The sequence below is a fragment of the Sminthopsis crassicaudata genome, chromosome 4 (assembly GCF_048593235.1).
Source record: "Sminthopsis crassicaudata isolate SCR6 chromosome 4, ASM4859323v1, whole genome shotgun sequence".
Lineage (NCBI taxonomy): Eukaryota > Metazoa > Chordata > Mammalia > Dasyuromorphia > Dasyuridae > Sminthopsis > Sminthopsis crassicaudata.
In genome coordinates this window covers 295912141-295980854 of record NC_133620.1, presented here as the reverse complement: position 1 = coordinate 295980854, position 68714 = coordinate 295912141, and the positions used below count along the sequence as shown (strand labels likewise).

Genomic DNA, 68714 nt, shown 5'->3' with positions numbered 1-68714 from the left:
AACAAGGCTGCTTCCTGGTTGTGGCTCATTATTTCCTCAAATTCTTGACTGAAAGGGAGAAGCTCACTAGCTCACTAGTTATATATAAGTAATCCAGCAGGTAGTAACAATGAGAAGTGAATGGCTCCCAAAGGTGACTAGTGAAAGATCATCAGACATATGAAACTACTCTTAGGACTGAGCTGTGACACAATACAGCCTTGTCTACATAGAAAGGGGTGGGATTTTGTCGGGGCATAGGGGTTCTTGATTTACCTTGTCCCATCATTTCAGTTTTAACTGACTCTTCATGACCCTTTTTAGGCAAAAATAATAGAGTGACTTGCCATGTCCTTCTCCAGCTCATTTTACAGATGAGGAAACAGATTAATAGTGAAGTGACCCAGCTACCAAATCTTTGAGACCAAATTTGGATTCAGGAAGATGAGTCTTCCTGACTCCAGGTCTGGCACTTTATCCACTTTGCCACCGAGCTATTGGATTAAATGTCTTTTGCTTTGAACTATTCCCTTCTGGTCAGCCTAGTAAAAAGAAACACAATGCTAAAGGTCCATGTATTCTTGACCTTCAATTTTGAGGTGATGCTGTACCCATGGACTGCCTGTAACCTGGTATAGCTTCCCAGAGGGGTTACAAATAGGAAGATCCTCTGCTGAAAATCAGGTATTAGAAGGCTGAAGGAATTAATTTGCTGAATGTCACAAAGCTATTAAGTGGTAGGAGGTGGAATTCAATCTAAATCTTCTAACTCAGAATACAGCTATTTTTCTATTGCAGAATACCATGTTTTTCTCCATTGTCATGTCTCTGCTCACCTACCTGGTCCAGAGCGCCTCTCTCCTCCTGGGCCTGGCTGAAGGCAGTAGCGATGCTGCTTTGCACAGCATTGACCCATAGTTGAAGAAGTTGCTCTGAGTCTGCCTGGAGGAGGCAGGACCTGGGGAAATGAGGAACAAGGTAGGAAGGAAATAGAAGCACAGAGAGGCAAAGGAATGATTGTTGTTATTCATTCCTGCCCTCGTGTCCAACTCTTTGTGACCTCATTTGGGTTTCTTGGTAAAGACAGGAGAGTGGTTTGCCATTCCCCTCTCCAATTAACTTTACAGATGATGTAACTGAGGCAAACAGATTAGTGATTTGCCCAGAGGGCCTGACATTCTATCTACTGTGCCACTTAGCTTGCCCATGAGGATGATACCATCTCAAATTTAGAAAGTTAGCTGGTATTTACAAAGGATTCTCCATATAGTACTCCTATGAAATAAACATTGCAGTTATAATTTCCTTTTGACTTCAGAGAAAGCTGAAGGTCACATCACTAGTAAGTATCAAGAGTCCCAAACTAAAGACTCAGGTAATAGGAACAAAGTAGGGAAACGGATCATGTGCACAGCTAACTCTGATGAATGTAATTTAGAAATCTATGAGGGCTGAATGATGATGGAGGACAGGCCCTCATCCTAGCCTCTCCTCCCCACCCCACTTTATCCTCCTTTCCCTCACTTGCTGGGAGAGACAACTTCAAAGCAGAATCTTCTTTCAGAGTCAGGGCAGAGTTTCACTGTGCATAGTCGAAGATCATCCACAACCACAGTCATAGGATCCTGAGGGATGTAAAATCAGGAATCTGGTCTGCTAGCTATCTCTTATGCCCCTTCTGCCCACCCTGACACCAAGGATCAACAACTAGCCAATTCCTACCCCTCTATCTCTTCCCGTTTTAGGAACCCCTGTGTGTTTTAGGTGTCCAAATACTTCTACTCACCTTATATCTCTTCTGATAAACCAACTGGTTATTTTGAATGGTGAACCAGCGTCTAGGATGGGGAACTTAGAGTGAGATGAAATGGGTGGGATGGGGAAGGAAGGAACTAGGGGAAACTAGCTAAGTGGGGGAACATAAAATTGTTTTTCATAATTCAGTATACCTGAACAAAGGGCTAAAAGGGGTATGGGGAAATACGTGAGGGAAGAGAAGAAAGGGGGAAGGAATAACTATCTGCTTTTGCAAAGAGAGGAGTTACACAGCATGGGATAAAATCACCCAAAAAAAGTTAGAATCAAAAAATCATAAAAGGCAAAACTGGAGAAGTCTTTAGAAATCATTCATCTAAATCCCTTATTCTACAGAAAAGGAAACTGAGGACCACAGAAGGATAATGACTAGACAGAAGTCAAAAAGAGTCAGTGGGAAAACTTAATGTAGAATTCAGGGGAGTCTAATGCAGGCGTAAAGGAATTGGGGGAGGGGAAGGGATTGGTGGCAGTGATCTCACCTGCTCCATGTCTTGAAGGCATTACTAGCCCTTTTGAAGAGGTGTCCTTCCATCACCAGCCCCCCTGGTCCTTCCTTCAGGCCTGGTTCAGGTTCCTCTCCACTTAGCTCCTAGAGAGACCAAACATAACACAGGATATGATGGTCCTGGTGGTCGGAGAGCAGAAACTTTCCCATCCCTCATTCCATTCTTCATCACCTGCTCCTTCAGCAACACATGCCTCTGCTCCATGTCTCTTTTTTCCCGGGCAGACTCTAGGACAAGCTTGTGCAACTGGAAGTAAAGGATAGAAAGATATCATGGCTGTAGTCTTTATCCCTGGGGAATGGGGACAAAGTGTGAATGGGGAAGGGAGAAAGGTTGGAAGGAGCATCTCATCTATTGCATCCTGACAAAAGTCTCTTATATATACTGCCCTTATGACAATTACTTTTGAATATGTTCCTTCACCCACACCACAGCCTCTTACATTTGTTCTTTAAACTCCCCTCCCCCAAAATTAACACTTCCTCTACCTTCAATTTCTTAACCCTACACCTCACTTACTACCCCCCCAGGCATCCCTCACCTGGGCCCCCAGCTCTTTGTGGTAGACAGCTAATCCATTCAGTTCTTCATGACCCAACTGGAAGTATATTGCCTGAGCTTCTACCAATCGAAGTACCTTGAAGGGATAAGTAGAAGGAGGAAATAAATGCACAATCGAGAAAGCATAGCAGTTGAAGTTGTAGGAACAGGAAAGCAATGGCTTCCTAACTATAGCTCTCATGAAGGCACTAACCTTTTTTCTACCCTAGATGTTATCTATAAATGGTTTATAAAACATGGACAGTCAAAAGATCTTGAGTTGGTATTCCTAAACCAATCTTTGTACAAAAGCTAAGTATATTGAAAAAGTGGTTACTCTTTATGGAACATTTAACTCTGTAGATTTTTTTCCTCTTTTGTTCTTTTCCTGAGGCTGGGGTTAAGTGACTTGTCCAGGGTCACAGCTAGGAAGTGTTAAGTGTCTGAGACCAGATTTGAACTCGGGTCGGTCCTCCTGAATTCAAGGCTAGTGCTCTATCCACTGCGCCACCTAGCTGCCCCAACTTTGTAGATTTTAATTACTTGGGTGGCTTTTCCTTGACTCTGTCTTCAATTCTGTGTTGTAAGTGTCCAGGGGAATACTTCTTTTGCATGCTGTACTATGCTGTACTGAAAGTTGCCTGAGTGTCAAGCAGAGAGAATGCCAAAGGTCTGGGTGATGACAATTCTGAATCACAAGAGCAGCAAAAGAAATGTTTCTATCACTAGTTCCCTGATACAGGGATGTAGGCGGGGATAGGAGGAGAGGAGAACTTAGTATGTTCTTTGCTTTTCTTCTATCTCCACTTTCCAACATTCATTGATTGCTATTATCAGAATGCTAATATCAGAATGTTTGTTCTCACACTGCATGAATTCACCTCAATTTTTCTCTTATCCCTTCCCTTTTTAACCTATCCATCTTCCCAAAGCCCTTTGCCCCAACTTACAAACTCCATGATGTCAAACTTCCTCTTGTCCTGGATCACATTGATCTGGGAAATATAGAAATAAGGCCAATCTTCCTGAAAACTGAAGAGCACTTGTGGAAAAGGGGGGGTAGGGAGTAGTCAGAGTGAGGAGGTGGAGCAAAGATTTTCTAATCCCCAGAACTATTCTATAAGCACAGAATCAGAGATTGTCAGAGCCAGAGCTCTAAGAAACCTAACCTCCTCAACGGAGGCCATGAAATATGATAGCCCTTTATCCTCATATCTTCAACATCATTCCTGTCTCTTCCATTTTCTGGGAGGGACTGTGGCACTGCTAATTCCCAATCACACTGGTGGGAGTAAGGGGAGGAGAGTGTGTCACCTGCAGCACATAGTCCAATGCCCGCCCTTGGTAGCCTGCTCTGACCATCTTCAGAGTGGTCATTGCTTCTTCTGCCTCATGTGCCCGGCGCCGGGGGACTTCAGCGTTGTGACTGAGAGCTGCCTCCAGGGATTCTGCTCCTCTCCAAAACTCTCTTCGGGCCTCCCAGAAACCACGGAGACTCCTAAGGGAGATATGAGGAATTAAAGACTCTTACTGCAATTCTTCAAAAGACATTATGGTGTATGTAAGGTTAGAAGAAACTTATTTGATATATTTCTAACCATGAGGCTACTGGGATATGATTAAAAATGGAGGAAGTCTCAACTCCTTCAAATTTTTGGGCTATGTCATGATAATTGGTATCTAGGTTTCAAGTCTAAAAATGGGGAAAATATCAGGCTGTGTAATGCTCTCCTTCCTTTAATTTGGGGAAGTACTTGACTCTTCCCTTTAAAGGGATATCCCTGAGTAGTTAGGGAGCGGGGGGGGGGGGGGGGGGGGGGGGGAATAGTACTAGGAGAATAAGAAGACAGAATGGGTCCAGATGTTTAAACAACAACAACCAAAAAAACCAAAACCTTACTCCTTCACAAAACTCTGGATCTGTTGCTTCAGTGTTTGTTGGGTGGCATTCAAGAGATCCTGGCAGAAAGGAAGTGATTAGGGCCTTTAAAAAAAAGAGAGATTTTTTTTTCCACCTTATTTCTCTACCCCTCCATCCTTTTCCACTTACTTCATGGCAATTGATTTTGTGACTCAGGCTCTCGGTAAATTTGTCCAGGCACTCCTAAAAGAAAGTAAGGTAAAGTGAGACCCCAGTGAAGTACACATCTCTATAACTTGACACCAATATTCCACCCCTGACCCTTGTCTTTTATCTCTAAGTTTAATAAATTGTGTGCAAAGAAGGGAAAGGTAGAATTAGATTAGCATTTTTCAAATTGTGTCCTCCTTAAGGAAATGTTACTGCTAGCAAGATATTTTCCACTAAAATGTTAAATATGAAATGTCTGTATCAAACATATATACATAGCAATTTTTGGCTTCCCCCCAAATTTCCATTTGATTTCAAGGATCTTATCATTTATTGGTTTTATTCACTATACTTCCAATTCCAAAGTGATGTGTGACTAAGTTACTATTAAAAACTCTGGCCTAGATCTCTGAAGTACCTTTCAGCTTGTAAAAATTTACAATTCTAGGATGATACTGTCATTGTGATGATACATTTATTGTGTTCATCATTACCCAAAATCTCATACCTTAAATAGACTGTATCTTCTTTTACTTCTTTCCTTTTTTTCTTTTAAGTCCTCCTTCCTCCCCTATTACTTGGTTCTTTTTGCTGTCCTTCCATTTTAAGAAGCCTCTACTACCCAATTCTTTGATTTTTCTTTCCCTTCTTCACCCCTTTTGCTCCCACGAGATTTTTTCTCTATAAAGAAATCCTCTAATTTCAGACTTCCATTCCCCCATCCCTTCTAATGCCATTGTTGAGACTTACAATCATCATTGGCTCTGGGGGACCCAAGTTCGAAAGTTCCTGAATGCCACTGATGAAGGCTCGACAAGTCGCAAGATAATGGCGCCCACTCTCCAGTAGGCTAGAACCAAGCTTGAGGAGCTGGGGAGTGAGGAAAAGATGGGTCATAAGTGTCTAAATTTAGGGCCCCCAGGGCAGCTAGGTGGTGCAGTGGATAGAGCACCAGCCCTGAAGTCAGGAGGACCTGAGTTCAAATCTGGTCTCAGACACTTAACACTTCCTAGCTGTGGGATCCTGGGCACATCACTTAACCCCAATTGCCTCAGCACAAAAGCAAATAAATAAATAAACAAATTCGGAGCTCCCAAAATCTTATTCTTTGACCTGGAGACACCTTTAAGGCTATGTGTCACCTTCTTCCTTCTCCAGGTGTACCTTCTCTAGATCATCTTTCAATCACCTTAATAGGTCCCCCACCATGCTACAATAACTAGGCCAACTTCCTCACTTTTCTCTGCAGATGCATTGAGGTTTTGTTCATATCATTTTTTAATCTTCTCCCAATCCTGTCTTCAACTCATTTTCATGTACCAGAATTCTATATTCCTTTTCAAAGATCAGCTTTGGTTCCCCACAAAGCCTTCCTAGCTATATAGTACATAGTTCCCTTGTATGAATCTCTAAGAGAACACTAATACTTAGTTTTCCCTAAAAGAAAAAAATACCTCAAAACAAAGGCTTTTTAAAAATTTTTTTAATTGAGGAAAGCATTGGACTTGAGAGTTGGAAAAACAAGGGTTTGAATCTCAGGACAACTATTTATTACTTTTGTGACCGTTGCTTGGTGTCTTAACCGCTTTCTATCTCATTTTCCCCATCTGTAAAGTGAGGATAATAATTATTATGCCAAACTATTTCATAATGTTTAAAAGGGAAACATTTTATAGATCTTATAGAACCATAGAAATATATATTTTTTTTGGTATACCCTGAATGTCTTAGCTTGGTGTTGTATACACAGTAGGCATTCAGTAAACACTTGTTGCACTGACTTCCCTTTTTCCCTAGATTCTCCCTCCTCTATCCAGAACCCCTTCCTCTGACTCAGTTTCTTCTCTTCTGACTCTGTGATCACCTTCTCCAGACGATTCTCCAATTCTGATACATCTGATTCCACCAATTCAATGGAAGCCCTAGGAAGGAAGAGGTCATGAAGTTCCAGGCCTGAACTCATATTCTGCCTACTGCCATGGACATGCTAATGAGAGGTAGGAAAGGACAGATGAGAAAAGAATGTGATAATAAGACTAGACTTTAAATCAAAAGCCTTGAATCCTGCCTCTGCTGTTCTCTATCTCTGTAACATTTAGTAAATCATTTTCCCTTTCTGAGTCTCAGTTTCCTTCTTGGTAAAAATTGGAATTACAGGTTTGGTGTTTGTTCTCTGCAGAATTTATAATAAGCTGGAGAGAAACTTCGGGTGCTTTAGCATTGGGTAAGGCCTAGCAGGAAGGATAAAGAGAAGGGTGGATGTGGTAAGGACAGGAAATGCATAACCACCCCAGAAAGCAGGTGATGGGGGAAGGGAGCTCAGAGAAGGGAGTATGATAGTTATGGAGAATAAGACAAACAGACACATATAGGGTCATAGGATGAAATGTCCGGAATTAGGAAGAGCCCCCATTTTGGCCCCCCATCATCTTCCCTTTTCAGTTTACGTGAACTAGGATGTTCTGAAATGGGTACAGGAAATCACTTGATACTCTCCCCTATCCTTGTACTTTTCAGTACCCCCCTCATAGTAACAACCCTCCCCCCAACACACACACCCTTACCGGAATCGGGGGGAGTCTTTTAGACATTCCTCAAAGTCAAGTTTGACGGTCATCTTGGGTGCTCTGGAGAAGAGGGCTAACTCTCTCTGAGGTGGAACTGGAAATACAGAACAGGCTCTCCCCAGAGGGGAGGAAAGGGATGATGTAAGAGTTTAAGGAGAAAAAGTGTCTATCTCAGGGGCAGGAGGGACTATGGGGAAGAGGTTTCTCTAACCCCAGGGGGGAAAGGGGCTACAAATGAAGAGGCTTTCAGCCAACTGGGTCAGAATTGACTGGGAGGGGCAGAAGGTGGGGCCTGAGATTGGTGGAGGTCTGAGATAAGAGAAGTAGCTGGTCCCACCCCTTTCAGGGTGTCTGCCCAGTGATATAGCTTCCTTTCCTAGATCCCCGAGTTTCTGTGTCCTTCATTCCCATCCTTTGTTCTTTCCTACTCCTGCAATTTCTCCAAGTCTCTGTTTTGTTTCCAGATTTTCCAATTTTATGTTACCATTACACCCATAGTTAATGTACCATGTACCTCACTTCCTGGACCTTTTTGTATAATCCTGTTTTCCCTTCCACACTTTTCTCAAGATCCCTCCCTGCTCTACTACCATTTTCTTATTGCCTAGCATTCAACCTATTCGTTGAATCCCAGGCACTTAGATTCCTGACTCCTCTTTTTTTTTAAATTGCCATCTCTGGGGAGCCATGACCTGGATAGGTGGGGTGTCTGTAGTGCCCCCCATCCCCTTCTTCCCCCAGTTGAAGGATCTGAGTCTGCTACATCTTCCGTTGAACAGTTCTCCTCCTGACTCCAGTGTAGATGAAGTGTATCATCTGGAAGGTGAGGGAAATTATTTGGAGTTAGAGTTAGGGAGAGGGATGTTGGGGATAGGTGGGGAATAGAATACACCTGCACATTCTCAAAAGGAAATTCTGAAAAGGAGAGGGAAGCTCCCATCTTTATATCTATTGTTTTTCTTAATGCTGCTGCATTTTCAGAGAACCCTATTATACACATAAGGCATTTTTACATACATTATTTATTTTGGTCACAATATATAATTATTCCCCTTTTACAAGTGACTCAATTGAAACTTAAAGAGAGTTGAAGGAACTTCCCATTGGGCTTACAGCTAGGGAGAGACCATGCTGAGACTTAAGCCTGGGCTTTCTTGCTCTATCCACCAACTCACAGAAATGACACAAGACATCACCTTTCTGCTCAGTTTTATAAGGCACATCATATACACATTGGGGTAAGAAGGCCTCATGCAGTGAGAAAGGAAAATTGCCAGTGCCTCTGCCCCAGTTTAACTGTGACCTCTCACTTGCAAGTCACATGCAGCTTTCCATCTCCTTTCCACCTCCCACCTCCCAGTATATCCCAGACCCAACACCACCCTATGACTCATGCCTTCATTCTGGTCCTCTCAGCATCTTTGTCTGAAGTCCCTGGGCTCTTCCGGTTCAGTTCCTTGGTTACCAGCCAATGACACCAGCCAGATATCACAGGGGACCCGTTGTGCTTCTGGATTAAGGCTGTGCCTGGGAAGTTGTTGAGATCCCTAGGCTACATTAGTAGGAAGTGAAAGAGGAAGTGGAACCTAGAAAGAATATGGTAACTGGAAGGGTCAGAAAAGGATATTGGTTGATTGGAAGAAGAGAGGAAGGAGTAGAATTAGGATTAGAATTAGGCAAGATGTCTAGAGCAAAACAATTGGGGAATGGGATAGGGAATGGAATGCATTGTAAGATTTCCACATTCTAAGATTAAAACACAATTGACATTTGTGCCCCCATCTATCAGTAATATTGATGTTACCTTTAAATATTTTGGAAAAGTTATCTTTTTTTTTTTTTAACTAAAAAACTTAATCCATATCCTTGTAGAGGGACAGGGGAAAGGGCATGGAAACCAAGGGACATTTTTAAATGATTTTAAATATAGGCCTACATTTTTATGGCAGAAACCTTTATATTGCTTAGAATCAAAGCCTTCCAAATAACTCATCAGAGGCACTGTTGAATCTTGTTGGGGAAGGGGAAAGAAATAAGCTTTTATATAGCATCTACCTTGTGTCAGGCATTACACTAAATATTTTAAACACATCTCAACAAATCTGAGAGCTGTTATTCTCATTTTAAAGTTGAGAAAATATGGACAAACAGAGGTTCAGTGAATTGGCCAGGATCACGTAGTTAGTGTCTGAGGAAAAATATGAACTGAATATTCTGACTCTAGGCCTGCCTAGCACTCCACCTGTTAATACTACCTAAAAATGCATGTGCTATTAATGAGATTAGATTCAGGGTAGTCTCCTCTCAATTCCTGGTCAGGGAACCAAATGATGGTCAGGGAGTTAGATGATGAGGTTAGTGGCAGGTTCAGGGATTCAGGGAACCAAATGAAGAGGTTTGGTTCCCCTAAATCCCCTTTAGGATCAGCCAAAGGTAAGGAGTTGTGGGAACTCTCTTCTGGCAGTGCAGAGGTCCTTCATAAAGGAATTTACGAACCCGAAAAGCTAGACTGATAAAAGGAAGTTTGCTATAGGCTTTGGGAAGTCAGCCTTGGCTATGCATGAATAAAAAGACTGACTCCTTAGTGGCAGAGGTCCTGGCAGAGAAGTAAAGTTTCTAGTGGAGAGATCCTGACAGAGAGATATAAAGTCTCATTAGGGAAATAAGTGAGGATAAAGAGAGGATAACGCTGAAAGAGAGTTTTCCTTGGCATAGAATGGCATGTTAGGTCCTCTGCAAGGATTTGATTTTAAAATGGCTCTTTTTATAATAGAAGCCTTTGGCTACAAGCTGAGGCCTGCTCCCCATGAGGGCTGGTGAATGGAATTTGAGCTGGAATTGAATAGAAAATCTTAGAACTGAATAGATACTCTGCCTCCAACCTAACAATTATAAAATATTACATCTAGAAGAGATAGCTAGGCTACATTAAATCTAACCTCTATTTTACACATGACAAAATTGAGACCCAGATTACAAAATGGACTTGAAGGTCACACACAAAGCAAGTCAGTTCCAGAGCTGGTACTAAAAATTCTTGGTCCTCTTGACTTATTCCACTCTTCCTCCCACAACACAGGGCTGCTTCACCATCTTTCTGCTCTTTGTATCCTCTTCTGGATCTGTGGGTATGGCTACCTTCAAGTATGTATCTTTGCTGTAACATTTCTTCCAATGTTGATCAAACTGCTGCTCTAGTGGGGGCTGGGACAAGGTATCTGAGGATTCCTTCTTAGCTTAACTAAGGCTTCCTCTTTACCAACTCTAGGACTTCCTCACTACCAAACTCTTCTTTATCAGATACCCATTGCTCACTTCCCACCCTGGGAAGTTCCAAGTAATTTGTCTGATCTAGGAGCAACCATATAGTACAATAGAATGCCAGCCCTGAAGTGATCTTCTATGACCCAACTCTTCTGGAGTTCAAAGAAGGCTTCAAATACTTATTAGCTCAATGATCTTGAGCAAGTCACTTCACCCTATATGATTCAGTTTTTCACCTGTGAAATGAACTGAGAAAGAAACTAGCAAACCACTCCCATATTTTTGCCAAGAAAACCCCAAATTGGTTTGCAAAAAATCAGACAGAACAGCAAAATTTCATTTACTTCCCCCATTTTAGGATGGCTATACCAACCCTTCAGTTAAATTTTTCTCTTCTTTGTTAAACCTTTTTTTTTTTGTCCCTCTTCATTGGGAAGACCCCCATGAGGTCTTTACACCCTCCCACTTCATGGCTCTTTTACTCTGGAGGGGATGAGAAATATTAGGCCCCTTTCTCTGTCTAGAGTCTCTTCCCCCACAGAGCTTTTTAGGAGAACCTAATCTTTGAAGGTAAATGAAGAAAAGAGGTAAAATCATGATCCTCAATACATACAAGCTCAATTGATTCCTATGGAAGTAGGGAATTGGAATATGCAACTATATATGATGGATTTTATATAGCTCTATTCCAGTGCATGTAACTTCACGCCTCCCCCATCCCTATTTCTTCAAATTATGGATACTCTCATACTTTCTATCTCTACCTTCTCCTCTACTTTCAGAGACTCAGACTTGGACCCAGGACTAAGTATATCAGCCAATTCTGCTTGTCTTTTCCCTTGAGTCCCTCAGATGAATATTAAGGTTATTTAAATTCTTAGGTTGTTACTATATGATAGTTCTTGGTCAATCTCAGCCATTCCTTATCCTACTGTTTCCTTTATTTTTAAAAGCCCCCTCCTGTCTTTCCTTTCTACAACACTGGGGATCTAGTTGGGATCTAGGATCCTTCCTTAGAGTTTAAGTAGGACAACTGTTTTCTTGGGAGACCTAGAGATAACCAATTTATCTGAGGGCTCTTCTTCATCATCCTGTGCAGCTAGTCTCTGAGATTTGAGGTACTTCCCTTCATCATAGTGAGCCTTACAATGCCACTCAAAATCTTTCTGCACTGTGGAATGAGATGTAAGGCTTTAGGGCTAATAACAGAACTTCACAACCACTGCCCCAGCCCTGCCTTAAAAGTCTCATTTTTTTTAGATGTTAACTTTTCCTTGGAGCCTGTGTTCTTGTTATCTCCAAACTGAAGAACTTAGGAGCAAAAATTGTCCAATGATGCAACCCCAGAGAGGTGGGGAGAGGGTGCTGGGGACCCTGGAAGGGGGGAAGGCAGATAGCAGTGGTGGTGATAGAGGGCCTCCTAATGGGAAGAGAAAGTTACAACTCCCAACATCCCAACATCTCCCAAAGGCAGATGACTATCACCAACTGTTTAATGCCAGAGCCTGCTAAGAGTTATAGAGTTTTTTTCTATTATATGAATCCCTGAAAGGAGCCTCAATGGATCCAAAGGTTGGATGCTGGCCAGACTTTCCTGGGTCCTTTATCAAGGAGAGCTGAGGCCAGGGAGCACTCCTCTCTCAGCAAGCACTTCAGGTGATACTGCCTGTGAAATTCCTGCCTTCAGATGACAGTCTTCCAGCCTAAGCATGTGGGGTGTGGCTGGGAAGAAAGGTGAGTGCCTTTCGGGAGAAAGAAGCATGCACATATGCATCTATCCAGACTAACCCTTCCTCAAACTCCACTAGTCTGAAGCCCCAGGGGACCCTGAGGAGAAGGGTGGCTGTGAGGCCTCTCTCAGGCAAGATCATAGTCCTGCTTTCCAAGTACTTAGTACATAAGGGCCTGGGTTTGGCTTGTGACCTATGGTAGGGGTGTAGTGGGCTCATCCCTTTCAGAAGTCTATAGTCCTTGCCCAATGGATGGCTGTTGTGCCACAGTTCCCTTTTATTGTCCTGACTCAGTTTCCCTAATTGTCCTGACTCAGTTTCCCTGAATTGTTCTGCCTCAGTTCCTCACAGTTCTGTTCAATCCTGCAACACCACCCCTACCTCTAATCATGATGATCCAGATAAAGAGAGAGACTTTCTATCTTAGACATCATCAGAATGTTAGGTGCCTCTCCCCATTCTAATTTATCAGAATGTTCTGTGCCTCCCCCAACCCTGTCAGAATCAGATTGCTGGTCCCCTTCCCACTCTCAGCACTCTGACTCCACCCCTGTCTCAGTTTATCCCTGTAACTGAGCCACCTATATATATCATTGAGAACTCACGTTGTTTGCTGGATGCTTTGGACATCAGCCCTGGGGGCAGTGTGCCCCCAACACAATCTCTCCCTTTCAAATAAAATATCAAAAACTCTCTAATCTCTATCTTGCCTTAGTTTGTCCGGCATTACAGCAGCCAAGATATTCATCTTATCCCAATGTTGGGACTTCTTCCTGGATTGAGAAAGTCATGGAGAGGGATGTCATGAGACCCAATCCAGAACCTTTGTGGACTATTTCTCTTTCCCACTCTTGGCAGACATGGAAAACTCTAGGTTGAGAAAGTGCTTTCTGGTACAAATAATTTCAAGTCTAAAACTAACAGCTTGGGCAAATTAAGTTTTTGGTTTTGTTTTTGCTGAGGCAGTTGGGATTAATCGAACTTGCCCAGGGTCACACAGCTAGGAAGTGTTAAGTGTTTAAGACTAGATTTGAACTCAGGTCTCCCTGACTTCAGGGCTGGTGCTCTATGTGATGCCCCACCTAACTGCCCCCAAATTAAGTTCTTTTTGTCTGTTTTCTCAACTGAAATTGGACTAGAATTCAGGGCTTCTTAAAACTTTTTCCACTTTCGACCCCTTTCCACCAGAACAATTTTTACATGACCTCGGGTATAGTTATATAAAATAGGTATACAAATCAAATATTTGCTGATAGTAAATCATAATTTCATGACCTCCTATATTCAGTTACCAGACCTCATATGGGGTGGAGAACCAGAGTTTTAGAAGCTGGTGAGTAGATGACTAAAGTCCTTTCGCTTCCAACTCTTCATCCCTTGATTCTTCAACTTCCCTCACTCCTTTTCTTGCCTTTATCTTCAATAAATCTTTAGAGACTTCCCTCTCAGCTGACTCTAACATCCCTAGCTCTCTCCTCCTTTTAACTTTTCTTCTAATGAGATCTAGATTTTGGGGTTCCCAGTGAGGGAACCAAAAGATAAAGTCTAGATTTAGGGTTGTCAGGGAACCAAATGATGAGATTAGATTCAAGGAACCAAAATGATGAGATTAGGGTTCCTGGTGGTCAGAGAATTAGATGATAAAGTTAGTTGGCAGGATCAGGGTTCAGGGGACTAAATATGAAGAGGTTTGGCTCCCTTAAATCCCCTTGAGATTTGGTGTGTTGATAGGGAGTTTGGGGGAACTCCCTTCTAGAGGCACAGAGATCCTTTATAAAGGAATTTACGACACCCAAAAAGCTAGACTGATAAAAGGAAATTTATTATAGGAATTGGGAAGTCAGCCTTTGCTATGCATGAATACAATGAATTCCTTAGTGGCAAAGTCCTGACAGAGATATATAAAGTAAGGTCCCAACAGGGAGACAAAGTCTTGTTGGGGAAATAGGTGAGGATAAAGAGAGGGTAAGGCTGAAAGAGACTATAATCCCAGAGGGTAAAGGTTTCCTTGGCCTGGCCTGGCCTGTTAGCTCCTCTGCAAAAAGAGGGTTTATGATTGGCTCTTTTTATAAACCTTGCCTCAAGTTGGGGGTTGCTCCTCATGGGGCTGGGTGCAGCTTAAATTGAATTTGAATAGAATTGAGTCTCTTTAATAGCAAGTTTAATCAGTAGTGAGTGTTATCAATGAGGGTATAGTGCTTGTCTCTCAGGATCTTTTACAGAGACCAGGATACAGGGAGAATCTGTCCAAGGAGTTTTAGAATTTCGGGGCTCCCTTCACTTCCTCCCCAACTCTCCAATTCTCTCGCCTGCCTCCGTATTTCTCCCCACTGGGGGCCCTCTGGCATCCTGATGGGGCAATTGTTCTTCAAGATGCCCCGGGGCTGCATCAGTGGCCGAGGGAGGCGAGGACTGGGTGTCGGCTTAGCACAGCACAGTGCAAGCCAGCTGCAGCCCCATCCTGAATGCCAGAGACAGTACCCTAGCAGCTACTAACCTTCCAACCCCGCACCACTCCCTCTAGTAGTCTCCTCTAGCCTCCCGCTTCTCCATTTTACCACTCCCCGAACTGGGGAGCTTCCCTCATATACCCCACCACTCCCCTCTATCCCATATACCCCACCCCTGTGGCTCCGCTCCCATCAAGGCCAGATGGGGGAAATCCACACTCCACTCTCCCTTCCTCCTTGCTCTCCCCAAGGGCTGTTCTTTCCTCTTGCCCCCTCCCACCGGGGAAGCACAGGTGGGCGGAGCCACGATTCGAGTGTAGGAGGCTCGGGATTCTGCTTCCTTCCCGGCCCTTTGGGCACTCCCTAGCATCCTTTTTCTAAGTCTCCCTCTGTGCCCCACCAGTACCCCACTTGGCCAGTCACAGAGCCCGGGCCCTGGGAGACTGGCTTTTGTCTTTGCGACGTTTCACAAATGTCTACCTAGCGGGAGAGGAATGGGGTTGATGGGGGAAAAAGGATGCTCTCCATTAAAGTAGTTAAGGTACTTCCCTTGGGTTGTCCCTAAGTTTAAACATATTGGAAGCTTTCGATGTTAGCCTCGATGGAGCTAATTTAATGGAATTAATTAAATGAAACTAGCTTAAATTTCTTCATCTATTATTATGTAAAAAATAATGGAACGTGTAGGGATGCTTCTAGTTATAATTCTTATGGAGCTTCACGTCCCATTTTTTATTATCCGTTGCTATAGCTGCCGTAACAGTTTGCAACGCCTTCACTATAAAATCCAAAGGTTTTGGATTAAGGAAAAACATTCTGGAGATGGAGATGGAAATTTCTGCGTATATGGGAATAAACTATGACAGGTAATTTAAGCAGAATATCTGCCACACTGCTTAGAAGCCACTGTTGTAAAACAGCAGATATCTCCATACAATTATTGCACAGCAAGTGGGTAATCCCAGATGCGAGTATAACAGCCGGAGATGAGATCTTCGAGTGAAACCAAGAAAAACTGAGCACAGCTTTTTTTTTTTTTTTTTTTTTTTCTGGGACGGTAAAGAGAAGACGGTACTATTTGGGAGGTCCCGTTGCCGTAAAGCAACGGGCTGCATGATTATACCCACATAGCCGCTGCCTTAGGTAAGGAATTGTTATTTCTTGACTGTAACAGGCGAAAAGGAGTGGGAATAAAGGAATCATAAATCTCAGGTTTAGAACACTCAAAAACTCTCGATTAAGACAACTTCCCGACTGTCGTAAAAAATTAAAAAGTTGACATACTACTGCTCTTCTGATGTAAAGCAATTTTAAGCCTTCGTGTTGCTATGACAATAGTTTTTTGTGTTGCAAGTTAGGACTTGGAACTAAGTAACAGTTGCTTGTTGTGGTGTCCTAGGGTTGGGGGTAAATCACAGGAGAAATACGTCTTTGCCATAAATCAAATATAAAGGCGGAGTCTCCAGGTCCTCCTTTTCTCCCGCCTCGTCAGCGATCGGTGAGTTTCACGATCTCGAAACCACAGTACTCATTAAGCTCTCGCCTCTCAGCCATAAAGCACGGTACCTAAGCGAGCGTTGAGAAAGGGCCATCTTACACCAAGCAGCTGTCGCAAAGCGATTGCACCACCGTGCCGTAAAGCAAACTCCGCGACTGTCCTCCGCGTTTTGGTTGCATCCCTCTCCCCCACCCCCCATCTCTCCTCCGGCGCCTTTTTTTTCCCCCGATCGGATTCCCTCTCCCTGTTACCCCGGCTAAGCTTCCCCTCCAGTGGGCGGGGCCGACCCAAAGTGCCCGGCAGTGCCGTAAAGCAAATCTGCCACCTTCGCTTCTTCCCCTTCGCATTACCAGTCCAGGTTGCCAGGCTGCCGATAAGCACAGCTGTCGTGCAGGCCCCGGTGTCAGCTTCTGAGCGGGCGGCGGCGGCGGCGCAGGGGATGGCGGCGGGGGCGGGGGGGGGGCCGGGGGCAGGGGTGGGCGGTGGCGGCGGCGGCGGCGGCGGGGGCGGGGAACTGCACCCGCGCACTGGACGGCTGGTGAGTCTGTCCGGGGGTGGCCGCACAGCTCGGAGACAGCAACCCGGCCAGGAATTCAACCATGGGCTGGTGCTGAGCCGGGAGCCCCTGAGGGACGGGCGAGTCTTCACAGTGCGGATTGACCGCAAGGTGTGGGCCGACTCCGGGGTGTGAAGGAGACTGGGGGGGGGAGAGGGGGGAGAGGGGGAGGGAGGAGGAGGAGATGGGGATGGGGGGGGTCGGTGTTAATGAGCTAGTGGAGCAAATGCTCCCCGGGCCAATAAGAAAGAAGCAGATTGCACCAAGGTAATGACCACAGAGACCCAGTCCCTGAGGAGTGAGACTTTAGAAGGTAGTTAATGTTTTTCTTTGTCTTATTTTCTGAGGATGTATCTCAGTAATGAAGAGATTTAGGGGTTTGTAAGGACCAAGGATACTAAGAGAATGATTAGGAAGTCAAGGAGCAAGTCAGATAAAAGAGGAGGGACAGTAGATTTAGGGAGGCCTCAAGTCAACCTGAGTTATTTTTTCTTATGCTCTCTCCTTCCACCCAACTCCTGATTCCCCATTTATAGGTGAACTCTTGGAGTGGATCCATTGAGATCGGAGTAACAGCGTTGGACCCGGGCGTATTGGACTTCCCAAGTAGCGCCACTGGACTGAAAGGGGGCTCTTGGGTAGTGTCTGGTTGCTCAGTGCTTCGAGATGGGCGCTCAGTGCTGGAAGAGTATGGGCAGGATCTGGACCAGCTGGGTGAGGGGGACCGTGTGGGTGTGGAGCGCACAGCTGCTGGTGAGCTTCGACTCTGGGTCAATGGGCGGGACTGTGGTGTTGCTGCTACTGGCCTTCCCTCTCGAGTCTGGGCTGTGGTCGATCTCTATGGCAAGTGTACTCAAATCACCGTGCTGCCCCCTGAACCTGGTCTTGGTGCCCCTACACCTCCCCCTGCCCTCCCCCCTGGGGACACTTCTGCTGATCAGGGGGCTACTGGAGATGAAGGTGAGATACTCCAATGAAAGGAAGAGGGTCTTAGTTTGGGAACATAGGAGACATTTGGGAATTTGTGTATGCAGGGGAAGGGAGAATAAGAAAACAGCTGGAGGTGTAGAGGTTGGCACAGTTGGTGTATGGGAATATAGTTTGTATGAAATAGTTGGACATTTTGGGGGAAATCTGGTATTTGTGAAATTTTAAGGGGGATGTGGAGGAGTATAGGAAACAGAAAAGAAAGCTAAAATATAATATATATCTAGTATATAATAAAGAGCTATGGAAAGAGAAGGATATGGGCAAAATAAAAACTGGTATATGCAGAGCAGTTGAAAGGAATGTTTTGGGGGTGAGGGGCTAGATCTGGGAAAGTGTTCTAATTGAGAGGATCAGGAGTAAGGACTGGACACCTTATTCCCTCCCCATCCCCACCCTGGTCCTCAACCCGCATGTTGTCCCAGGCCCAGCTGGACAAGTTTTCCCTAACAGCCTTAAGGTGCAAATGGGGGGGGGAGGGAAAGGGAAGAGAATGGTAGGGAGAGAAGCAGTAAGAACAGTGGCTGGAGTAAGGGAGAAGAAAGGGGTAAATACAAGGGAGGTGGGAAGTTGAAGAGAAGTGCTTTCAAGAAAGGGGAAACAAGTTCCTTCGAGAACTTTATTTTACTCCTTTGCCAATTTCTTGACTCTAGGTTTCTCAGGCATGGAATTATCAGAAGTTGTTAGTAATGCCATCCTGTCTGCTTACAATGGGGGACTCCTGAGTGTCAGCCTTGGCTCACCACCTGCAGAAGAGTCAGGACCTACTGCTGGTGGGAGTGGACTCCCTACCCCAACACTCCTAACCTCTAACGATGCCCTGCTCTTTCATGAGAAGTGTGGCACCCTCATCAAACTTAGTAACAACAACAAGACAGCTGAACGTCGACGGCCTCTAGATGAGTTTAACAATGGAGTAGTCATGACAAATCGCCCACTTCGTGACAATGAGATGTTTGAGGTGGGAACTTTGATGACTTGATCCCAGCTTTGCTCTTCAGAAATTTGTGTTTCTTATGTCTCAGTCCCTTAAATGATGTTCCTTTTGAGGACCCAAACATTTAATACAATGTTTTTAATAAGTGTGGGGATGGAGGTTGCAGGATGGGCCAGAGGGTTTTTTGTTTGTATGTTTGATTTTTCCAGTTTATCTATGTATATTTGGTGTCTGGGTGTCTATCTACATCACCATTCTGTTCTTCCTCCCATTTGCTGACTTTCTTCTACCCTAAGATTCGAATTGACAAGCTAGTGGATAAATGGTCAGGCTCCATAGAAATTGGAGTGACAACTCACAACCCAAACAGCCTGGAGTATCCTGCAACTATGACTAATCTGCGCTCAGGTACTAGAGAGCTGGGCTCTTAGGGGAACTAGTAGGGAGGATCTTAAGACCATAACTAAGGAGAGTAGGGTTTCTCTTCGGTAGGCACCATTATGATGAGTGGCTGTGGGATCCTTACTAATGGCAAAGGGACACGCCGGGAATACTGTGAGTTCAGTCTAGATGAACTACAGGTGAGAGCGAGGGTCAGGACTGGAAATGTAGTTGGGAAAGGTGGAAGGGAAGAAGGATGGGACACTACTCTAGACTTTCTCCCTACTAGATAAATGGGGGTGTTTCAGCAAGTAAGATTTTTTTGCTCAGTCTGTCTTTATTATTGTTGAGTCCTAACTCCGTCTGATAATATAGTTAAATGGGAGGACTCCCAAGATTCTGACTTCATTTTGGATGTGGGACCTTGGGGATATATAGGCAGGGAGGAAAGTCTTGAGTTACTATGAGATCTCTTGTCCCTCCTTCCCTCCCCAAAGGAAGGTGACCACATTGGTCTCACAAGAAAAGCCAGCTCTGCATTACATTTCTTCATCAATGGAATTGATCAGGGTAAGTGGAAAAAACAGACTAAGGTAAATCTACAAGGGTGGAATAATTGAATAGAGTTTGGGAGTGAGATTGATGTTGTGTGTTGTTAGGTTATAGAGGATTTGAGCTTGAGAATAAAAGATGGGAATGGACCCAGGTTTGACTTATTCTCTGCCTCCTTCCCCTTCTATGATTTTGTTAGTATTTTTGGGCCTATGTTTGTCTTTCCTTGTGATTCTTTTCATCCATACTACCTTCTTTTAGAATCTTTCCTTTCTTCCATCCTTTGTTCCTGAGTAGGTGTGGCAACTTCAGTGACACCCCCAGTGGTGTATGGTGTGGTGGACTTGTATGGTATGGCAGTGAAGGTGACCATTGTCCACAACCACAACCACAGTGACCGTCTTCGACGAAACAATGCTATTCTTCGGGCCCTGTCTCCTGAAGGTGCCCATCGAAGGCCTCCTCCTGGTCTTGCCCACTCTGAGCCTGATCGCCTGCTCTTCCACCCCAACTGTGGACAGAAGGCAGCAATCACCCACGAAGGACGGACTGCTCTTCGACCTCAGTATAGCTTCTGGGATAGGAAGGGGCTCAGTTGGGTCAGGGTAGGGGGGAAGGTCCTTCAGAGTAGTGAGATAAAGTGGCACCTAAGGAATAACTGGGATTTGGAAGTTCTGACTAAGAGGAATCATTTCCCTAAGGAGGCTGGAATTTGAGGGCAGGTGGAAATGTGGCTGAGGCTTAGGTAGAACAACAGGACTGATTTCCCATTTTCCCTACACCCAGTGCCACTGATGACTTCAATCATGGTGTAGTGTTGAGCAGCAGAGCTCTTCGGGATGGAGAGCTATTCCAAGTTCGAATTGACAAGATGGTGGACAAATGGGCCGGTTCAATCGAAATTGGGGTCACCACCCATAATCCAGCTTACCTGCAGCTGCCCTCTACTATGACCAATTTGCGTTCAGGTAAGAGAGGTTCTTGTTTTAAGAATTGGGGAGAAATGTTTGGAAGTGGATGAGTTTGAATAAGGGTTTGGGAACAATTTGGAAAGCAATATAAAGACTGAAGAAAAGTAGAGGGACAAATTGTGGGAAGGAAGGAGCTGAGGATAAGAAAAGTAGGAGTCCTTCAGTACCTTTGACTCTTGTACTCCACTAGGTATTATAATCATATAGAATCTTTAGCTCCTCTAGCTCAACATCACTCTCTAGTTTAGGGAAATAAGTTCCACACAGGTGATGACTTACTACTAGTCCACAGTCACATCTTGAATCAAAGAAAGATCTGGTTCTAAAATCCATTCTTCACATTTAAAATAATAGTCCTGGGGCAGCTAGGTGGCGCAGTGGATAGAATTCAGGAGGACCAGAGTTCAAATTTGGTCTCAGACACTTAACACTTCTTAGCTGTGTGACCCTGGGCAAGTCACTTAACCCCAGCCTCAGGGGAAAAAAAATAATAGTCCTATAATACATTCTCCTTTGTTCCTCATATCCCATTGAGATCTCTTAACTGATGTGAACTTTTTCCAACCCCTTCCTTTCTTTACTAGGAACTTGGATGATGACTGGGAATGGGGTGATGCACAATGGAACAACTATTCTGGACGAGTATGGTCACAACCTTGACCGACTCAAGGTCTGGTAGGGATTGTGGACTTTGTTCCCTAAGGGGCACAGTAGGTGGGGCCAGAGTATGGAGATGATTTCCCTCCCTCACCACACTTTCTTTCACTCAATATGGTTCAGGAACTGTGGCTGACTTCTTATTCCTTTCCCCAAGGCAGGGGACACAGTAGGTGTAGTACGACGTGAGGATGGCACCCTCCACTTCTTTGTCAATGGGGTGGCCCAAGGCCCTGCAGCATGGAATGTGCCCCCGGGGGTTTATGCTGTAGTTGATCTCTATGGCCAGGCTGCACAAGCTACCATTGTGGATGACTCTGGTGAGGAAAGAACATAAGGACAGGCAGAAAGCACTTTGTGGATCTCAAAGGGGAGGTCTGGGAGGAATTTTGAGACCAAGAAACGTAAGATTTGAAACTCAGATATGGTAACTGATTCTCCACTCTACCCCCAAATACTAGAGTTACTGCCACTCCCTGATGACGTTTCTGAAGGAAATAACCAGCTGTCACCAAGTTCACCTTCATCTGGGGCAGGAGCCACTGACCTTCGATTCCACCAGCTTCATGGCAGCAATGCTGTCATCACTAATGGGGGCCGCACAGCACTCAGACACAACTGTCGAAGTGAATTCAATGATGCCATCGTCATCTCCAATCGGTCAGTCCCATAGGGGATAAAGGTATCAGTTTCCCTTTCCTTCCTGCCCCCTCTTCCTCTTCCTGGTTCTTGCATCCTTGATACCTTCAGAAGCTGTCTTTAAGTCTTCCTCTTTTCTCTGGCAGGGCTCTTCGAGAGGGAGAACTCTTTGAGATTGTCATCCAGAAGATGGTTGATCGTTGGTCCGGGTCTATTGAGGCTGGTAGGTTGGTTAAGGTAATCAAGGGGGAAGACTGATATTTTGGCCATAAAGATTGCCTGATCCATAAAGGTGTTCTTTTCCCCCCTCAGGAGTAACTGCCATACGACCGGAAGACCTGGAGTTCCCCAACACAATGACTGACATTGACTATGACACATGGATGCTGAGGTGTGAGACAATTTATTCATCCATTCACTACTACTACTGGAGTGGCAAAGGGTTCTGCCAGGCATGGCATGGGATGGGATAAAGGAGGTCCTCTGGGTTGGAAAACATTTCTAGGAACTGTGCTTTTTTATGAAGAAGCTTTGTTGAATGTGGAGCAGAGAACTATTACTGATAGAGAATTTCCATAATAATAGTCTAAACTCATATTACATATACATATTACATAAGTGCAAGTGAATACTTTTATGGAAGGAAAAGAAGAATGCAACATAGCATTCAGACACTATATTGTTGAAATAGTGCAAGGGTCACTTGACTAAGATGATATCTTAGTTGAAGGAAATTGATAGTGAGGAGTATAGGATGAAAATTTAGCGTTGGGAAAACATCCTGGTCTTAATATTGCTCTCTCCCTGAAGAAATTTTTTGATAATGTGATGTGATTCCTTGTTTTATTAGGAAAGCTAACTTCCCTTTCTCCTACTTCCCTCAATAGCGGCACAGCTATCATGCAGGATGGAAATACCATGCGAAACAACTATGGCTGTGACCTAGATTCTCTAGGCACTGGCTCTCGGATTGGCATGATGCGTACTGCTAAGGGTGACCTGCATTACTTCATCAATGGTCAAGACCAAGGGCCTGCCTGTTCTGGCCTTCCTGCTGGGAAAGGTGACCTCCCTGTTCAGGGATCCAAGTGTCTGACCCTCTAGTGTCTAGTTCTCCAAACCAATCTTTTCCCTTTAGGGATGCAAGTCATCCTCTCAACCCACACCCCTTTTTGGGACTCAGATACCTTAGTCCTCATTCCCTTTAGGATTTCAGGCAACTGGTGTCCCAGCCCCTGCCTCTCCCTCTGACCCCAGAGGTGTATGCTGTGGTGGATCTCTACGGCCAGTGTGTCCAAGTCTCCATTACCAGTGCCACAGGCCCTATGGATAACAGCCTTTCAACCAGCAATGCCACTGAGAAATCTTTCCCACTTCATTCACCAGGTGAGAACTTTAGGAAACAAAGGATCTATAGATGTTAGAGTAGTTTAGAAGCAATATTATAGAAAAAGATGGCCTTGATACATGGGGAATTGTTGTAAAATAGTTTTAAGGATCCTAAATGAGAAAAAATTCTTAAGGGCACAGTGGCGGTTTGAGCAGTATAGGTTATGGATAGGGCACTTTTGGTTGAAGGGAAAGATTAAGGATTCAAAGAGAAATGGAGAGGGATAACCAGTGTTTGCTTTTTCTTTCTGAAGAAGTGATGTCATAAATACATGAGTTTTTCAGGCTTTCGATCAAGGAAATGTTAAGTTCAGCTTCTGGTTTGGGGAGCTTGGACTTGTTCTTTTCTTATAGAAGAGAAAGCTGCCCCTCCTAGTTTCCTGTTTGAATAGGAAATAATCTGCTGAGTCTTCTCTCTCACTTTCTGCAGAGGCAGGCAGCCTAAATTTGGTTCTCTGGTGAGGAAATGACCTCATAAGACTTTTTGCCACTGACCATCTCAGGAGTGAGCAGTGGCTAAGTACTTTTTAGCTAAAAAAAGATATATCAGAATTTATATCCTCCTAGTGTAGAAAAGGAATGTCTCCCTTATTTTTCTATACCTCCAATTTCCTTTTATGTACTCTTCCTTTCCCAGTGGCAGGTGTGGCTCACCGATTCCACAGCTACTGTGGGAAAAATGTGACATTTGGAGAAGATGGTACTCGGGCCATGAGAGTAGCTGGCTATGCTCATGGTCTAGTCTTCAGCATGAAGGAGCTCAGGACTGATGAGATCTTTGAGGTAGGAACAGGAAATGATGAGAATGGATTTGGAAGCCTCTAGTCTCAAAGAGAACTGTCAAAGGGCAAATTTGGAGAAAACTTATGACAATTCATTCTTTATACTTATGCCTTTCTTTCCTACTGCTTTTGAGTCACCACCATATTTCCCTCTTCTTCCTACCAGGTACAAGTGGAAGAGCTGGATGAGAAGTGGGCAGGTTCATTCAAAGTAGGGCTGACAACACTTCTACCAGGGGACCTGGGGCCTGGGGGAGGGACTGGGGCAGGACCAGGGCTGCCCACCTCACTCCCAGAGCTACGGGCCAAGACAACATGGATGGTTTCTGGCTGTGAGGTGAGACGTAATGGACAGCTTCAGCGGATGAATTATGGACGAAATCTGGAGAGGCTGGGGGTGAGCAGGGTCTGGAGGATGGAGAAGGGGAAGAGTTGATATAGATCCCTGGGAGGGCTGAGAAAGGGCAGGGAGTGTTGTTAGGAGAGATGGTGTGAAATTATGGAAGGGGAGGACAGAATTCTAAAAGAGGGACTTAGGAGAGGAGAACATAGAGAATTAATGCAAACTTGTTGAGTTAAAATTCATTTAAAATCTCTATACAGGTGGGAAGCCGTGTGGGAGTACGTAGAGGAGCAGATGACACAATGCATATCCTAGTAGATGGTGAGGACATGGGGCCCGCAGCCACTGACATTGCCAAGGTATTGCTGTCGGATTTTCTCATTTCCCTCTCCTTTATTACTAGGCTTATCTTGCTTACTTTGACTCCTTTTCTCCCATTTTGGTTCATGCCACTCACCCCTCCTTAAGACCCTTTCCTTGACCCCAATTGCCTTCAGACATTGATGCTTACTTTTTCCCCTTCCCCAGTCTTGTCATATGTTTGAGACCCTTAATATCCCACCTCCCTCAGTCTTGTCCCTTAGCTTTTCTCCCTTGTTGAGTGTAGGGTTTATGTGAAGAATAGCAGGATGAGGAGAGGAGGTACGCTGTAATACTCCACTCTCTAACCCATGTGTGCCCCCAGAATGTGTGGGTAGTGCTGGACCTGTACGGGCGGGTGAAGGTCATCTCCATTGTCAGCTCCTCGATGCTAGAGGAGATTGAAGGCACCAAACCACCCTCACTCAGCTCAGATACTGGCAGTGAGGGTGAAGAAGATGAGGATGATGAAGAGCCAGGCACCATGGTAAGAGCTGAGGTTTGGGGCAAGGAATGTTGATCAAGTGTCTGTGTTTCTTTCTGCCATCTGCTAACCTTCTCTGAACGATATCTGCATGTCTTGAGATATCGGGAGCTAGGGGGAAATGGGGGAAGTGTCTCATCCTATTTTCTCATGTGAGCAAGACCCTCAGCTTTCATTGATTCTCAATTCAGGGAAGTACTCCTCCCTTATTAAACTGGGACCTGTAAAAATAGAAAAGGATGAATTAGAGATGTGGTTGACAACCATGTGGTCCTTCCAACAGGGTGAAAATGAAGCTGTGGTTACCCCTGCAGCCCTTGAGTTTCTGGAGAATCATGGGAAGAACATCCTCTTGTCCAATGGAAACCTGACAGCCACACGGGTGGCCAGCTACAATCAGGGCATAGTTGTAATAAACCGGCCCTTGGTTCCTCAGCAGCTGGTCCAGGTGGGCTAAGGCCTGATCCCTCCCTGAACAGGTCCTTTCCCTGAAGAACTCATTCCTCCAATCTTTTGACCCTATTTGCTTCCTTCCCTAAGAAAGAGAAATAAAAGACCTACTTGTATTTTCTTCCTCCTAGAAAAGAAAATATAAAGAAGTTAAAACTTTTGACAGTCTGTCCTAGAAAAGATGAAATAGAATGTTGGTTTTTCTCTATGGTTAGGAAAGGGCATTATCTCTGTTTCACAGAGAAATTGAATTCAGCACTCTTTAACAATTCCTTTCTCAAAGACATCTTTACTTATGAGCTTTACCTTTTTTCATCTAGAGAGGAAATCCTACAAAATTAACATGAATAGTACTTCTCTGAGGAGGAAATCACTTCATATCTGCACAGGAAGTGATGTGTCCTGTTTCTCTTCTCCCCCATCATACCCAGTGATAACACTTTCTGTGCATCAACATCTGTTAGGACATCTAACCATCCCCCCATCTTCCATTCCCCCCAGGTGCGGCTGGATTTTCTGAACCGGCAGTGGACTTCATCCCTGGCCCTAGGAGTCATTGCTTACCCCCCTGAACGGCTCAACTTTCCAGCTTCAGCATGTGCCCTCAAACGGGCCTCCTGGTTACTTCGGGGCCAGGGTATCTTCCATAATGGCCTCAAGGTGGGCAGGGCATATGAAGAAAGAGAACAATCCTGTAGGCAAAGCAGATGCAGTAAATGGATATGATTGGGATATCAGGAAAGGAAAGGGCCCAGAGAAAAATGGAGTGGTATAGGAATTGGGGAGCCGCTGGAGAAACTGGGTTAGAATATAAAAGTAATGTGGACCTGAAGAAGGAGGTAGTAAATAGATACAAAGGATGAAGAAGAGGCACAAGTGTTAAGAGGATCATAAGAAGGGAAGCCTGAGAATAGAGGGTAAAGTTATGTAAAGAAGTATATGACTTGGCGTGGGGATTGACCAAATGATAATATTGGAAAATGGGTATTGATATATTTGGGGTGGGGTTTTTTGAAAAGTGGTTCATTCTTATGCTTCTGTCCCCCAGATCTGCGAGAAGTATGGGCCAAACCTGGACACGTGCCCAGAAGGCACGGTGCTGGGGCTGAGGTTGGACGGGTCTGGGGGGCTGCACCTCTATGTCAATGGTGTGGACCAGGGTGTGGCTGTGGCTGAGGTGCCCCAGCCCTGCCATGCCCTAGTGGACCTCTATGGCCAGTGTGAGCAGGTCAGCAGGGGGTGGTGGGTCAGGGATAGTGCTGGAAGTGGGGAGGAATCTAGGAAGTTAGAGGAGTGTGGTGGTGGTGGTGGTGGTGGTGCCATAAAACGTTAGAATTGGGGGTGTAGTGAAGATTTTATGGGTTTGATGAAGAGAACTGGGGAATTTAAAGGGGAAAAGGAATTGAGATTGAGGGGCTATGGGGGCTGGAGGAGGGAGGGGGGTGCACAGTGGGATTGAGAAAATCCATTGTGGTAGAGGAGAGCAGAGACAAAAGATGAACCAACCCTTCTCCTCCTTTTCCAGGTGACAATTATGAGCCTTGAGACAGGAGCAACCAGTGGGGAGGGAGCTGGAATCCAAGGGGACATGGAGAAGGCTGATGTGGTAGATGGTGAGACTTAGGGAGGGCCTGTACTCTACAGTCCCACTGGAGAGAATCTTGTTACTTTTAATTCTCCTTTTTCTGGGACACCTATCCTTAATAGTAAAATTATTTGCTTATTTCCCAGAACATCATTTTTTCCTAATTCCTCCCTTTCTCTCACTTCCCAAACAGGCATTTAAGAAGTTGAATGAGGCACATTGAGGGCAAGAGTTGTCCCCCAAATTTGCCCTCTTCCCATCTCCTCCTTCCTCATACCATTTGACTCTTTTCTTCTCTTTCCACCCTTTCTCTACTGATTTACCCCTACCTTTCAGGTATCAAAGAAAGTGTGTGTTGGGCCCCACCTCCGGATGCCAGTCCTTTAAAGAGTTGTGAATACCATGCTCTCTGTTCTCGATTCCAAGAGTTGCTACTACTGCCAGGTGAGATTCCATCCCTTAATTCTACCATCCCTTCTCATCCTTTTTTCTTGTGACATAAGGGTTACTTTTCTCAAACTCCTAAATAGTTGGCAGGGGAGGTAGAGGTCATTTCTGATACTTGAGGAGGGACAGATTAAAGTGGAGCACAGATGAAATATAGAAATAAGGATTCTCCTCTAAACTAAGCTTTTCTCTTCTTTGCCAGAGGATTACTTTGTCCCACCCCCCAAGCGAAGCCTATGCTATTGTGAGTCCTGTCGGAAACTTCGTGGAGATGAGGCACATCGTAGGCGGGGGGAGCCACCTCAAGAATATGCCTTGCCTTTTGGCTGGTGCCGATTCAACCTCAGGCATGTAGCTTGTTTGTTTTTGATTTTCTTTTCTTTTCTTTTCTTTTGCTGGCCTTCCCTATTCCCCTTTGCCTTACTAACCATTCTTCTCCATTTCACCCTGTGCCACAAGGAAAAAACAGGCACTGCAGAAACTTTTAAAGAACAAAAGTTGAGAAAGCACAGGAAAGCAGGACAAAATTTTGAACACCTAAAATAATAAAAAAACAAAAACAAGCTGTACATAATAGAAATCTGCAGCTTCTTGTATAATTTTTTTCTGTTATATAAGTGCAAATACTTATGAAATAGGTCAATAAAATTTGATGTTTTTTAAATTCAGACTTTTAAAAAACTATAACAATTAGAAGTACCCTGGCCTGGGAGATAGAAGATCTGGATTTGAATTCTAATTCTTTCCAGATGTATGCTCTTGGTATCATCCTCTTTCTTAACTAGGCTATTTCAGCAAGGCAATTGGATGCAGTAAGTCCATCTTGGTTTTTTTTTTTTAAGAGAAAGGGTTTTGAGGTTAGACAGACATGCATATGTTTCTTTCCTACAGAGTGAATCCACGATTGGAGACAGCAGCACTATCCAAGAAATGGCACATGGCCTACCATGGGAGTAGTGTTGGGGCTGTTCGAAGAGTGTTGGACAGAGGGGAGCTAGGGGCAGGTAATAGGATAAGAAAAAGTTGAAGAATGGATACTTGAAGGGGGAGGGAGAGACCAGTACTCCTTTTCCCAGAAATGAAGGGTATGGAGAAAGTATAGAGGGTTGGGGGAAATAAAGGGAAAGACACTTAACCATTCCCCTCTACTTTCAGGGAGTGCATCAATCTTAAGCTGTAGGCCTTTAAAGGCAGAGCCAGGGTGTGGGTATGGAGAATCTGGTGAAAACTGTGTCCTTCCTCGTGAAGAACAGCCCCCTCCTGTACTGCTTTCCCCCTCCCTTCGGCATGCTGCTGGAACTGATGCCCTTGCTTCCAAAGTGCAGTAAGTGAAAGCAAGAGAGGGTGGGAACTGAAGTTGGAGTAACTAAGTAATGGGGATATTAGTGAAACCTTGAAGGGAGGTCCCTGAAGTCCAGTTCGTTCTCTCTCTCTCTTTTTCTAAAATATATTTTGGTTCTAATTTCCCTACTCCCATTTTTTTCTTGCCTCCTGCTTTCCCTAATGCCCTTCCCTCTATCCCACAATTTTTTCATGATATATCATTTCTGACTCAACAGACCTTTTCTTCTTTTTTGTCTTTAGATTCCGGGACCCCAAATCTCAAAGGCCCTACCAGGCCCAGGTGGCATTCCAGGTGTGTGTACGTCCTGGATCCTATACACCTGGCCCACCCTCTACAGCCCTTGGGGGTCCACCTGACCCTCACTTTAGTCCTGCTGAGCTGGAGTGGGTGACCAAGGAAAAGGGTGCCACATTACTCTATGCCTTGCTGGTACGAGTGGAGTGAAAGGACATGCCCATATTGCCAAGCACAATAGTAGGGAAGGTTTATGGACTTGGAAAGCACCAACATTTTATACATTCCCCCAGCCATTCCCAGGGAAGAGAGGGAACATGATGGGAGCTCCTCCAGATTTCCAGGGAGCTTTGGATTTTTGTTTGGAGGAGTGCTCGATTTGGCAAGTAGCTCTTCTGGGTTGGGAGTTGCCTACATATTTGGGGAAATTGTGATGGTCCAGAACACTTGGGAAAGTTCATGGGGGCTGAATTTGGAAGGCCTTTTTCAATGAACCCACTAGTTCTCTCCCTGTCCTCATGCACTGATTTGGGGAAACTCCCATCATTTAATTTATTTCCGTTGTTTCTGGTTAATGTGAATCCCCAAGGGGAGTTTGTCTCCCTTTTCTCTCCGTTGAAACTTTTTCCAGTGGGAAGGAATAGCTGGGGGAGAAAGGGCCACCCCTATACAACTGTTACTCTTGATTTCTTAAAGAACTGAAATAAACGTCCTGTCTCAGATACAACTTTGTCAGTCCCAGTCTCCATTTGCACTTATCTAAGAGAAATCCTAACAGAGTTCCAAGAAATGTAGACAAGTTAGATGTCCCAAAAGATAAAGTATGGGATTTGGAATCAAGGTCTGAGTTCATATTCTGCCTTATGCCTTGTAGCTGCTGAGTGAACTATTGTTAAGGTCACTGATGTAAAACATTTTGTAAACCCTAAAAAGAGCAATATAACATAAGTAAATACTAGTTGTTACCAGGTGTAGAAATCGTGTAGTTTGTTTTCTTCTATATTTATAGCCAGTCTTAAGTGTTTCTAACAATGTTAGAACGTCTTTTCTCTCAATGCTATTTTCACCTAGAAATTATCAGGAAAAGGAAGAATTGACCTTAAACCTTTCTCTGCACCAGTGTCTGTGCTGTCCTCTCATGACCCCCATCCCAAGAATAGTACAAAACCTTTGGTACCTGGTACCCGAGGGGCAACAGATAGATAAGTGCTTTGTATAAAACTTACTTTGGAGGTAGAACAGTGATGGGAACTTGAGACCCTGAAGTTCTCCGATCGTCCTTGTTCCCCCCTCCTCCCTTAATCCTAGCAGCCTCCTGGTAAAAGGCCTGGAAACACGGGGTAGTTTACTGAGAGTGGTTAAAGGAAGTGTGTTCTATCCTGGCTTGGCCGCTAGCTATGACAAGTCCTTTTACTTCTCCGGGCCCTTCATCTGTAAAATACGGGAACTGGACTAAATGATGTCTTTCAAAGTCCCTTCCAATTTATTTATTAGCTCCTTGGAGTCTGCCCTTACCTACCTAAATTTAGGTTTTCTTGGGGAGGACGCCCTTTACATTGTCCCCATCCCGACCCCAGACCATCAGTACAGGAAGAAAGGTCACCAGTTAGAAGAGAGGCACTCCCATTTAAAACATCCCATTCGCTTTGGAGCCTTTTCTTCACTCCACCGCCCCCACGTGTCCTACACGTAGGCCAAGAGACGTAGTTTGGTTGCGCCAAGTTCTGAATCACGCGCAGTCGCTGTAGTTCGCCAAACCGCGCTTCCGCCCCTCCCTCCTCCCAAACCGGGCAGCATAGCTTGGCGGTCGCTCATCAGTGCCCCCGGAAGTACTTGCGAATGAATCAGGAAATGATGAAGTCCATGAGGCCTGTAGGAGGGCTGAAGTGAGAAGGAAGAAGAGGTAGGTAGTCTAAAGACTTTCGGACCCTGGTCGCGCCTGCGCAAAGCGGGGACATTACTGGTAACGCTGGATAAATAGGGGAGGCTGGGGAGCCTAGGGTGGCACTCGACCCCAACCCCGTTGGCTAGAGCAGGTGATGGACTCGAGGGAGTGGCGGGGCTCCTGACGGGAGAGGCACGTGACCTGCCCACATGCCCAGCGGTGTAGCCTGGATGCTCTCTCGGGCCCCACCCTCAACCTTGGGAGTCCGGTCCTGGGGCTGCAGTGGGGGTGGCTGGGGTCTGGGCTCCCTCCCTCTTGCGTGGCTGTCGGATGGCGATGAAGCCTGGTTTTCCCACCTCGTTTCTTCCGGCTGGTGGGGAGGGCCCTCAGATCCGCCCTTCCGAAGAGTGGGTGCCTCTTTACACCTCTGTGATAATGCTTATTCCCCAACGAAGCAGATTTCTGCAGATTCATTTCGGGGACTGGATTGTCAGTGACCAAGTTTCAGGATCTACACCCCAGTCTGTGTGACAGCACCCTGCCGGTCACCATGCCGGCCTTGCTGGAACGCCCCAAGCTCTCTAATGCCATGGCTAGGGCATTGCATCGACATATAATGATGGAACGGGAGAGGAAGAGACAGGGTGAGTGAGGGTGCTGGCTAGCTCAGGACTGCAAAGGAGCAGCAGCACATTGTAGTCCTGCATGTTAAGAGATCTGTCCCCTAGTTAAGTCGGTGGGTGATTAAATAGTTAAGCATTCTTAAAAGGAATCCCCATTTGATAGTTAAGGAAACTGAGACATATTAAATACAGATTAACACAGCTGAGAAGTGTCTGAAGCAAGATTTGAAAACTAGCCTTCCTGAATCTTTCCACTATGAACTGTTTCAAGGTCTCAGTGCTCCTAGTTAAACCTTGAATTGTGGGGTCACCTTCCCTATCTAGGTCTATTTTAAAATGAAGGGGGTTGATGTCTGAGATCCCTTTTAGCTTTAAGGTTTTAATCCCATGCCCCTTCCCCAGAGGAAGAGGAGGTGGACAAGATGATGGAACAGAAAATGAAGGAGGAACAAGAGAGGAGGAAGAAAAAGGAAATGGAGGAAAGGATGTCACTGGAAGAAACCAAAGAACAGGTAAAAATTTACACACTCATACACACCCTCTTGTTCTTCATCCTGCCCTCCTCCCCCCATTCTGGCAGACTTCCTTTCACCGTCTCTGTGTTCCTTCCAGATCCTTAAACTGCAAGAGAAGCTCCTGGCCCTACAAGAGGAGAAACACCAGCTCTTCCTACAACTCAAGAAAGTTTTACATGAGGAGGAGAAAAGGCGCCGTAAGGAGCAAAGGTGGGAACATGGAGGGACAAGGCATACACTAGTATGAACTATGAAGTATGAACTCAGGTTCTTTTCTTAACCATGCCACTTATGTTAATCTTATCTAATTTTAATTTTTGAAATTTACTTTGATTCAATTTCTTTGTACTCCAGTTTCATCTTCTGTAAAACTGATGAGGTTCCTTCCAGTTTGTAATCTTTGTAATTTAATTATATTTTATATAATTAATAAATAATTTGTAATCTTCCCTTTCAGTGACTTGACAACACTTACATCTGCAGCATATCAACAGGGTCTGGCTGTGCACACAGGGACACATCTTCTCAGCATGCAAGGTATTGAGGTGAACTGGGAGGGTGGGTACAAGATGTCTTGAGTTTCCAGTCTTGAGAGCCTACAGCCTTCAGAACCCCACACTTCATCATAGGAAGCCCTGGAGGACACAGCAGACCAGGAACTCTCATGTCTGCTGATAGGGCCAAGCAGATGTTTGGACCCCAAGTGCTCACGGTAAGTGGACAGGAATACCCAGCATCACAGCCAACATGGTGTTGTGATGAAGGTAAGACTCTAATCATAAATTGTAGCTTTGAAGAAGTTTAAAGCTTTAGAGGCGACCAGAACCAGGACTTGCTTAGGTTCCCTTATCTTACCTCTTTAAAATTTGGAAATTGCTTTGCAAGCTTGTCAGCTGTTAAGATCACCTAATCTTTCAATCTTTTCCAGACCCGTCATTTTGTGGGGTCAACAGCTTTTGCAGGAACCTCAGAACATGGGCAATTCCAGGGTAGCCCTGGAGGGGCCTATGGGGCAGCCCAGCCCCCACCTCACTATGGACCTACCCAGCCAGGTTATAGTCCCAGCCAACAGCTCAGAGGTAAGGGAAAACTGGATAGAAATGAGAATGAAAAGATTAAAATTTGGGTGCTTTTATCAATGTTTAACCACCTCCCCCCTCAGCTCCTTCAGCTTTTCCTGCTGTTCAGTACCTGTCGCAACCTCAGCCACAGTCCTACGCAGTACATGGCCACTATCAGCCAACACAAACAGGTATGTGTATCCCTTTTACCTTGGCTCCCTCGTTTTCTGTGTTCACTAATTGTCACTGAGATTATCCCCTCTTATCCTAGGGTTCCTGCAACCTGGCAATGCTCTGTCTCTTCAAAAACAGCTGGAACATGCTAACCAGCAGTCAGGCTTTTCTGATTCGGTGAGAACCCTATTTTTACAATAAGACACTCTCAAGGAGCCCCCCATCCCCTTCTCCCCCACCAAGGCTGTAGTGTGAGGCGGGGGGAAGAAGGGGGCAGTTTTACCAAAGCCCTGCCCCCCATCTTGTCCAAGGGGTTGGACAAGGTTTTATAGGATTCAATAATCCTGAAGTGCTTGACATTGTATGTTACAGTCTTCTCTGCGCCCCATGCATCCCCAGGCTCTGCACCCAACTCCTGGGCTCTTAGCCACACCCCAACTTCCTGTACAGATGCAACCTTCAGGAAAGGTGAGAGAACTCCAAGTGGTACTCAAAAAGTTTTTGAAAATGGCATTGACACTTATACTTTTCCTACTTTGTTCCCCACAGTCAAGCTTTGCAGCTACCAGCCAATCAGGCCCCCGGCTCCCTTTTATCCAGCACAGCCAGAACCAGCGTTTTTATCACAAGTGACTTGATTCAGGGTCTATCTCCAATAAAGTTACATATTACTGTTATCAGTGCCCTTGTTTTTTTTTTTCTCTGCTGTCTGAATTCCCTTCAGTTTCTCAGCCCCACTGGTTTTCTTACAGTGTTTCTTAGTTAAGTCTTGGCTGTTTTCACAAGGGAGATCTAAATGCTGGACTCTCCTGGGATTCAAAAAAAGTATATGAAACTTGGGCAGTCATATTAAACTTGTAGTTTTATTCAGGTTTGATTTTTAACAAATGTGTCAGGGAGAAAACCGCAAGGAGGGGTGGGGCCCATGGGTGCTAGAGGCCCTCCTGGATGCCTGAGGAGGGGAACAGAGCCCCTCCCCACTCCTGTCTCTTCTCCCACTAAAGAGATTTGGGGAAAGACACAGGCAGAGTGGGGGAGGGGGGATAGTCTGGTCCCCTGTTGGAGGAGGGAGTGGTGCTAGGTGAGGTATAGGGAACCAGGGGGCCAGACAGGAAGGTAGGGAGATGGGGCAGAGGATTTTTGCCAGAATCCAGAATCCACAGCTTTCTGCTTCCAGATTGAATTAAAAAAAAAAAAAAAAAAAAAAAAAAAAAAACAACAAAACACTAAATCTCAAGGAGCCCCCATCCCCTCTCCCCCACCAGGGCTGTAGTGTGAGGTGGGGAAAGAAGGGGGCAGTTTTACCAAGGCCCTGCCCCCATCTTGTCCAAGGGGTTGGGGGAGATAGGGCTGGACCTAAAGGGGAGGGGGTGGGAGGAGCTCCCCGGACTGAGAGAAAAAAAAACCCAAAATAAAACATCAAAGAAATAGAGTAGGCGTCCAGCCAGGGCGGGGCCAAAGCCTGACCGGGCTGGGGAGGAGAGGGAAGGCCTCTTCAGGAGCAGATTGATGCTGCTGCTGCTGCAGCCACCACCACCCTGAATATGGAAAGAAAAAAATTAATACATAGCTTGCAATACAAATGAAGCAAAGGACTTGGGAGTGGGAGTAACCCACAGACAAAGAAAAGTGTTATACCCACCTGGGGGCTAGTTACTTTGCCATGGCCTTGATTGCAACAGCTGCTTCCTCTGTCATGGCTGACAGCACTGTTATCTGTAAGAAAAGGGGATCGGGATCTAAATTTCTTACCATAAGATTATGAATGTTAAAAGCAGAAAATGAGGATAGGACATGGAGATCACGACTTACCAGGATCTCTTCTCCACAATCATACTTCTGCTCAATCTCCTTGCCAAGATCACCCTCAGGTAAACGAAGGTCCTCCCTCACTTCCCCACTGTCCTGAAGCAGTGACAGGTAGCCATCCTGAATCCCAATCAGCTAAGGACAAAAAGCAAGGGATGGGTAATCCAAATAATTCTTCCACTTTCCATCATGAATCCCACCTTACTTAGCCTTGACTTTTTAAACTTCCCCTTTCAAATACCTGGAAATCATTTCTCTTGATATTGGGCACATCCATGTTGTGGGTTGAAGGGCAGATATCTTCATATTTCTTCCCAGTAAAGATATCGATACCAACCAGATGAACCTGGATGTGTACATATACATACATACATATATGTGTGTATCAAGTAGAGTGTTATATTAAAGCTACAGATTCTTTCCCTCCTTCCCCAAATGAGTGAGGTGATTCATGTCATTGAGAATTAATGATCTTCAAGAAGGAAAATAGGCAAGAAAAGCATATACAAAAATAGGTTATTAAATGTAAAGAAGCAAGAACTCAAAACTAAGGATGATAAGTCAAGAGACCAGTACACTTGGGAAAGAATGTGTTTCTAGGAATATGGGAAACTGCAAGATTTTAGAGTTTCCAACCTCCAAGGACAGGAGAAATGACATTACCAAGAGGTAAAAAGCTGAAGTGTTTATTAAACAGGCTATGTCTGAAGTAATTAAAATAGGAAGAAAAGCAGAAACCTGGGAAGAAATGGAAAAACTGCTTTAAGAGAAATTATTAGGATTTAGGTAAGAAGAATGATATTGAGGAAAGTCTATGTTGAACAGGCTCATTATCAGAGAAGCTTTTAAGAAGCAAAAAGATTCAAGACAGCAACAAGTAAACATAGACAAAATCTGGAATTTCAGTATATATTAAAAATAGTGCTCCTGTAAGCTCTTTCTAATCCTGGATGCATCATATAAAGAGAAGGTTACATCTAGGAACAAGAAAAAACAAGTTTTCAAGTAGAAAGAAATGAATGTAAAAAGGGTTTGAGGTGACATAAGAAAGTCAGAAACTTCCAATAAAGTAAGGTAAGAAAGAAGTTACTGAATGAATGAAGCCAAATGGTGGAAAGAGACTCTAAAAGGTATCCAGAAGTTGAAAGAGATAAAAAAGAATGGGAAGGTTAAGGTGGAGGAATAGAAAGGCAAAATACTGAGATAAAGAAGTGCTGATTAGCCAAGAAGTCAGAATGGCAAGGTTGAAGGCTTTCTGGTAAAGAAAAACAAAGCAGACTAAAAGATATAAGCAGGCTGGGAAGCAAAAGACAAAACGAGGTAGAGTTTCTGACCTTGGCATGGCCATGCTTTCCAGTCTTGGAGGTGGACATCTCAACTATCTTACAGGGCCGGCCTTTGAGCACCACAAAGCCATTTTTGCGCAAGGCAGAGCATTGCATGGGAAAGGTAGCTGATGCCCCTGCATCCCCCGTCTCGAAGTCCAGGTCATCTGCCATTTTGAGAGACTTCTATTCCAACTGAAAGGGAGAAATAGTGTTATTAAGAGTTCTTTAAGGTTCCCTATGCCTATACTCCTAATGACACCCTACCTCCTTTCTGTGAATTTGGGAGATTTGTCCTATTACTGATAGGAAAAATCTTATATAAAAACATTTCCCTTTCCTTCATGTGTCACCCTACCCTCCCCCCAAAAGAAAGTCAGGGCTATAATTAAAGAGCTCTGAGCAACTGGGTGGAGTTGGGCTAATGCTAGGGGACTGGGTGGAGACTCATTTAGGGCTCCACCCACAGTAGTCACACACACACCCCTACACCTACCAGTGATATAGAAATGCTCTAGGCAACTTAGCCTGGGAGATTCCCAGCCACCCAAACTAAATCTACCAGATTTTCTCTGGGTAAAGGAAAAAGGTCCACTTACTCACTTTCCAACAAGCAACCAGCTACAGTTCCCTCACAAAACCCAAATATGAGACCTCCCCCTGGGAACCCTCCCACTTTTCCCAGCATGCACCTGCATAGGCCTAAGGCCCAGGCAGCACATGGGCTAAGTTTGGGTTTACAAATCCAACCAAAGGGCTAATCTAGTCAAGGTAATAAAAGTAAAAAAAAAAAAAAAAAAAAAAAGTTTCACTGAATATAAATTTAAACATTTAGCATGGAGGCAAAAGTCCCTGATTTAGAAAAGAGTGGCTATAGAAGAAAAACAATGGCCATCTGGAAATTCTATGTCATGGTTTGAGAATTCAACAGAAGTTTCAAAGTATTAGCCCAAAATCTTTTAAAGACTTTTTTTGCCCCATTTCCCCTTTATATAGTGCGAACACAGATTAAATTTGCCAGGGCTTAAGTAATAAAGTCAACACCACACCTTTCCTGATTATCACTGAAATAGTTCTCCTTATGCCTCCTACCTTCAACAATTTCTCCGATAATTCTACTTAAATACAAATCCCTCACTCCAAAAAAGGGGATAGGTAGGTAATAACTGATATTGATTATATGATAGGTATGAAGCCTAAGTGGTTAACATATGTGAACCAGGGGCCTGTCCATCTAGTTAAACACTAATGTTGAAATCTATCCGGATCACCAATTTAGCCCCTTTAGTTTTGTTTCATATACCTCCCCCTTTAAATGTTCCCTCCTCTTCTTTGCTTATCCTCTGGACCCTCAGGATTTTGGGAGATAGGAAAATGGCCCACCTTCTCCCTTGCCCTTCCTTTGGTGCCTCTCCCTACCCAGGGCCCCTCACCCCTCTGGCAGAGGTCTCAAACCCACGATGTGGCAGAGTTCTAGCCACCTCCATGGGGTCCCTCTCCGGTCTTGGATTTCCTGCCCCCTCCCTCACGACCTTAACCTAGGCCATGTGGCTTTACAGTCCCCCTCCCTCCCACTCAAAGCCACCTTCTCCAGCAGAGGGAAACCGAGGGATTTCCCCCAACGCCCCCCCCACAAATCCAACTTCCTGTACCCCTAGAAGCCCCTCCCCCAAGTCTCTTAGCTCTCCTATGCCTTCTCTCCCGCGTGCCCCACCACGGCCCTCACGTGCCCAACCCCCGACTCAATCTTTCCCCATCTCACGTGTGTGCGTGGGGCGACCCCAAATCCCTCCCCAAGTCCCAATCCCAAGCCCAACGGTCCCGCGTGGCTCATTCTGTCCTCCTCTCCCCCCCCTCCCGACTCACCCACGTGGTCTCAATCCCTCCCCATCCCGCGAGATGAAACCAATCTCCGGTCCCCTCGTGGTCTTCGGCTTCAGGTTCTCCAGCGTGGCGGCCCCGCGCTCGCCGTTCAACCTTCCCCCAACACCCCCCTTAACCCTGCGTCGCGCCAACGTCACCCGCCCGGACTGTAACCGCCGCACCACGCGCCAGACCCGCAGGGTGAGCGCGCGCTCCCGCCCTTCCCTTCGCGCTCTTACCCCAACCCTCCCAAGCTCAGGCCCCACCAGGCGACCGCTTGCCCTTCCCCTCCCCCGCCTGTTCGCCGGCCCCTCCGTTCCACTCCATTCCATTCCCTCCACAGCCTCCCCAACTGGGGCATTTGCGCACGCGCACAATACCCGCCCTCACCTCGTGCGAACGTACCGACTGGACCCCCGTCCGTCCGCCGTAAGCTCGACCACTACCGCCAAGCTTACTACTACTGCTACTGCTGCCGCTGCCGCCGCCGCCGCCGCCGCTGCTGCCGCTGCCGCCGCCGCCGCTACCGCCGCCGCCGCCGCTGCTGCTGCTGCACACGCGTCCTAGTGCGCAGGCGCTGGCTCCCCACTGACCAACCAAGCAGCCGTCTGACAGCAGCGCAGGCGCTCTCTGCTTCTTCTTCCCCCACCCGCTCTGTACTCCACCCCCGCACTACGCAGGCGCACCGGTTCACACCCCGCTCCTCCCCCCTTCCACCCACCCGACTATAGAATAATGCGCTTGCGCATTTTGTTCCTCCGAAGTCGTCCAGTACTTCCAATCCTCGAACAATGCGCAGGCGCGTTTTCTCCCTCCCGCCCCCCGCCCCGCTCTCTCCTCTCAAACTCTTCCAACCAGGTAGCTTCTGCGCTTGCGCAGTGAACTTCATTCTCGCCACACCCTCCTAAGGGAAGTCCGCGCCTTCATGACGCATGCGTGTTAGGCCGCCCGCTCCTTCCTCTGTCTACGTCACCAGTAAACTTGTATGTTGAAAAGACTTCCCCACTCCAGCTCCAGTAGCCGGTAGAGAACGCCCCACCCAAGCTTTGGAACTGCTGTTATTGCGCATGTGCCTAAATCAACCCGCAGTGTATCTCTCCACCCCTATCGCCCAGCACCCCTGGCTAAACCTAGTAGCACCCTGGGTAGACTTGCGTACGGTGCGAAGTCGTTTTCCAGTCTCATCTTGAGTTTTCAGTGCGCCTGTGCACGGCGGAATCCCCTCTTCCCGGTTTCCGGATCCTACTTGTTCACCCCCGACCAGCCGAACTGTTACTTTGGAAGCTCGAGTGAAATTGCCTCAGGCTACTCTCTAGTTTCAAAGACCCTTAAATAGTTTCTATAGCAACTACGTATGCCATAGAACAGCAACTATGGCAGTTTCACTAATTTAAATATGTAAATAGATTAAGACGCACGAGTTTGAGCAAACCATGCATCCTTCTTTGTGAAAGTAGGTCTGGTGATTTTGGAAAAAAGTTTCTTTTCGTAAGATAAATAGCTGAATTGTAAATTGGCACAAGTACTTTGGAAAGCAATCTGGAATTATGCAAAAGTGACTAATGTGCCCAGGTTCTTTGAGCCAGAACTTCTGTAAAACACTTATCTTAGTGACTAAAAGGAAAGGCCGGCATATACATCAAAGTATTTTTGATAATATTCTTGTAGTAGCAAAAGAAACGTCGCCCCATCACTTGGACCAAAAAAGTTTGGCACATGGATATAATATTTTGTGCTGCAACAAACAATATGATAAGCAGGTACAGATACATGAACTGATGCAAACTGTAATAAGTACCACCAGGAAAACCATACACAAGGACTATCACAATGTACACTATTTCAAAGTCCGATTCTTTTTGTTCAGCAAAACAACTGTTTTGTCACGTGTACATATATTGTATTTAATTTATACTCTAAAAAAAGATTATTAAAAATTAATAAATTATTAAATGTTTTCTAAAAAACCTGGAGATACTTGTATGAACTGAAAAGGAGTGAGTAAGCAGAACCAGGAGAACAATGTATACAATAACAGTACTGTAAAGACAAACACCTTTAAAAGATTTAAGAATTCTGACCAGCCATAATTCAAGAGGACTAATGATTAAAAATGATATCCACTTCCTGACATTTAAATGGACTTATGGTATAGATTGAGACCTTTTTCTGGACAAAACCAACCAAGGAATTTATTAGCTTTTTTATGTATTTTTGTTATCAATATCTTTTTTCTCTTTTTTTCAAATTGTGATCAGAAGAGATGAGATGAAAAGGGAGATTTTTATGGAGAAAAAAATTTAATTAAAAAAAATTTAATTTAAAAAAATACCTCTCCTTCCTTTGTAAAAGTGCAAGACTCTGGGTGTGAGATGTTGTTTAACATAGCCCTCTATTCTCTACCCTTTGGAGCATGCTCATTTGGCATTCAGGTCATGGAAACTTGGGATAAATCTAGAGACACATCAGAGGGGTACTCTCTTTGCACTCCAACACTTCAAGGCAGACTTAAATAATCTCCGAATGTCAGTTATGGAATGTTATGAACTTCATACTGTATAATGACAAAAAGTTTTTAGAATTGACTGTTGGTTCAAAACTTGTGTATATAAAACAGAAATCAAGAGTTCTTAAATATTTTTAAGCTGTTGGTCTTTGAGATATTGTTCTGGTTCAGTTCATTTCATCCTATATCAGTACATACAAATCTCAGACTTCTTTTCTCTGGCAGTCTTGAATTATCAGGATGATTTTCTTGGCTCTTCAGTGAGTCCGGTTGGGAGATTATATTTCCACCATTTCCTTGAAATTCCTGAGTTCACGGGCCTGGTAGACCAGAGGTGCTTACACTTTTTTCACTCATGACCCCTTTTTTGCCTGAGAAATTTTTATTCCACCCCAGGTATATTGAGATATATAACATATGCATACAAATCAAATATTTACTGGTAATAAATCATAATTTCATAACTTCCACATTCAATTACATGACCCCATAACTCCAGTTTAAGAAGCTTTGTCCTAGATGAATTTAGGCTGGGATAAGGCTGACTCCCATTTATGTGTTCTTTCCTTTAACTTTTGGCATAGGTGTGAGATTAAAGGCAACAGGCGCCTTCCTCTTTCCAAGTACTCAAACAACTGGGTAGTCAGTCCTGGAGCAGTTGGAGCTGCAATAACAGTAGACAAAGACTAGCCTAAAGGAAAGAAAAGGAGACAGACAGACAGACTAGCAGACGAAGATTCCAGTTAGGGTTGATGTGTAATCAGTGCAGGTAAAGTCCTAAAAACATCTGTTTTCAAATGTCACTTCTCAATGACTCTCAAGCTCTTCAAATAATGGTAATCATTGCTGAACATTCCTTTTTCCAAAAGCTGACTCATATTTATTACTCTAGGTACCCTTTTCCCCCTCTTATCCTTTGTTGGAGAGGACCCCTTATACTAAACCAAAAATTGAAATTGTTTCTCAGGATTTGAGTTGGGGATGGAATTGAAGTATGAGAAAGTTGGGGTGAAGTGTGTAGGTGTGTGTGTGTGTGTGAGTGAGGGGGAAAGTCCTTTGTTTCTCTGTTGATGAGCAACCCCACAGTGTAGAAGCTAAGCAAACCAGGAGGACAAGTAAGGAAATAGTAACAGTTGAGCAAAGTCTCTATTAAATTCAGCTTTTTACAATTCTTTATCCAAAAAAGAGAGAGCTCTCTGTAAGGAGATAGAAGGAGAAGTACAGTAGAATATAAAGATGTTAAAAAAAAACAACTTAAAATTTACTTTTAAAAAAGGCAAATTTAGGGCAGAAGTGGGGGAAAAGAAGAAAAAATTTGGTACACAAATCTTTTATTTTTTCTGTCATGTTTTTCCCTTTCATTCTGATTTTTCTCTCTAACATGATTCGTAAAGAAATATGTTTTTTTTTAAATTAATGTACATGTATAGCAAGAAAACAATTTTAAAAAGAGGGAGGCACAATTTTTGTTATAAATTCCTTCTCCTCTCTCTTTTTACAGACATTCCATGTGGCAAGAGTTTCTTTCTTACCCAGCTGTTTGAACCCACGTGGTTTGGCAAAGTGAACAGCTAATACTAGAAGGGGACCTTTTGTCCGCAGGTCAATAAGACTTTGTCAAATCACTGGCTGGTAGCTGAAGTATAGTGCTATCTGGTGGACAAATTTTATATTGCACCCCTTCACTGATTAATTAATAAAATGACACTAGATTTACTCCTCTAAATATACAAACAGCCTGCGCCTATGCTCTTACCGTATACTTCAATTAATCAAAGGCAGCTAGTTGGCACTGGGTCTACTTGACAGTGTTGTGAGGAAAACAATTTATCTTCAAAAGATATGTGAGTGAAATCTCTTTTTTCTTCAGTTTTTTTTTTTTTTTTTTTTTTTTTTTTTTTTTTTTTTAATTGCAATTTCAAGTAACAGACTATTCATTTAAGTACTTTAAGGAGTTAGTTTCATGGGGCAATCAGATGTCACAGTGGCCAGAGGATTTGGGTTGGGAGTCAAACTTCAGATCTTACCAGTTGTCTGACCCTGAGCCTCTGTTTGCCTTAATCCATTGAAAAAGGAGATGGCAAAGCAGTTTCAGTATGTTGGCCAAAAAAACCCCATGGATAACAATTGGCAAGATCTATATGATCATAATCATAATAATAAGATCTATATGGTCTATAATCATAATAATAAGATCTATATGGTCATTTCTTATACAGTTCTGATGCCTGGGATGGTACTGGTGAGATGGTCCATGACTGTAAGATGGCATTTAAAGCAACTCAACAAACCAATAAGAGAAGTACCAAGTTTTATTGATGTGTTGGAAGTGAATGGGACTAATTGGGTGAAGCATTTCTCAGGATTGAGTCACATGTTCCCAGAATGAGACCTTGGGGAGGTCATTTATTCTCTGGAGAAATGAACTTTGAACCTGAGATACAGGAAGCTGCAGGAAGTGACATGACCTATGGGAGGTAGCCAGTATTAGTGATCATTGGTCAAGGATGGCTACATCCTGTTAATCTATCCAATAAGAAGACTCAAGGCTTTTGCTTTTAAACCCTGAACAAGTCAGAAGCTGGTCAGGTTCCAGAAGCACATGGTGAGAGCACAGGGGATCTCCTGGATGTGTGTATGGGCCTCTCCCTGCAGGGATTAAATAAATGTTTTCTCTTTGTTCCTGAATTTGTCTCTGATTAGTTCATTGGATTGGGAAGGGGGTCTTGCACCACACAGGAGTATGGCTAAATAGAGGTCAGGCAAAAATGAAGGCTTTGGTGCTCTGCCAAGGTTTTCTTGTAAGTGAATTTAAAATCTACTGCTTTAAAACAAAACAGCCAGTCCATGCCCAGCTTTTGCCACTAATATAAAGCCCCAACCTTCCCTTCCTTCTGGCTAGCTTCAATCAGGCACTCTTAAGATTCTATTTCACCTAAAATAAACTGCCCAATTTAAAAACAGTGCCTAAATCCAAATTATAATAGAACTTTGTCTATGTATGTGTTGAGGGCGGTAGCCCCTTGGTATTCCTTGTTTGATCTCCAACTTCTTTGGGACTTGGACCTTTGATACAAGATCTGGTCAGAACTAGTTTGGGCTGTACCCAGCCCCCCACTGGATCTGAGCTGGCTTGGATAAAGCCCGCCAAAAATCTGGCCTTCAAGGAATTAACCTGAGCTCCGCCTATGACTTCTTCAAGCAGATAAAAAGAGCAAAGCTAGAATCATCTTTGGTTCAGAGATTTGAAAGATGCCAGCTAAGATGCTTGCATCAGAATCCCCGCCGCTTTCGGCGTTTATCTTCCTCTATCTAATGCCTTTTACTAACCAGACCTTAACCTTGCTTCCAAACCCTGCAATAAACATCTTTTACCCATCTAGGTTTTCGGGCTGTAAATTCATTTACAGGGGACTCTCGCTGCCACTAGACCTGATTTAACTTTGTATCCTTGCACCGAATCCTAAGGGGGTTGCAGGGGAGCCCCATGTGACTCCCTGTACCCCGAATCCTGCCACTAGACATCGCTTAATCCTATTGAGGTATAGACCTCATTATTAGGTATTTATCTCATGATTTGGTTCAAGTTACCTCATCATTTTGAGGTTCCCTATTACCTCATCATTTGTATGTTTTTTATCTTTTTATCTATCTTTAATCTACATTTATTTTTTGAGATGGAGCACTCCTTATATGCAAAGCACACTCTGCTAGGTACTAAAAAGAAAAAAAGCAGGTGTTGATGAGAGAGACTTTGTCTTTGAAATTGGGAGGCTTCTCAGATAATGGGGCTGAGGGGGGATTGGATTCTTTTCCCATCTTCTGACTCTCAAGAGCCTTAAAGTCTAATGAAAAAAGGTGCAAATCAGGATAGAGATTAGAATCGGTCTGAGAAGGACAAGAACAATTGTATTGTGGCATTTTCTTTATCATGTGGAATATTGACAGCTAACTTTTTGGGACTTGTGGGTAGCTTCAGTTGAATGCTGCCATTGAAGTGGGAGGGAAACTTTCTGAAGTTTTGTTCTCTTTAAGATTATCACTTTGAAAAAAAATATCACTCAAACTGTGTTCCCCTTAAAATTAAATTGTGTCCCCTTTTTTGATCTGAGAGATCAGGCTCCAAGGAGCTGAGAGAGAGGCCCATCCTCCCTATTCTAGGGCAAATCGATTCCCATTGATCCTTTTGAAATTCTAAATTCTCATTCAATTGAGAAATCCTGGTCTGATCAGCTCAGGCTGTCCCAGCCCCCACCTAGAGCTACCTATAATAACAGGTTTCTTTAAACTCACTCCTTGCAGGACTTACCATGCCAGGGAATCCCCCCCTCTCTCCTTGGCATAGCTGCTCTCGAGGACCCTCTGCCCACTGTGAAGAGACTCCCTCTTCTCAGCATTAATCCCTCTTTATCCTTCTGCCAGGACTCCTCTGCTAGACTTTTATTTCTCTGTCGGGACATTGCCACTAAGGAAGTCAGCCTCCCAGCAAAGGTCGACTTCTCAGTGCCAATAAACTTCATTTTGCTAGTCTAACTTTCCGGGTTTGTAAATTCTTTTACAGAGGACCTGCACTAATCAGAAGGGGTTCCCACACCTCTGCCCTGCACGGAATCTCATCACGATGACCCAATGCCCTCTCTTTGGTGACTAATACCCAGGGAGAAAGAGTAGTATTGTGTATTATTAAAGTGATCTGTAATGTAATCGTAGAGAAAAGTTAAGAGATTAGAATGAGAGAAGATAAAATCCCAAAGAACCTGAGACTGTCAGTTGTTAAAAAGCACAGTAAATTGTTGGATTCTAGATGGTTAACCTATCCCCCATTCCAGTAGTTTTCTACCTTTCCTTCTAAATAGCTATCTTTTCCTCTTATTTCCTTATTTATATTATTTGTGAATGAGGAAAATTTGGGAATTTTCCTGTTTCACCTGAAGAACTGAGAGGGCAAGTGGGAGGCAGAGGGGTCCATGTAGGAATTAGTAACTTTAAAAAAATTTTTTTTTAATTTTCATTATGTTCTATGTGGCTATACAATGATTCACAGCTATGTCTTTTGAATGTAGGCTGAGAGAGAAGGTCATGTGGGATGGAGGCTAAATCAACATTCCATATTTCAAAAGAATGGTACCCTAGTTAAATTCTTAATCCAATTGGCAAAGATTTAATCTGGACTACTCCATCTTGCATCATTGGGCAGTTGTGGTGGTGCCTCCTTGGTATTGACAGGCTGAGTGATCTATGGTGGCCAGAAAGGATCCTGCAGCCTCTGTGGAAGCGATTTTACTTAACAGCATGTACCAGAGAAAAAATCTGGTTTGGACTGCTTGGTTGTTGGTCGATGTTGGATTCTCTTACTGAATGATTGACATAATCACACATCTCTGGAGCCTCTCTCGAGGCTTAGGGAAGTCAACATCCAAGTCATCATGAGGCACTGCTGTACCTCAGATTCCTCACAACGTACAATTAAAGCATCTCATAGAGTTCACATGTCACAGAATTAAATGATATACATCAAAATCCAGGTGCTAGTGGTACTCCTTCAGAGGCTAGCTAGTAAGGTAAGACAAGAAAGAGTTTCAAATGGTTTACAAAGCATTTTAAGATTATAAAGCTCTTTCACTCACCCGGACTGATTATGCAAACTGATCTTATCATTCCCTTTGTTTACACAGGGAAATGAGTTCTCTAGAAACTAGGGATTAAAACAAGACAGAGCTAAACACCCAAATGTCTTGGCCTACTGCTGCTTAGAATTCTTCATCTACCAGCCTCAGCCTCCTCAAGTAACAGGAGTATCCCTTGTGGATTCTCATTAGCTCCTTAATTTCTGTATTTCTGATTCTTTAAGCAGCTATTCTTATAACTAGCAGCTAGTTGGGGCAATGTATAGAAAGTGCTGGGTGGGCTCATCTTCCTGACTTCAAATCCTGGGCAAGTCACTTAATACTGTTTGCCTCAATTGTAAAATGAGAAGGAGAAGAAAATAGCAAACCTCTGCAATATCTTTGCCGAAAAAACCCCCAAATGGAGTCACAAATGGTCAGGCCCAACTGAAAAATGACTGAACAACAACTCTTGCAGCCTCTTGCGTCTTATGTCCTTTTTTCCCCACTGTGTACAGTTTTCAAAAGAATGGTACCCTAGTTAAATTCTTAATCCAATTGGCAAAGATTTAATCTGGACTACTCCATCTTGCATCATTGGGCAGTTGTGGTGGTGCCTCCTTGGTATTGACAGGCTGAGTGATCTATGGTGGCCAGAAAGGATCCTGCAGCCTCTGTGGAAGCGATTTTACTTAACAGCATGTACCAGAGAAAAAATCTGGTTTGGACTGCTTGGTTGTTGGTCGATGTTGGATTCTCTTACTGAATGATTGACATAATCACACATCTCTGGAGCCTCTCTCGAGGCTTAGGGAAGTCAACATCCAAGTCATCATGAGGCACTGCTGTACCTCAGATTCCTCACAACGTACAATTAAAGCATCTCATAGAGTTCACATGTCACAGAATTAAATGATATACATCAAAATCCAGGTGCTAGTGGTACTCCTTCAGAGGCTAGCTAGTAAGGTAAGACAAGAAAGAGTTTCAAATGGTTTACAAAGCATTTTAAGATTATAAAGCTCTTTCACTCACCCGGACTGATTATGCAAACTGATCTTATCATTCCCCTTGTTTACACAGGGAAATGAGTTCTCTAGAAACTAGGGATTAAAACAAGACAGAGCTAAACACCCAAATGTCTTGGCCTACTGCTGCTTAGAATTCTTCATCTACCAGCCTCAGCCTCCTCAAGTAACAGGAGTATCCCTTGTGGATTCTCATTAGCTCCTTAATTTCTGTATTTCTGATTCTTTAAGCAGCTATTCTTATAACTAGCAGCTAGTTGGGGCAATGTATAGAAAGTGCTGGGTGGGCTCATCTTCCTGACTTCAAATCCTGGGCAAGTCACTTAATACTGTTTGCCTCAATTGTAAAATGAGAAGGAGAAGAAAATAGCAAACCTCTGCAATATCTTTGCCGAAAAAACCCCCAAATGGAGTCACAAATGGTCAGGCCCAACTGAAAAATGACTGAACAACAACTCTTGCAGCCTCTTGCGTCTTATGTCCTTTTTTCCCCACTGTGTACAGTTTTCTCCTCTGCTTGTGTCTGCCTATTTCCTTCCCCCTCCTAACTGAAATCTAATGCTTCAGATTAGAGCCTCCTCATAAGCAGTGACCCATTATGCCCAAATCACTTAAGATGGAGGTACCCATGAGGGAAATTGCTCATTTCAATTGGTTGAAGCTTGACCTCCCTAGAAATGTTAATATACATGCAGCAAGAGGTATTGACCAGAGCGCAGACACCTCCACTAGAAGCAAGGAGATAATCTAAGGCCACATGGTTATCATCTAAAACCATATTGGCCAGAGAATCTAGGGATTCTTGAATCTCCCAGAGAGAATACTGGGTTTCGTTGGCCAGCTAGTTGGAGAGAACATTTTCATGTTCTAAGTACCCCACCCAAGGCACTTGCATTGAAGTGCCTTTCTGTAAGTACCATATAACATTTCCCCAAAATCCCTGAGTTTGTCTCCTTGAAGGATTGGGATAAAAGGTGCTGGCATTATATACAGTGAAAGGGATGCAGTGTTAAGCAGCAAGTGGAGAGAATCATAGTTGGGGGAGAGTCTCAATCAGGGGCATTTCTCCTAAGTAACATCGAGGTGGAATGGAGGACTTACTTTACAGAGAAAAGCATATCCCTTAGGTGCACAGATGGTACCTGAGGTCAGATTTTGCAGCCATCTCCTAGTTGCTTGTCCCCATGGATGATTGTAATCACATAACATCCTATCAATTGGGATGTTAGTTTTCAGGAGGTTATGAAGAAGCTTCAAAGAAGGTACTATAGAAGCATTGTGAATAACTTTGCCAGGATAATCCCAGAATTCGTAGCCACAGTTACCCTCGGGGGCGGTGCATGATCATGGGTGCCCCTGGCCTGTGACCCTCCTGTGCAGCTGGTGCAAGTTGCCGAGGTGAAATTGTGGCAGGCTTGAGAGAGATCACACTCGCACCCACAGTGTTGGTGGTACAGGTCAGTGTCCCAAAGATGAGGAGTAAACTGAGGTTCTAACCCGAGATGAGTCAGTTCCTTTTCTCTTTCCTTCCTTCCCCAAAGGAACCAAGGGCGGGGTCATCAACAAAGGAATTTGCTACTTAATGCTGTATGGAAACAAAGTCTTTATTGATAGTAAAGGGATAGACAGGCTTTTGGCCTTCAGAAAGACCCAAACTGCCTGAAAGGGGGACATCAGTTGTTGGCAAAGATTTCATTTTTCAGCCTTCCTTATATATATATATACATGATGACTAGAGTCATCAAAACAACGTTTTGCACATTGTTTTGCAATGTGCAATTTGCACAGAGATGTTATCAAGAGGTTCTAGAGATATTTGTCAATAATACAAGAATTCTCTGTTGTAAATAAGACAGGAATTTTCTTATTATTGTAAATAAGACAAAAATTCTCTATTGTTATCTCCTTCAGAAAGGAATTTCTCCCCAGAAAGGAATTTCAGATCATTAGAATGGGGGCTGAAAACCGAAACAAGCCCAAAGGAAGTTGGAGATTAAACAAGAAATATCAAAGGGGGCTACCGCCCCCAACACCCACATCAGGGATATAAACCTGGCCATTATGGGAAACAGTGACATCTACTGTCTCTATGGTGTGGTGATTTGTAGATATGAGATCCTTCCCAGCCAGGAAGCAGGGGACAGCAGGGTCAGAGTAGTTCCTCTGGGGGTGGCCAGCACAAAAGGGGTGGGGTCCAGGGAGGACATGGTGACTTCTGGGAATGGGACCTTTGCAAAGAATGCATTAGGCTGCATCTGTGGGTGGTGATGGCACACCTAGCAGTCCTGGACACCCTCATTCCCCACAGAGTCCCCTAGTCTGACCAGGAAGTTGTCACCCCACTGGTGAGGGCTCAGAGAGTAAAACCAGGAAAGCTGGAGAGAGAGCACTAGGAGTAAAGTCCTCATGATGAGGAGGGAAGGAGATTAGAGAGAGAGCCTTCTTTCTCCAGGGTTTTTCCAGGAGTCTTGCAGAAGAGAACCTTCAGGTCCCCTATGGGCTCACAGGAGTACTCTGGGGTATCTGAAGGAGAGGTAACACAAGCAGCATTTTTAATTCTAGAAATGAGTCCAGCTAGGGGCCCTTCCAGTTTAACAGCCGTTGGAGTGGTCAGAATGACCTTGTATGGGCCTTTCCACTTTACACCTGGGGGTCAGAGCCCTAGGGCTTCCAGGATTAGAGGGGAGTCAACCTGGAGCATGAGCATTTGTAGGTTTAGGGAGATGCTCATTTGCATGTTCAGAAAGGGCCTTCTAAAGTGCACCAAGCTGTGTGGCAAACTGAGTGACCAGATGCTGTTCTGGGTCCACAAGAATGTTAGTAGTTAGGAAAGGCGTTCCATACAGGAGTTCAAAAGGGCTCAGCTTGATGGTCTCTCAGGGCAATTCTAACGCTAAGAAGTCCTATTGGGAGATTCTTTATCCAGGCCTCTCTAGTCTCCTGGCACAGTTTAGTGAGGACTCTCTTAAGCCGGTGGTTCATTTTCTCCCCCTTCCCCGAGGCCGTTATCGCTCTGCAAAAACCTGGGCAAGCCAGAGCCTGGCATGGTCTCTCTCAGCAGGCTCTTAGATACCTTCTGGGCTTCTCAGTCCTGGAAGGAGAAGCTTCTGCCCAGTTAGTGAATGTGTCAACAAAGACAGAAGCAGCTTGAAACCTCCACACACAGTATGTGTGAAGTGTGGTTCCCATCCTCACCAGGTCTGGCCTCTCTTCTGGACTGGCTTCAGGAGGGGGTGCTTAACGGCTCCCTCAGGATTCCCCTGGGCACAGACTGGGCAGGCCTGGCAGACCTGTCTGATCGTTCTCCCAGCTTGTGGCCAGTGAAAACTCGCTTCCCCAGGGAATGGAGAGCATTTCTCCCAGGTGCGGGGTCTGGTGCAGACCAGAGACCAGTCTGCACTGACTTGCCTCGGGACTAAGAGGTGTCTGAGGGAGTCTGAAACCAGCCACAGGGAGAAAGGCTGTGCCCCCTGTTCCTCTGCCAGAGCCTTTTCCCTTGAGCGATAGGAAGGAACAAAAGGCTCAGGCAGCCAGGAATTAAAGGTGCCAGAGTCCGTGGTGAAAGGGCAGCAGCTTTAGCAGCTGAATCTGCCAGTCTGTCTCCCTCAGCCTGAGGTGAATCTCCCCTCTGGGGCCCTCTAGAGAATGTGACCCAGACCTCTCTGGGCTCACAGACAGCTTGCAATAAATGCAGAATTTCTCCCGCATTGTTTATGGGAGGGTTTTTTTGCTGTCAACAAGCCCCTTTCTTTCCAAATAGCTCCATGAGCATGCAAGATATGAGAAATATATTTGGAGTCAGTGTAGATATTGACTCTCATCCCCTTCCCCAGTTCTAAAGCTCTGGTTAGGGCTCAGCCTTCTGAGCAGAAGTCCCAGGAGGCAGTGGCTTAGCCTCCAGAAAGACACCACTGAATAATTCACCTTTCTCTCCCCATTCTCAAGAAATCCAGACCCATCTGTGAACCACTCCCCTTCTGGGTTCTCAAGGGGGATCTCCCTTAAGTCAGATCTTCTGGAATAGACAGAATCTATAACTTCCTCACAATTATGGACAATCTCTCCCGGCTGAGAGATGTCAGGGAGAAGAGTGGCAGGACTTAGAGTGTGACAGACCCGGAGAGTCAGGTCAGGGGTATCTAGCAGGAGGGCCTGGTACCTAGTAAGCATCCTGCTGGAGAGTCACTGATGCCCTTTGGCTTCTAGAATGCTTTGGACTCTGTGAGGGGTTACAACCTCTAATGGCTAATCCAGGGTCACTTTGGAGGCTTCCTCAATTAACAGGGCCGTGGCAGCCACTGCTCTGAAACAGGAAGGCCATCCTAGGGAAACTGAGTCCAGCTTCTTTGAGAAATAAGCCACATTGGAGAGACTTGCATGAACTGATGCTGAGTGAAATGAGCAGAACCAGGAGAGCATTATATACTTCAACAACAATACTCTATGAGGATGTATTCTGATGGAAGTGGATATCTTCTACATAAAGATCCAACTCACTTCCAGTTGATCGGTGATGGACAGAAACAACTACACCCAGAGAAGGAACACTGGGAAGTGAATGTAAACTGTTAGCACTACTGTCTATCTACTCAGGTTACTTATATCCTCGGAACCAATACTTAACGTGCAACAAGAAAATTGGATTTACACACATATATTGTATCGAGGTTATGCTGTAACACATGTAAAATGTATGAGATTGCCTGTCATCGGGGGGAAGGAGTGGAGGGAGGGAGGGGAAAATGTGGAAAAATGAATACAAGGGATAATGTTATAAAAAAATTACTCATGCATATATACTGTCAAAAATGTATAATTATAAAACTAATTTAAAAAAATTTTAAAAAGAGAAAAATAAGCCACAGGCCTGGGATCAGGTCTTAGAAGCTAGGTAAGGACTCCCAAAGCCTGCCCACTCAAAGTAGAAAGCAGAATGGATTGTTTATTATAGCATCTCATGAGAGGCGGGCAGTCCAGCTTGGAGAGATAAAGTAAAGTGAAAGTACTCACAGCAAGAGGGCCTAAGAATCAGTGAATATACACAGCTTTTATAGATTTTGTTACCAGAGATTACATCACAAGTAAGAGAGCATTGGAGGGGGCAGCTAGGTGGCGCAATGGACAGAGCACCAGCCCTGAATTCAGGAGGACCCGAGTTCAAATCTGGTCTCAGACACTTAACACTTCCTAGCTGTGTGACCCTGGGCAAGTCACTTAACCCCAGCCTCAGGAAAAAAAAAAGAGAGAGAGCATTGGGGGTGGGGGTGGGCATCTAATTGGTTGTTGCTATCTGGAGAGATTGGAATGGAAGGGTTCTGGCTTAGGCGTTCAGGTTTTAGATTATCAAGCCAACAGTGGTCAAGCCAATAGACTAAATATTGATAGATGTCAAACATTGATAAATGTCACCAACTTAGGTTAAGTAAATGTAGGCCTGCACATATTATACTTATGCAGGTCATAGGGAAACACAGGAATAATGAAAATAAAGAAAAAGAATTCATGCATTACTGTAAGTTCTTCATCTCTCCATTCCACACAATTTCCCCCTTGTAATATGTAAATGACTTTGTCATATTTCTATGAAGAACTTACACACCATTCAAAATCACTTAACATATCTACACATTGTTTATCAAGTTCACCATCAAGATCATCCCTTTCTATTATATTCCAGCTACCTTTCTGGAGAATCATCATTTTAATAGCATTCTCTGTATGCAGTATCTTTGATGAGGACTGTTGAACTATTTTGGTTACTAATGTAATTACACAGGGTAGACATAGTGGCAACAGGATATACCACTGATTGCAATAAATCCATACCATAAGAGTTGCTTCCACCAACTGTCTTGGAAACAGTTATCACAGAACAGATTGGCATTTGGCAGACATAAAAATACAAAGATAAATAAACAAAGATGACAATCTAGGGAAACTGAGGCACAACATTACACACTTTCCCTCTGAATACTTGAATTATTGAATTATCTCCCTCTAGATACATGGGAGGTCTCAGCACCATAATTTTGATCAATCCAATGTGAGGCAAATAAATCAAAAATAAAACTTCTGGCAAGGGCAAGTCTCTCCCTGACAACCCCAGAGTTATCAGTAGTTCAAAGGTCCTCATCTCAGCCAGAGAATCTAGTTTGAGATGGATAGTTCACTGTATTATGTGATCTGTAGTCATTTGTGCCTCTACTTATATAGGGAGTAGCAGTGCTCAAGACAGTCATACTCCCCATGGTAAGAGGGGTACCCCAAGTCTATCAGGGACTCCAAAGGAGGAAAAGAGTGGGGCCTGGAGTAGCTCCACCTGAATCTGCTCAGAAGAGCAGGAATTGCTACTGGGATCCAGAAAGGATCCAGATTTCTGAGCAGAATATGCACAGTTGGACCATGAAGGCAGGCAAACCCTGAACTTTAGAGGGACTGATCTCAAAACTGCAATGTCTTTTGAGAATGTTGAGATACCAATTAAGAAGCTGTGGGGTTACAGGGCTAGAGACTGCCAGTCCCAAGAGAGGTGTCTATATCTTGGAGATTTCCTAAAAACAGGCAAACAGAGAATAGTCTGCCAGAACAGTTCCAACAGAATAAGGAATTTCAAAGCTAAAGCCTCAAATAGTTCCTATACATTCATAACAGCAATAGTCATACAATTTAACAATTTCCATCCCAAATCTTAAACACACAGTAACACAGTTGTAATTTAATAATAATTCATCAACCACTTTCCCACTCCCCCCATATCAGAAGAAATTACATCAGAAGTAGGGTGATGGTCTCAATCTAAGCTGCTTCAGGCTGAGAATGGGCTGGGGTTCTCAGTCCATGCAGGGGGTGGATGTGGCATGCTGACAGCTACCAAAGCTTCAGATGGGCCAATCCATGTCTCAGAAGAGGTTCAACAATCTGTAATTTGATAAAAATCTAGAACAACAACAAAAAAAACCCCTCAAATCTAACAAGTACAGGTTAGAACTGTCTGAGACAGAAAGACTTTTATTCGCAAGACTGCTGCCAAATGTGAAGAGCCAGCATCTGAGTTTGCTTCACAGGACAGGCAAACTGCTGTCAGCTATAGTCCCAAATAAATAGCAGCTAGGTCTCACTGTGCTACTTGTCCTCTCATTAGTTGGAAACCTTTGAAAAACACTTGAATATCATAAACGCAATATCCAGTAACAGATACATGATCAGACGAAATACTTATTTGCCCAAGTATGTAGAATATAATGATTACATGTAACCAGGTTGGAAACAGCAAGGTATGACATGATTGAATTCCATTAACAGTTCTTATTGATAGTTGTTCTGATCATAGAAATCAGTCATAGGAGAAAAAAAGCAGACATGACTATAACATAACATAAGCAGTTAAAACTTAACTTTCAGCAAAACAGGATAAAATAGCTTTAACTCAGTTTTATTCCAGTTAATTGTTCCACTGTCTGAGGGCAGAGCTTTAAAACTCCCAAACAGTGTTAACTATAAGCCCAAGAAAATTTTATCTCCAATAACAAAACCCATTAACCAAAGTTTCAGGTAAATCTCAATTATTTACCCATGACCTTATAACAGTAAGAAATTTATCTCAGAAAGTTCACACAATTCTTACATACCCAAGTAGATGTTTCATAAGTTGAATATTATACCAATTACATTTTGCTTTTAAAATATCCAATACACAGAAAAATCCCAAACTACATATTGTCGATAACAAAAACATTTTCAAAAGGACAAAGACAAAAAACAAAACAAAACCGAAAAAAAAATTTTGCTGCTGCCCTCCCCACCACCTCACTTCCAAAGAAGCAGCCTTAAGGAATGAAGGGGAAGAAAGAAAAAAAAAAATTATTTTCCTACACAGGAATCCTTCTCAGTGTTTAGCCAATCAGTTTATTTATTTTCTCCCAATATTAAGTTTCTCCCCAAGTTCACCAGGCTTCCCAATCCTCTATTCAACTTTCTCTTTCCCTCTTGCTACATACTTTTCCTTCTGTTTCTCTTACCAACATTATCTCCCCAGAAACACATCCTGTCTCTGTCTCTCTGTGACTCCTTTTTTTCTCATGGCTCTCTCTCTTTTCTTTTTCCCAATCTCTCCTCATATATACCTTCCAATGCCTACTTGCTTAAACATTCTCCTACATCTAAGTAGGGAGATACAAACACGACCTTCCCTAAGGTAAGCTATTGGCATTTTGCTTAATAACCTATATTTTAATTTGAAGTCCAACCAAATAAAGCAAAAAAAATTTTTTTCTCTTAGTTGTAAAGGCCTCAATATTCAAACAATTCTTAAGATTTTATACTCAGAATAAATCTAGCATATACAAGGCAACAGTAAAATTATTTCCTTCAATTTCAAAATTATAGTACCTCTTTAAAATATACTAAGTTCCCAAAATTCTCAATCAGACAAACAATTACCAATTCTCCCGACCAATTTAGCCCTCTTAAACTTTCTGTTCTTTAATTCCATGAAAGCAAACTTGCTAATAATATTTTTTTTTCTTCTCCTGGGACAATTTTTTAGAAACATGCCTAGTTTTCCCACAGGTCCAAAAGGTCAGAGGGGCCCCCGTGTTCAGCTATTTGTCCTTTTACTCTATTTTTATTCCATCTTTCCAATATCTGAAATTTCTTATTTATGTCTGGCCATGAATTGGAGATGTCATTTATTTAATTTATTAGACATGCTACCATTGTGTTAAGTTTCCAATTTTAACATACATATCAATTTAAAGTTATTTTAAAATTAACCAGTACTTTAGTTTGTGAAATTTTCTAAAATCTCCCTAGATATTCCATTCAAACTTTTTTTCTTTAGTAAGTCAGGAGAGTTAAATGTCAATTTTTATTTTGCTTCCTGTCATGATTCCACAAACTCAAGTTCTGAAAACAAAGTTATGAACTCTTTGCTTACAGGAATTTTAAAAGTGATAGCACACTGATCTTCCGTTTTCTCAAAACTTTCCAAACTCTCAAATCCCTTTTAGTCTATGTTTTTCTCATTCCTACATGCTTAAAATTTCTCGTTTCACTTAGATATATTTTCCCCCTTTTCTCCTTCTTTCCCGCTGAGGACGTTTATGTGGCCCACCAGGCTATGGCAAATAGGCTGAGGGGCGGAGACAAAATGTGAGCTTTTGTTTTTATTACAGTCCAGCCCTCCAACAGTCTGAGAGACAGTGAACTGGCCCCCTATTTTAAAAGTTTGAGGACCACTGGGTTTGACTGTTGTTATCAGAGCAATTGAGGAAACCAAGAAAGGGTATCTGGATACAGGTCCAGAGGGGCTATATTTGTATTTGGAGTTTGGTAAGGACCATGATATATAGGAAGTGAATTTTTTTTTTTTTTTTTAATTTTTTATTTTATTTTATAATTATAACATTTTTTGACAGTACATATGCATGGGTAATTTTTTACAACATTATCCCTTGCACTTACTTCTATTCAGATTTTTTCCCTTCCTCCCCCAACCCCCTCCCCCAGATGGCAAGCAGTCTTATATATGTTAAATATATTACAGTATAATTTAGATACAATATATGTGTGTAGAACCGAATTTTTTGTTGCACAGGAAGAATTGGATTCAGAAGGTAAAAATAACAGTTTACATTCATTTCCCAGTGTTCCTTTTCTGGATGTAGCTGGTTCTGTCCATCATAATCAATTGGAATTGATTAGTTCTTCTCTATGTTGAAGAAATCCGAAGTGAATTAAAACTGTGAATCTATTATCTCTCTCCTGCCTAGAGCCTGAGATGAAATATGGAATATTCTTCTGCAAAAGCTGTTCAGTGGTTAAATGAACTTAAGTTGTAGAAAACCTCTAAAACTGAGGGAATGCAAATTGGCATGAGCTGGAGCAAATGAAATCAATGAGGGGCTCCCCAAACTCTTTTTTTTGTTGTTATTTGTGCTTTTTTTTTTTTTTTTTTGAAGAAGATCAATAATATCACAGGGTAATGATCTTGTCTTGCTCCTGAATTGGATTTAAGTGAGGCATAATTGCACAAAGTCATCAACTTCACTCTTTATTCCAGAGTCATTGAGATCCAGTGGCAAGACAAAAGTTAAGGCCTAGGATGCAATGGATGATCTTAGCATCTTCGATGTTAGACCAAACATTTAGTGTTCCACAAGGCCAACTTCAGCCTTCTTCATGGTTACTGGAACAAAGTGTTCATATCCAACCAATCCTCTGGAGAAAATCTTCACATGCTTGGGGTAGATATCTCCCTAACTCACTGACAGGTTTGAGGCACATATTGAGGCTTCTTGGAATCATAAGGTGAGAGTTGGGTGAATCATATGGACATCAAAGGTAGATAAACATCCCTGAAAAGAGCTCAGCAAGTCTTTACATCCCAGGTAATAGTCCTCCCTAAATACCTGTACTTGACAGTACTGGAGAATCTTGGGGGAGGGGTAAAACATAACAGATTTAGCTTTCAGGAAGTGGCCATTACGGTAGTCACAGTTACACAAGTTTGACTCTAATTGGTATTTGTAATGCTCGGTTAGCTTTCTGGAGGACCTCTTAGACAGGCCTTGGTCTCAGCAGGATAAACACTACGAGAATGGTCAGGAATGGAGTCCAGAGTCTTTATTGTCTTCTTCCCAATCTGTCTCCTTTATAATCTGTGTCTGTCACAGTCTAACCCAGTCTTGATCTTAGTGCAGAAGGTAGGAGGCAGGAGAGCCAAAAAGAGGATGGTCAAAGATGTAATGTCTCATTTCTAGTCTTTCTCAGCCCTTAAATACTTTGGTATGATTACATCATTACAGCACACTATGTATATGTGACCTAGAGAACAATTACATTACCATACTAAGTATATGTGTACTAAAGAACCATCATCTCATCAATTCCACTTAGTTATCTTGTTGTAAATATCCTTGTTTCAAGTATACATCTCCATATTCTGATGGAAGTGGAAATCTTCAACATAAAGAAGATCCAACTCACTTCCAGTTGATCAATGATGGACAGGGGTAGCTGCACCCAGAGAAGAAACACTGGGAGGGGAATGAAAATTGTTAGCACTAATATCTGTCTGCCCAGGTTGCATGTACCTTCGGATTCTAATGTTTATTGTGCAACAAGAAAATGATATTCGCACACATGTATTGTACCTAGACTATATTGTAACACATGTAAAATGTATGGTATTGCCTGTCGTCGGGGGGAGGGAATAGAGGGAGGGGGGGTAATTTGGAAAAATGAATACAAGGGATAATATTATAAAATATATATATATTAAAAAAAAAAAAAAAAAAAGTATACATCTCCAAAGTTCTGGCCCTCTACAGGTGTTAAATAATCTTCCCATAATTCCAAAACAGTTATCTAATTTCTAAGATACTCTTCACAACTCTGAAAGTTCACATGAAAATGACCTGAAGGATCACAGTAGCCATCTTTAACTTGCTCTTCTACCTTGAAATAGATGTTCTCAGTACATTTAATTGAAGGGGTAGTTTTCTCTCAGGTCCTCAGAATATTTTATCTCACTCCTCAACATTTTATCTTAGAGGCTGTGTTTTTTCTGGAATTGATTTTTATTAGCTTTCCTTATACAAGTGTTCTTTTTCTGCCCTTTTCATTAACTAAGATGTCCACTACAAAAAGGGAAATTATTTAGTGAAAGTGGCAAAGAAAGGACAAATTTTACAGAGTTTGGGGACAAGGGAGTATGAATTGACTTCTGCTTTAGATTTATCAACAATGCCCAGGAAGTCATACTTCTCCTCAGGAAAAGAAATACTCAAAATATCCAGGAAAATCTCAAGAAGTCTAAAAGATTTTTAATTCTTCTAAATGAATGATGAGTGTGATACTCCCAGGGAAACTTGGTGGGATGAGAATTGAATACTAATCCACTTCTGTCCATTATCCAGATGAAAGAGGTTCTTGTAGAAGAGGACATTGATTTACAGATAAAAAGGAAAAAGCAAGATAAGGCATGACAGGCAACATTTTTCCAGAGCTAGACTTGGACATAGGAAGACATGGAATCAGATACTACTTCTTAATATATACTGACTTTATGAACATGTAGGGTTAGCTAGGGGGTGCAGTGGATAGAGCAGACCTGGAGTCAGAAAAACCTGAGTTCAAATCTGCCCTCAGACACATGATGTGTGACCCTGGACGAGTCACTCAATTTTGCTGTTTGTCTTAGTTTCTTTATCTATAAGATGAGCTAGAGAAAGAAATGATAAATCACTCCCAGTACCTTTGCTAGGAAAACCCCAAAAAGGGATCACAAAGAATTGGACAGGATTGAAAACAACAAAAATGAACATGTATGAACTTAAACTCTCAGTTTCCTTATACATTATCAGGAACTCTCATTTCATTTTTTTTTCTTTTTTCCTTTTTATTAAAAAGTATTGGGTAAAATAAGCTAGTTAGATGTAGTTTAGATAGTTCCAATTTTGTAGGCAACATTTAAAGTATCATGCTCTGGGGCAAATTGGGCATAGGTTTTCTCACCATCGGGCCACATCATCATCACATGGTGTTAGGATTCCTACAAGGGGCTAAGTCAGTTATCTAATTTAGCATGGAACTTAATAGTTCTCTAGTTCACTAATGTACTTAGTACTTATTAGAATTCTGCAATATTCACACCTTTAAGCCAGGAACCTCAACCAGGATTCAGTTCGGGACATTCAGAAGTCAGAGAGGACAAGCCAACTCTTGGAGGAGGAGACAGATTCATTCCATCTTCCACCTTTGTGCTGGATTGTCGGACGGAGCTAAAGGCTGAAGTTGGCAGAGACAAAGGACTAGCAGCAAGAGCTCTTGGAACCAAGGAGAGATAGGCCTCTAAGAAAGCTAACTGGGCCCAAGGAAGGAGACTAGACTTGGAAAGAGAAAATAAAGGATTTGGACTTTAACTTCTGGCTACTTTTGGGGTGGTTATTACTCTGAACTAAAACAAAGGCTGCCTCCAGAAACCCCCCAAGAAACCTGATCCCAGAGAAATTATACTTTAGAGAAGAATATTACAACATGGCTTTTTAAAAAAAGTTTGTTGGCCTTGATATCCCTTGATATCCACAATGAATACAAGGGTGCTGTTATCCTTAATCATCTTCAATGTGGTCAAGAAAAACTTGATGATGGCATTAAATGGTCAAGTACACTTCTTGTAGGGGTATTTTTCTAATAGTCTTTGGGCTAGCTTTGAAGCTGAGGGGTTTTGGATAACTGGAAAGTAGGGGATGTCCAGATCTTCTTTTTGTGGCTATGAACACTTTTCAGCACTGCTTCCTTGGCTTTCAAGGCCTTTGACCTGGCTTCTGTCTTGGAGGGGATGATTACTTCCTTTTTTCACCTTTGGTACCATCTTGGGGAAAAGGATAATTTCACTTATAAAAACATTTTTAAAAAATTCTTAAACTCTTTGCTTCATCTCTTCTGCGATTTTACTGAGTTTATGTCTAAACTAAACTTTTTCTCTATAGATGCTTTGGAGTCATTCTTTTCTATAATTCCCTGTTACCATAACATAACATTTTTATTATGGGATTTTTTTGTTTGTTTGCTCATACTTCCGACCTACTTCCTGACCTCAGACTAGATGTTAGGACTGGACCCTGTGCACTTTTGGAAGAAAGGTCTAGGCTGGGACCTGAAAATTTTCAGTGCTCCCAAAGTGGTCCAATCTAGGGAAAAATTTGACTGCTAGTCCTCTGGTCAGAGCTCTACAAGTTCCTAATCTAGGTTTAGTTTTGTACAGTATTCTGTCTATTGACTGCTGCTGGATTCAGAAACGCTCAGCCAGCCAGAAAGTTCTGTTGGTTTAGAGTGATAGAATTGTAGGCTCCTCTTTGGTCTGGGGTTCCTGCCCTGGTTATTTCTTTGCAAATTAGACTAGATGTTGAAATTGAAACCCTGCTTTGCTTCTGGGGCAGCACCAGTGCTATTGATTTCTGAACTTCCCCCTTTCTTGATATAACCTCCAAGGACTCCTTCCCTAAGGAAATAATACTGCAGTGGAGGTTCTCTTCTCAATCTGCCCTGAATCTATGATCCAGAACTGCATAGTGGGAGACAAAGCTACTAGTTGGCACCAGTGATGTCCTTTTATGGGTCTAAAACTTTCTATTACCCTAGTTCACAATCTTTCCCTTCAGTGCTTCAATTACATTGTGCTACTGGACTGATCTCTACCCCTAGTGTTCACATAGCTGTCTGTCTGCCTTCTTCTGTAGACTTGGACTGGACTTTTTCTGCATTTCTCCATCAGTATTTGGCCTGATCCATTTTTCTAGATCTGGTTGAAAGAGGGTTTTTGGAGGGGTAAGGAAGCAACTCTACTATTTCTGCTTTCTGTCATTCTACAGTCCTAGCTCTGCCCCTCATTTATTAGGCACTGTCTGAATCTGAAGTTGGAAAGTACACACTGATAATTCACACACACCAAGAAAATAACAAATCTAGACCCCCCAAAAAATTGGTGAGAGTGGGAATAAAATTCATATTTCTTTCTCTGAAAGTCTTACTCTAATAAAGTTTAATTAGGACTCTTGTTTTCACCTCAAGTTTTACCAGGCCTCATTGCAAGAGAATTATCTGTAGTGGAAGCACTACAGGTTTGGTGTCAGGAAAAACACCTGGGTTATCCTTTTGGGTCTGCTATTTAATTCTCCAAAGAATCTATATCAGTTACTGGGCTGAATTTCATTCATAAAATGAGGAGTTAGACTATATTACCTCTCCATTCCCTTCCAACTTGAATGATCTACAACTATAGGTTTACTAGTCACTAGTATGGAGTATAAGGAAAAGTAATTTTCTCCTTTATCCTTTAGGATCTTTTAGGAAAGGTAAATTGGGGCAGCTAGGTGGCGCAGTGGATAGAGCACCAGCCCTGAATTCAGGAGGACCTGAGTTCAAATCTGGTCTCAGACACTTAACACTTCCTAGCTGTGTGACCCTGGGCAAGTCACTTAACCCCAGCCTCAGTGGGGGGTGGGGGGGAAGTCAGAGAATAGGATTTGAATCCACTTTCTCTGACTTCTAAAGGAAAAGTAAATCAGAAAGACTCTCAGAATGCAGTGGAGGAACTAGAACTTGTGTCAATGGGTATAAAGAGGTTAATTTCCTAAAGGAGACAGAGAAAGGATAGAGTAAGTTTGAGTGGGATAATGAGGATTGATAGAAAAGCACCTTCCTGATCTTGGCCCCCTACTACTGTTAGATCCTTAAGAGAAGGCCAATACCAGGAAGTTTCTTGTATTGTCAGAAGGAAGAGACAGCTAATCAAAAGTAAAACTGAAAAACTCCTTCATAGAGGAGGTGCAGGGATACATAGTCAGAGTGATGAGGATGAGATCCTACACCAAATGATGGGGTTTGGTAGCAATTCACATATGAGGAATCCATAATGGCTTCTCTTTGCCAAAAGTTATCTTTATGAGAAGAGCTTTACTGACAAAATGAAGAGATAAAATAGACATCAGGAGTAGTAAATATGAAGCAGTATCCAGAGAGCATATAGTTAGCAAGGAAAGGGATTTTATCAAGTTCCCCAGTGGAACTCACAATTAATTAGGAAGGAAGTGTGTTTTTAATTGCAGAGTTTAGAACCCTAAAAGAGCTAGTTAGCTTTAACAAGAAGAAAGACTCCATGAGGCATGGGGGAGGGGGTGAGAGGAAAGACACCATGAGGCAGAACTCCATCGTGTGCTAATACAAAAAGGATTCAGCAAAGATGGCTTACATCATGGAAAGATTTACAGGAGAAATTTAACCTCAGAAATTTGACATCATAATTTGGCTTTCTGATTGAATACAGTAAGGATGCAGTAGGGTGGGGTTTTCCAAGACCTCTAAAGCAGTGAGACTATAAGGTTGAGGTGATCTCCATCAATGCCCTTCCCAGCTTGCCTCACAGAGTATTATAATCTTATCAGTACTGAGAAACAGAAGGGAAGTGGCTCTAAAGAAAAGCAAATTGCAAATTGTGCTAAATTAGAAAATCCAAGCCAAATATTCACATGGAATAATTAAGCTGTGGTAGAGGAAACCCAGCTTGTATTGGTCTCATCAGCCTCAGCATTACCTTGATTCTAACATTGTAATATAATTTTGGTCCTTTTGAAGAACCAAAAAAACCCAACAACCAACCAAATGGCTCTGTACTGACTACTCTCCTTCCTCTTTCTAGCTTCTTTTTATGTATTAGAGCACAGTTTCAGGGTTCCCCTCTCATTCCCCCCATTAAATCATGAGTTCCTTGAAGGGCCAGAGACTATCTTTTGCCTTTCTTTTCTTTTCTTTTTTTTTCTTTTTATTCCCATTGTTTAAGTCAGTGCCTGGCACATGATAGGCACTTAATAAATGTTTATTGACTTTTGAAGTAATGCAGGTGTTAAGTCATGGAACTTCTGGGGTTGTAATGGAGATGAGATGCTGGGGTAAAAAAAAAATATATCTAGAAAAAGGAATCAATAGGGGTTAGTGACTGACCGAATATAGGGAAAGGGATATGATGGAGAGAACCCTGAAACTGACTTTGAGGGAGAACCCATGGGTGAATCTTGAGAAACACTCCTCTGGGAGAGGCCTGCCTCAGGGAATCAAGATAAAGTGGCTTAATTCTGTTATTTTGGCGGGACCAACTGCACTCTCTATTGAATTGAAAATTAGTCCAGAACCACTCCTATTTAGCTTGAATTTAAGTGGTCTCATTCTATTGGAAATCTAGGCCTGGGGGTAGTAATTTCATTCCATTGAAATTTCAGTCTCAGATTTCCTATTAAAGGAGAATTTTAAACTCATTTCTTTGTAGAGGCCCAAAGTAGGACCATGGCTTGTCAAGGAACCTTTCTCTCCTTGGCATAGCTACCTTTCAGGACCCCTGCCTGCTGTGAAAACATTCTCTTCTCAGTATTAACACCTCTGTTTACTTCTCTTCCAGGACCTTGCCATTGTCTGCAAAGCAGACTTCTGCAGTGCCAATAAAACTTCCTTTTGCCTGTCAAACTTTTTGGTTTCCTGAATTCTTTCACGTTGAACCTGCCCAGATCAGAAGGGGATTCTCACACCTCAACTCTGCACTGCCACTAACCATATCGATAAAGACAAGGTTTTGAGCCTAGGAAACCATCAGTAGAGACAAGTAAAATGGAGGCAGCTTGCCACTTTGCCCCAATTCCTCATTGTAAAATGAACTAAAAAATAAAATGGTAAACCATTTCAATATCTTTGTCAAGAAAACTCTAAATGGGTCACAAAAGATGAGATATAACTGAAAAACAACTGTATAAGAAGTTGTTTTAGTTATATTTGTATCAGTCACATGATTGAATAAACACAATAATAACAAACTGGAGGCAGTTGAGTTATGTAAATGAAATTCGATAAAGACGTCTGCACAAGAAGGTGAACAAAGGTCTTAGAACTCTTTTAGTTCATCTTTCTCATCTTACACATAGAAGTGTGTGTTGGGCCATGGGGGATTAGGGAGAAAGGTAGCTGCTGTGAACACTGGTGTAAGCAATTCTATTGTCCATTGTCACCGTAATAATTGCTCAGAGTGAAATTGTGCTTCTGATTCAGGGTCCTTTCTACTCCAGCTTGTTGTCTCAAACTATAAGCAGAAAACGGTTGCTATAAAGCTTTAACTGTAAATGAGTTCTTAGAGTATGTTAGACTAAAGAGAAAAGAGAACATGAGGTTAACGATTAAACTATGGGAGACTTTAGTTAAAAGTCAAGAAAAAGAGATTTCAAGAAAGGAAGCCATGCTGCTTTAAGGTCTGTGAAGGACTTTATAAATATTCCCTCAAATTGTACACAGTGATAGCAATATTGTATGATGATCAAGTTAGTTATTTTCAGCAATACAATGATCCAAGACAATTCCAAAGGACTCATGATGAAAAATGCTATCCTACCTCCTGAGATGAAACTAATGGAATCTGAATACAGATTGAAACATACTATTATAAGAAACAAAATATTTGGGGCAGCTAGTTGGTGTAATAGATAGAGCACCAGCCCTGAATTCAGGAGGACCTGAGCTCAAATCTGAACTCAGACACTTAACATTTTCTAGCTGTGTAACCCTGGGCAAGTCACTTGACCCCAATTGCTTCCTGCAGAAAAAAAAAAAAAAAAGAAAAGAAAAGAAACAAAATATTTTACAAGAACATCACTGACTCACTGAAGAATCCTGGAAGGATTTTATTTTACATTTTTGCAAGAATGGGTGTCTAAGTTAGTAGTCACATTTTTGAAACCACAAAGGCAATCTTTTATTTCCTATCCAATAGAAAGTCCCTTTCTAGATTCCCCTTTAATTGGGTGTTATAGAAGTACTATAGTATGGATCTCTACCCTTCATTACCTCTCACTAAAGTTTCTCTTATTCTAATTCTCCATCCTTGATCACATAAGCTTTTCCAACCCTCAAGGAATTTGCAATCTTCTAGGGGAAAATAACACCAGTTAGAACCCTTGAAAGGGAAGGGAGTAAAGTCTCCAGGGTTTCTTTTCAAACCTAAAATCCCCACCCTTGATATACTTGTTCTGGGTTTCAGTTTCCCCATTTCTGTGGTTTTAATTTTTAGTTTAATTTCTCTGTATTAATTCCATTTTAATAATTCATAGAAACTAAATCACCATCCAATTCTTATGCTATTTTTCAACTATATTTTTTAGTGGGTTTTTTTGGGTTTTTTTTGGTTTGTTTCTTCTTTCACAGCGTGACTGACTGATATGGAAATATGTTTAAATGGTTTTACATGTATAACACATCAAATTGCTTCCTGTCTTAGGGAAAGGAAAAGTGAGGAAAAAAAGAGAAAATTTGGAACTCAAATTTTAAAAAATGAATATTAAAAATTGCCTTTACAATCAGGAAAAATAAAAATATGCATAAAAATATTGTTTTATCCTTATAATAATGCTGGCAAGTGGGTGTTATTTATTCTTATTTTATAGATGAAGAAAATGAGGCTAACAAAAGTTAAATCACTTACTCTCAGTCAGTGTCTGAGGCCTGATTTGAATTCAAGTGTCATAGACTGAAAGTCCAATGCTATTCACTTCTTGACCTAGTATACTGAGAATAAAGAGAACAATGAAAGAGTTTCAATAGGATTTTGAGAATGAGAAAGGTGCCCTTTTTTGAGGGTAGGGTGAAGGAATTGGGGATTAAATGACTTGTCTAGCATCAGTCAGCTAGCAAGTGTTAAATGTCTGAGGTCAAATTTGAATTTAGGTCCTCCTAACTTCAAGGGCAGTGCTCTATACACTGCACCATCTAACTTGCCTGGAAAGAAGTGAATGAGTAGCCAGGCTATGAAGTTAAATATTGACTATAGAGAATCTTGGCAGTAGTAGGGGTGGGGAGACAGAAATATAACAATAATTTGAAGGGACAGTGTAATGCCAGAGAAACTGAGTCAAGATAGATGTTAGAGAGTATTTAATAATTTATTTGAAAGGGAGAGATTTACTGGGACCAAATGGATCCATGGTTTGGTCCCAGGGCTGAATGAGACTATCATCTCTAAGAATCCCAGCCAATAATGTGAATTTTCAATGACATATACACACATGGCTCAGAAACAGGGTGGTAGACTGAGGTAGGGGCGGAGACAGGATGCTGAGAGCTGGAACGGGACTCTGACAGGGTAGGATGAGAGGGGGTGACATAATGGGAGGAGGCACCCGGAGATGAGGATCCTGATAAGACAGTATCTGATATTTTATAGCTTGGGATGGTGAGAGGCATTCTGATATTCTAAAATATAAGATCTTTTACTCTTATCAAATATTCTAATTAAGAGGGAGGGGTAGTTTTGCAGGATTGAGCAATTATAAACTGAGGCAGAACAATTAAGGAAACCTAGGCAGGACAATTTAGGGAGATTGGGTCAGGATAATTAGGGAAACTGAGTTAGGACAATAAAAGAGAACTGTGGCATGACAATAGTAACTTAAGGTCCTTGATGTAATGGAAAGAAAATAGGATTTGTGGTTAGATTTTTAAGCTGGAGTTTTAAAGTAACTCTAAGTCACTAAACCTCATTTTAAAAAAATTCATTCAACAAGCACTGAATAAGCACCTACTATGTAGCAGTCATGGGAATACCTATATAGAAGCTCTAATTGACTAAGCTAATTGTTTAGAAATTAGTACTCAGAGAAATTGACAAGCCTACAGAATTCTGCTGTTGAGAGATTCTCCAGTTTGCTTGGCCAATGTTCCAACTGACTTAGCAGGTTTCTGTGTTAAGATTTTTCTTTTGTGTGTTCTTACCACCACTTCTTAATCTCTTCTCTTCTATTAAATCTCTTATTATGCCCAATTTTTACATGAAACTTTCTCTTGTTTTTCCCATCCTATTGTTCATTTAAGAAAACCTTATTTCTCTTTGTCATTCTCTGAAATTCTGCACTTGGATGGTTATATCTTTTTCCCTTTTCTGTCCCTTTTCTCTCTTTCCTCAGCTACTCATTTGTAAAGCTTCATCAGAGTCACTTTGCTTTCTTGCTCTTTTTCTTAGGAATGTTTTTGTTATTGCCTCCTGTACAATATTTCAAACCTCTGTCCATAGTTCTTCAGGTATCTATCTACCAGGTCTAATCCTTGAAGTCTATTCATCATTCCCATTTCATATTGATAAGGGATGTTATTTAGATTAAATCTATATGGTCTTAGCAAAGAATTGGAAAAGGAGTGGATGCCCATCAATGGCTGAACAAATTGTACAATAAAGTAATGGAACATTATTGTTCATTACAAAATGATG

General features: G+C 42.9%; 4 protein-coding genes across 12 annotated transcripts in view; 2 read left to right on the top strand and 2 right to left on the bottom strand.

Annotated features, from left to right (window-relative positions):
• ACAP1 (ArfGAP with coiled-coil, ankyrin repeat and PH domains 1) overlaps positions 1-8268 on the bottom strand; it is a 22130-nt gene extending 13862 nt beyond the window's left edge. The window contains exons 1-13 of one of the 2 annotated variants that reach the window (XM_074311772.1): positions 7479-8267; positions 6779-6836; positions 5665-5784; positions 4894-4947; positions 4744-4802; positions 4158-4341; positions 3794-3838; positions 2845-2940; positions 2475-2549; positions 2277-2386; positions 1766-1817; positions 1504-1604; positions 820-937 (exon numbers count right to left, since the gene is read on the bottom strand). In XM_074311772.1, coding sequence (XP_074167873.1) covers positions 820-937; positions 1504-1604; positions 1766-1817; positions 2277-2386; positions 2475-2549; positions 2845-2940; positions 3794-3838; positions 4158-4341; positions 4744-4802; positions 4894-4947; positions 5665-5784; positions 6779-6836; positions 7479-7531 — 1125 coding nt within the window. In that variant the 5' untranslated portion in view covers positions 7532-8267. Of the gene's footprint in view, positions 1-819; positions 938-1503; positions 1605-1765; positions 1818-2276; positions 2387-2474; positions 2550-2844; positions 2941-3793; positions 3839-4157; positions 4342-4743; positions 4803-4893; positions 4948-5664; positions 5785-6778; positions 6837-7478 lie in introns of both variants that reach the window. The other variant, XM_074311773.1, reaches the window with a different exon arrangement.
• Positions 8269-16487: 8219 nt separating this feature from the next.
• NEURL4 (neuralized E3 ubiquitin protein ligase 4) lies at positions 16488-30246 on the top strand. 3 transcript variants are annotated; one of them, XM_074311762.1, is made up of 28 exons: positions 16488-17090; positions 17516-17939; positions 18620-18927; positions 19200-19311; positions 19396-19484; positions 19782-19854; positions 20134-20401; positions 20623-20804; positions 21392-21477; positions 21622-21784; positions 21926-22124; positions 22250-22326; positions 22416-22494; positions 22991-23166; positions 23361-23489; positions 24130-24275; positions 24441-24671; positions 24878-24976; positions 25303-25464; positions 25745-25909; positions 26413-26571; positions 26960-27139; positions 27437-27524; positions 27833-27940; positions 28146-28290; positions 28835-28947; positions 29099-29267; positions 29528-30246. In XM_074311762.1, exons 1-28 carry the CDS (start codon positions 16863-16865, stop codon positions 29730-29732), a joined length of 4563 nt encoding a protein of 1520 aa, XP_074167863.1. In that variant the 5' UTR covers positions 16488-16862; the 3' UTR covers positions 29733-30246. The 3 variants fall into 3 exon arrangements, with proteins under 3 accessions (XP_074167863.1, XP_074167864.1, XP_074167862.1); XM_074311763.1 differs by having other exon boundaries at positions 16848-17090; positions 17516-17693; XM_074311761.1 differs by having other exon boundaries at positions 16848-17090; positions 17516-17732.
• Positions 30247-31298: 1052 nt separating this feature from the next.
• GPS2 (G protein pathway suppressor 2) lies at positions 31299-34457 on the top strand. Of its 4 annotated transcripts, none has more exons than XM_074311764.1 (11): positions 31299-31425; positions 31863-32051; positions 32433-32542; positions 32643-32755; positions 33003-33082; positions 33175-33257; positions 33474-33624; positions 33708-33797; positions 33878-33957; positions 34153-34248; positions 34330-34457. In XM_074311764.1, the coding sequence occupies exons 2-11, from the start codon at positions 31958-31960 to the stop codon at positions 34411-34413; spliced, it is 981 nt and encodes a 326-aa protein (XP_074167865.1). In that variant the 5' UTR covers positions 31299-31425; positions 31863-31957; the 3' UTR covers positions 34414-34457. The 4 variants fall into 4 exon arrangements, with proteins under 4 accessions (XP_074167865.1, XP_074167866.1, XP_074167869.1 ...); XM_074311765.1 differs by having other exon boundaries at positions 31300-31425; positions 31866-32051; XM_074311768.1 differs by lacking the exon at positions 31299-31425 and adding an exon at positions 31467-31485 and having other exon boundaries at positions 31866-32051.
• A 167-nt stretch (positions 34458-34624) lies between these two features.
• Positions 34625-39388, bottom strand: EIF5A (eukaryotic translation initiation factor 5A). 3 transcript variants are annotated; one of them, XM_074311769.1, is made up of 6 exons: positions 39168-39388; positions 36924-37109; positions 35831-35935; positions 35593-35724; positions 35423-35496; positions 34625-35318 (listed from the first exon to the last, which is right to left on the bottom strand). In XM_074311769.1, the coding sequence occupies exons 2-5, from the start codon at positions 37086-37088 to the stop codon at positions 35434-35436; spliced, it is 465 nt and encodes a 154-aa protein (XP_074167870.1). In that variant the 5' UTR covers positions 37089-37109; positions 39168-39388; the 3' UTR covers positions 34625-35318; positions 35423-35433. The 3 variants fall into 3 exon arrangements, with proteins under 3 accessions (XP_074167870.1, XP_074167871.1, XP_074167872.1); XM_074311770.1 differs by having other exon boundaries at positions 39183-39370; XM_074311771.1 differs by lacking the exon at positions 39168-39388 and adding an exon at positions 38781-38914.
• Positions 39389-68714: the final 29326 nt, after the last annotated feature.

Excerpts from the sequence above, each read along its gene's own strand:
- NEURL4 (XM_074311762.1), top strand. The coding sequence starts at position 16,863 with ATGGCGGCGGGGGCGGGGGGGGGGCCGGGGGCAGGGGTGGGCGGTGGC. Across the intron at positions 22,495-22,990 it reads TATGACACATGGATGCTGAG|CGGCACAGCTATCATGCAGG; the intron begins GTGTGAGACAAT and ends TTCCCTCAATAG. Across the intron at positions 29,268-29,527 it reads GCCCTTGCTTCCAAAGTGCA|ATTCCGGGACCCCAAATCTC; the intron begins GTAAGTGAAAGC and ends TTTTGTCTTTAG.
- GPS2 (XM_074311764.1), top strand. The coding sequence starts at position 31,958 with ATGCCGGCCTTGCTGGAACGCCCCAAGCTCTCTAATGCCATGGCTAGG. Across the intron at positions 32,543-32,642 it reads TGGAAGAAACCAAAGAACAG|ATCCTTAAACTGCAAGAGAA; the intron begins GTAAAAATTTAC and ends TGTTCCTTCCAG. Across the intron at positions 33,083-33,174 it reads ACATCTTCTCAGCATGCAAG|GAAGCCCTGGAGGACACAGC; the intron begins GTATTGAGGTGA and ends ACTTCATCATAG.
- EIF5A (XM_074311769.1), bottom strand. The coding sequence starts at position 37,088 with ATGGCAGATGACCTGGACTTCGAGACGGGGGATGCAGGGGCATCAGCT. Across the intron at positions 35,936-36,923 it reads GAAAGCATGGCCATGCCAAG|GTTCATCTGGTTGGTATCGA; the intron begins GTCAGAAACTCT and ends GTACACATCCAG. Across the intron at positions 35,725-35,830 it reads TCAAGAGAAATGATTTCCAG|CTGATTGGGATTCAGGATGG; the intron begins GTATTTGAAAGG and ends TTTTGTCCTTAG.